Source organism: Lepus europaeus, chromosome 13 (genome assembly GCF_033115175.1).
Source record: "Lepus europaeus isolate LE1 chromosome 13, mLepTim1.pri, whole genome shotgun sequence".
In the NCBI taxonomy this organism is placed as follows: Eukaryota; Metazoa; Chordata; class Mammalia; order Lagomorpha; family Leporidae; genus Lepus; species Lepus europaeus.
This window is the reverse complement of record NC_084839.1, coordinates 99,434,504-99,506,592: the sequence shown is the minus strand read 5'-3', so window position 1 is coordinate 99,506,592 and position 72,089 is coordinate 99,434,504. Positions and strand designations below refer to the sequence as shown.

At 39.0% G+C, this 72,089-nt stretch overlaps 1 pseudogene; it reads left to right on the top strand.

Moving 5' to 3' along the window:
• Positions 1–19,637: 19,637 nt before the first annotated feature.
• LOC133772445 (inducible T-cell costimulator-like) lies at positions 19,638–55,690 on the top strand (annotated as a pseudogene).
• Positions 55,691–72,089: the final 16,399 nt, after the last annotated feature.

The following is a 72,089-nucleotide window of genomic DNA, read 5'->3' as shown; positions in this document are numbered from 1 at the left end:
TAGGAAGCCTGCCGGCGCTTCCTCAGCCCCCTGCACTACTGCACGTACCTTGGCCAAATTGGTGGGGCGCTTTCCAGCCCCTCTGAGACCCGCAAGGAGAATCTGGCGGTAAAGACGAAGTCGCTCCCTACCAGCAACGGTGGTGTAGTCCCAATCAGGACGGGTTAAAGGAAACGCCTCCTCGATTTCGTTTGACAGTAGGGTCGGTCGGCCATCTGCTCCAGGGACGTTTTTCCGTGCCTCAAGGTAGACACGCTGCTTTTCCTCAGTAGTGAGGAGGGTCGGCAGAAGCTGCTGACAATCATCCCAGGTGGGCTGATGAGTCAATAAAATTGACTCGATCAGCCCAGTCAGAGCCTGGGGGTCTTGAGAGAAAGAGGGGTTATGGGTTTTCCAATTGTAAAGATCAGAAGCAGAAAATGGCCAGTACTGCATCTGGCCAGCCACCGAGCGAAGAGGAAAAGCCTGCGAAGTCCAGACGCTTCCCGAGCCCCCTGCCTGCCCCCAACGGAGGCGCAGGCGGCTGGAGGGCGGGGAAGGCGCTGAGACTTCTTCCCCTGCCCTCGTGGAATCAGGGGATGGTGCAGAAGGTTGCACATCCCGCTCTGGTTGTTGTGGGGGTTCCTGCGGGGGAGCAGGCTGGCCGGGAAGATAGGGTGGGGGAGAGTCAAAGAGCAGAAAGTCCTGATCAGCCGGAAGAACCGGTGGCTTGTCAGGTTTTGGATCTCGAATATCCTTCAGAGGGTATAGGGAAGAGGTTGGCACAACCGGGATAGGAGGAGGGGGTATCGGGGTCCGTATGGGCTCCGTCGGGAAGGAGAAGGGTTCTATCCAGGGAGGGGGGATTACGTGAAAGATCCTCCCACGTGGTAATGTAGGGCACCTGATCAGGGTGTCCATTGGATCCTGGCTGAAAGACTCGCGCCTTAATCTGTAAAATAATATCAAGGTTAAAAGTGCTGTTCCTTGGCCAGCCGACCTCGAAGGCCGGCCATTCTGAGGAACAGAATTTTGCCCATCGTTTCCTTTTAACCTCCACTGAGAGGTGGTGCGCGCGTTCTCGAACGTCCTTCCAGTGATCTAGAGTGAGACTTAAAGGGGTGGTTATTTGTTGACCCATGGGTGCAAAGATTTCAGCCCAAACAAAAAGAACAGCAAATACACAGACACATACAGTAAACAAGACAAACCACATGGCTAGGACAAATCGAACGCTATTGCGCTATTTTTGGGAGCGGCTGCCTGACCAGCCCTCCCCGGGAAGGAGGGAGACTTGGTCTCCGACCCACCTCCAGACCACCCCGGGAGCGTCTTCCGGGGGAACGGACCGAGGGTTTCCCCTACTGGTCTCACAGACCGGAGCGTCCTCCGGGGAACGGACCAGGGGTTGCTGGGCACGCCTGCCTCCCCCACTGGTCTCACAGAGTCAGGTACTGGCCAGTCAGAACACTCAAGACGAAGAACAATAAACAGAAAACACTTAATCATACCTCCAACTGGTCCTCAGGGAATGGGTCTGAGGGCGACCTCGAGCCCCACGTTGGGCGCCAAAATGTTGGACCTCTCAGTTGCAGAGATGCCCACTTACTCGGGAGGACGCCCAAAGATCCAGACTCCAGACCAGTTGATGCAAAAAGCACGAGGTTTTTATTGAACGTTTGCGCAAACGGGCCCCCACCTCAGGCAGTGAGGAGCCCTGAGCGGCAGTTTCACACAGGTTATATAGGCAACGAATTAGCATATGGGAGAATGCTGGTGAAGAATGCTGGTGGAGAGTGCTGGTGTAAAATGCAGAGGTGGCACGGGATTGGCTGGTTCAGAGGGACAATTAGCATACCGGAGAATGCTGAGGGAGAGTGCTGAGGGAGAGTGCTGAGGTGTTACAGGATTGGCCGGTCGCAGTGACATCATAAGTGTGCGCCTAGAGACTCTCCGAAGGGGAGGGGCAGCTCTGCTCTGGGCGCGCCCAGAGGTTTCCCGGAGGGGAGGGGCAGTTCTGCTCTGGGCGTGCCTAGAGGTTCTCTGAAGGGGATTGACTTTTCCTTCCCAGAGAATGTCCTGCCCGCTAGACTCTGGGGAACATCTATCCTCTTAAGAAGCCCCTGATATTTGCCCAGGCCTAGTTTCTTGTCCCTCTCCCCCATAAGGGTCCTTCACTAGCAGTATAGTAAAAGCAATGGTTTCCTTATTCTGATCAAGATTGTTTAAAAGGATCCTATAACAAACAACACAATTAATACAGGATCATTGAAACCTTTTTTCCTGTAAGTAAAGCTAGAACAGGCTTCCTCCACTATCTCCAACTTCTTATCAGAAAAGTAGTGGAGGAAAAAAAGGAAAAAAAAAACAATAACAAAGTAAAGATCAATTTCTAAGCAATATATGGTCAATATATTGGAAATATTTATATAGATTGTCCATAAAATCTAAAAACAAATACAACTGCTGTATGAATTTATCAGATTGCTGGAAAGATTAATATATAAAACCCAATAGATCACCAACTACCAGCAAGAAACAAATAGAAAATATGAAAGATCAACAGGCAGAGTAGAAAACAAATATTGACAGAAAAAAAGAATTAAATGTGATATCTTTACGCATTTTTAAATCAATATTTAAAAAGCAACACAAACGACCAAAAAGAAAAATGAAGAAAAATATGAGGGAAAAGAGAGGCCCATAAGCCAAAAGACAAAATTCTAGCTCACCTGAAGCAGGTTACCGCAAGCTCCAGAAACAATCCGCCAGGGAGGACAGCGGGACACAGGACGACACAGCAGTGGCAGCAGGGAGGTGAGAGGCCCTCCCGCAGCAGGGAGGTGAGAGGCCCTCCTGCACAGGGAGCAGGGCACAGGAGGGGCAGTTTCCCACCTGCCCCAGGCCTCCACTCCTGCTGTTTCCATCCACACAACCTGAGTTTAGGGCGTCCCAGCTATGGAGGATGCTGATTGGCTGCGTCGTTTGTGACGTGTCGTTTGTGACGCTCACGCAAACTGTCCAATCAGGGATGGCGACATCCAGGAGTCTTGACGCCATAGTCGTCTGTCCTACAGTTCTGCCAGTGTGCCAGGTCCTAGGAGATGGCGCCGCTGCCGCGAGGCTCCCAAACCAATCAGAATCCGCCGCTTTCCACCTTCACTGACGGTGGGGGGCTGGAGGGCAGCGACGCTGGACACCTAGGAAGCTGACCACCACGACACGGTGAGTGTGTGGGCCCGGGTGTCTGGGGGGAAGCGGAGCCACTGGAGCTGCTGAAGGGCCAGGAAGACGCGGGCCTCCCAGAGGTCATCTCTGGGATCTGTGGGCACCATACTGCCGCAGATTCAGCACTTTTCTTGGTCCCCGCTGACCCTGGGTTGGGGAAGACTGGCACCGGATACCCCCGACACCCTGGGCCTTCCCTGCTCACAGAGACTTCTCATCCCTGGAGCCATCCCTGGGCAGCTGTGTAGCGGCAGCCCCGCGTCTCCCCAGGTGTGCAGTGGGGCCTGAGCAGTCACTAGGGAGGCTGTGGGTTCTGTGTGTGGGGTTCATGCGGGACTTGAGCTGTCCTAATGCGGCCCTCGGTTTCTCCTTCCTTCCCTGTTAGGACTTGATTCCCCCCAGTTTTCTAAATACGTGTGCAGCAGGGTCTTGTCCAGGATGCTGACCTCTTTGCTTAGCTGTTTCTAGAGGGGTCTCTGTTTTCCGTTTCCAGTACCGTAGTAACACAGATTAGATAAGATAAAAAGAGAAGTGTTGTTTGACTCTGGGTTTTTATCCAGGTTTTAGAGAGGCAGGAGGGCCTGTAATTTGACACTTGGCTATTATCTTAGCACTTACAGGCTCCCTTGACAGGCTGTCGTCTGTATTAACACTTTCAAAATAGAAATTTTGGCTACTTAAATTTATGAGTGTTTTAAAAATTTTGTTCCAAGAAAGCCTTTACAATCCCGAAGATATGTCTAGCTTACTGTTATTTTGAATTTATATTTTCATATAGGAGCCTATTTCTTTTTGCTTGTTTAAATATTTCAAGATTGTTGGAGTATAATTGACAGAATGTGCGTATATTCAAGATATGAAACCTGATGTTTTATATGTGAGGGGATTTTCAAAAGTTATGAAAAATTCAAATTATCTTTTAATCCCATTTTTTCATAAACTTTTTGGAATCCTCTTGTACATATACAAGAATCATTATGAAATGATCAGGACAAGGTAACATATCCATCACCTTACATTGTTACATTTTTAAAGAATACATAAGATATTAGCAAGTTATAAGTAATAGAGTATTCTTTTAAATACTGTGTTGAATATTTTGAATACTATGTTTAAGATCTTGAATTAATTTATCTCATAACTGCAAATGTTTTCCCATTTCCTTTCCTCTGATCCCCTGACAACCACCGTTCGTTCTTTTCTGTGATTGTGATTTTCTTAGATTTCATACAGTTGAGATTGTGTGGCAATTATCTTTTAAGGCCTTATTCCCAATAGCCTAATGAGCTATTCCTATTTTTGGATCCATGTTTTGACAAAATGGTAGAATTTCCTTTTTAAGGTTGCATATGATTCCTGTGTGTGTGTGTGTGTTTCTGAGTATGTCACATTTTCTTCATTCATCTGTTGACAATGTGGTTATTTTCACATTTTGTATTTGTAGATAATGAATGCAGTGATACCGGTATTTCTTGGAGATACTGATTTCCTTTGGTTTTTCATATGTTCTATAATTAATTTGTTGGGAGTCCTATGCAGTGTTTTTGTATTGGATATACCAAGCTTTATTCCCACCAATGATTTATATATTCCCCTTTTTCCACATCTGGTCTAATTTATCTTTTTATTTTTGCATAATAGTCATATGTGCAGTAATAACTATTGTGGTAATTAGCTTTGTAGTCTTGAATAACAGTGTTGAGCCTCTTTTCAGTTACCTGTTAGCTACTTGTTTATGTTCAGTGGAAAAACTGATCAATACTTTGTGCATTTTTTATTGCAATATGTGTTTTTGAGGTGTCTGTGTTCCTTCTATTGCTCCGTTAGTCAGACTGAGGTTTTCCATTATTCTATTCTTTGGGTTATCTTTTCAGTTTTACCTTTAGCATGCAGAATGCTTTTTTGTTACTTTTTTGTAGTCTTAACTTTTGTTTTTGTCACCTGTGCTTTTAGTGTCACATCTAAACAATCATTGTTGAGATTAATGTCAATGAATTTGCTCCCATTTTTAAGGAGTTTTAAATTCTCAGATCTTGTATGTAAGCCCACCCTTTAAGTTGAAATTCTTGCCTGGTGTAATAAAATAATATTATATTTCAATTTTTGGCATGTGGAAGTCTGATTTGCCTCCATTTCAAATGTCATCACAAAATAATGAGTAGCCACTTGGCAACTGTTGTATCACTTGCTGGACCAGCACCCCAGAAAATGTGCCTCTGATTGCACAGGAACCAGGCAAAAAGTGTCAGAGTCCAGTTTTTCCCTAATCTCACTCATCTCCCAAACCCATCTTGCTGTACTGCTCTTCCCTGTCTGTAGTAAAAGACTTCAGAAGTGAACATCCAGGGAGAGAGACACAAGAAGTCTAAAGGATCACTCAGGAGTCTACCACTGGTTCATTGTCTGTGTTGACAGTACCTACCTGCCCTCCAGCTACTACCTAACATCCACCTGTAACACTAAGTGGATTCCTTCCTTCTGAATGTTATACAAGAGGAAGATGCATCATGAGGCCTCACATTTGCAATTGAACTGGCCTTGTCAGGGTTATTGTAATATCATAGATCTACACCAATGGGAAATTTCAGTACCATGTTGTAGATTTTTCTCCATCCCCTGTGTATGGCCTTTCTTGTCTTCTCTCCTTCCCCTTTAAGAAGGCATGAATAATAATGGAAACATTGGGGACTGATTAGCCAATTAGCCCTGTGACTTATCTAAATTACTTAAGCTTTAAAGTTCTAAGATTGGGCTGGCGCCGCGGCTCAATAGGCTAATGCTCCACCTGTGGCACCAGCACACCGGTTTCTAGTCCTGGTCAGGATGTCGGATTCTGTTCCGGCTGCCCCTCTTCCAGGCCAGCTCTCTGCTATGGCCCAGGAGTGCAGTGGAGGATGGCCCAAGTCCTTGGGCCCTGCACCTGCATGGGAGACCAGGAGAAGCACCTGGCTCCTGGCTTCGGATCAGCACGATGCGCTGCAGCACGCCAGCTGTAGTGGCCATTGGAGGGTGAACCAACGGCAAAGAAAGACCTTTCTCTCTCTCTCTCTCTCACTGTCCACTCTGTCAAAACAAACAAACAAAAAGTTTCTAATATTAGTTGTCACAACATGTAAAATGCCCATGATAAAATGATTTATTTAATAAGTTTGCTGTGATAATACTCTGATAAGTGGTGTGCTGTGGCTTGGGGTCCACATGCCTTCATCAGGATCACTAGACTGTCCTTATTTTGCCACCTGACGGTAATGTTAGCTCTTAGTGGTCTTCTTCTGAGTTCTCTCCTAGGTATCATCTCCATATCACCCATGATTCTGTTCTTCTGAGTGGATACTATGCCTAAAGAATGAAAAATCTTCTTTTTACTTGAAACTCAACTTTTTCTGAAGGGGCATTGCAACCTCAGATCTTTTTGTGAGTTTAAATTAAGCTTGTATTGTGGCTTAATCATACCTAAGCTTCTCATTTGCTGATATACTTTCCTCTCCAGCAAGTCCTTTCCAATATGTCTGTTGAAAATTCCTGTGTCAAAGTCTTTCTCGTCTAAAGAAAGAAGGTTAAGAGAATCTCAAACTCTTACTAGCTGCCAAATAAATTTTTGTTGTTATTTATTTACATATTTAATTAATTATTTAAATTCAAAGTTGAGAGAGAGAGGGCAACAGGGAGAAAGATTGATTTTCCATCTGTGAGTTATTCCTCAAATTTCTGTAATGGCCAAGACTGGATCAGGCAGAAGCCAGGAGCTTCTTTTTGGTCTCCCACATGAGTGCAGGAGCCCAATAACTTGGTTCATCTTCTGCTGCTTTTCTAGAAGTATTAGAAGGGAGTTAGACCAGAAGTAGAGTAGCTAGGACTCAAATCAGTGTCCATATGGGATGCCTGCCCTGCAGATGGCAGATTAACCTGCTCTGCCACAGCACTGGCCACTCTTGTAACTCTTTAGAGAATAAAATAACTTATTATAAGAGATTTTCTAGGATATTCATCACACACTCACACTCACACACACACACAGAGAGAGAATAATTCATAGTTGTATCATGAGTAGAGGGAATAAAACTATCCCAAATTCTAAATAAGAAAAAATGGTGTTTGACATTTAAACATTATTTTATTAAAGTGTGCTCTAATTAGGTTGCTCCAGTGAAAACTGAAGCTTGTTATTTAATGATTGATTCTCTTGAATATTGTAATTTTTGTCTCTATGTGTTTGATTGTTTATGCCAAGCTGGTGGAAGTGCTGGCACTATATTCCTTGAAGGTTAGAAGTTCATTCAGATATTATTAACCTGCAGAAAGTAAATTACTTTTACATCTAAGTTAGTACTGTTAGACATTTCTTTCCTATAATAAAACCCAGTTTCTTATATACGTGATGAATTGCTTTTTTTGACTCTCATTGTTATTTTCATAATGTATTAAATAAAATTTTGTCAGATGCTTACTATTTGTGCGAAAATAGTGTCTTTAACAGTCCTTCTGTATGACAAAGTGTGTTTCTAAATATTTATTTCTCAAGGGCAGCCTAAAGTTTCATGGGAGAAATTGGAAAAGGTAAGTCAATACACAAGTTAGCCAAAAGCTACTATACTCAGTCCAAACTTTGATTATCATTTTGATATATTTGATAGGGCTCTCATAAAAAATTCCATACACTAAGTGGCTTAAAATAAAAAAGAACGGCAGAGAGAGAAAAATTTAAGAAAAAAGCCCACAGAATTTAATGTCTTAGAGTTATGGAGCCTTGACGTCTGAGATGGAGGTATCAGCAGGGTGAGTTTCTCTGAAGGCTGGGGCGGTGAACTGGATCTGCATCTTCCTGGCAGCCTTGGGCTTGCCTTCATTTTCATATGGCTTTCTCCCTATATGTGTATCTGCATCCAGACTTTTACTTTTTACAAAGATGCCAGTCATTCTGGTTCATAATACTCTCCTGATGGCCTTGTTTTGTCATGATTACTTCTGCAAAGTATTTATTTCAAATAAGGCCACATTCTGAGGTCCTGGTGTTGGGACTTCAAATTATGAAACTTTGGGAGAACACAATTTAAGCTGTAACAGTAAGATTATGTCCTCTCCACCTCTAAAGATGACTTTTTCCCACAAATAGCACTTTAAGGAACAGAATATTATTAACTTATGATACACTCTCAGATAAGAAATCTCATCTTTTTTAAAAATGGACTTCATTGTCAAACTTTTTAATTGTGAAATAATCAGCAACCTCAAATGTGTGTATTAGTGTGTTGTGTGTGTGTGTGTGTTTATCACAAAATCATTTAGTTATTCATTTTTGCAGCGCCATCTTAAGGAAATCTAATTGTGCATCATTTCAAGATAACTTTTTTTAGTATTTCTGAATTTTGTGGAGCTCTAAATTTGCCTCTGCCTTTTGAAAGCTGACATATTTTCTTTATTTCTGTTTATTGATATCGTCTTCAATTTACATTTCCAGGAAAATTTCCTCTTTTAATGTAATTTTAATGGCCTTTTTTGGTAATGTTTCTTTTATCTTCTATAACATTAGTATAGTTTCTAAAATATATCCATTTTTCTTACAGTAATGAAAGTATTTTGAATTTTATTTTTTAATACCTTGACACTTTTGCTTTTTTTTGTCTTTGGTTTATACCTATCATCTCTATTAACTATTTAAGTTTTCAATAACCCAGTTTTAACCATTATTTACATTGTAAAACTGATGCTTTCTGGTTTGACTTTTGTATCTTGAAGTTATCAATATTTGGTAACTTGTAGTGGCAATATTCAAGTACATAGTTTTACAGAAGCACCTTAGTGCATGTGATTGCCTGTGTAATCATTCACCATTTCCAGGAAATATGTTTCTTACCTTTTATGGATGCATATGGGATTCTAAATATTCCTTTAATTTTGAAGGTTAAAGTAGTTGTAATTGTTCTTAATTTCCCCTTTTTAAAATTAGTTTCATTGGTCTATTTTTCACTCATGATACTTATGTCTATTTTTCAGTCTGTTTCTTCCACTGAGTTAGTCATTACTTCTCACTTAACCACAATATATTTTACTTCATAAATCTCCATTTTTTTTATTTTTCATCTTGTCTTTGAGATTACCACCACATCCTACTCTAAGTTGCACTATTGTTAACCTGCTGCAAATTTGACTGAGTTTTTACTATGAGATCTCAAACTCCATCAAATTTCCTTATCGTGTCCTGACAACTACCATGAACATGTATTACCGAGGCAACTTAGGCCTGCCTGATAATTCAGACTTTCCATATTAATACATTTTAACTTATCTGAATTTATCTGAGACTATATTTAGCATCAATGTATGAAAGTTTAAATAGAATACATCCAGACACTGGCTTCTTTAATATTATGATGCTAACTGGTTTGATCTTTGATTTATATTTCATAGAAACTTTTTCCTTCATTTTCCTTTATAAGGTAATTGTAGTTAAGTAGTTCTCAGCCAGTTCCTTACATCTACTTATTGTTCTGTTAATTCTGCAAAATTACCCAGTGTTTCATAACATCTACTTCCTTATTTAATATTTTGGTTTGAGTTTTTAACTGTCACCTCCATAAATTGTTAATATTGTTTTTAAGCAAATCTGAGTATGTGAACCTCAGGCCATCTTATTTCATTTTTCATTATGAAGATGTTGATTGACACAATTTTGTTTAAGTTCTAGGAACATTCATGTACAATTTTCATATGCATTTTAGGTAAATGTGGTCATTACCACCCTTTAGGGTGTCATATTTCTTGGCAATTGTAAATGTTTATAAAACTATGAGATTAATTTTGACATTTTTGAGATTGTCAATAGATTAGTTCTAAATATGGTTATCTTATTATTCTAGCAGATGTTTATTTACATTTCATGGAAAAATTTATTAATGTTTTATTATAATTGTAATAATCTAATTGTTCTTTATATCCATGTGTAATTATGTTATCACAGGAAATAAGTTGTTCTCATAATAATCACAACATACTTTATTATGTAACACCTACACTTATAGTTTATTTTTGTATCTGAGTTTATAGCTAACACCAACATGTCTCTTTAATACTGCATTGTAGGCCAGTAATAACACTGTGAATGCATGGCCATCCTGATGATTATTTTAATTATGAGTTCATCAATTCCATCAAAATATTACAATTTTTCAGAGAAATCTAAGCTCATCTGTTCATTCCTTCCACATAATAAAATTTTATTTCTTTCTGAGTTTTTTGAGAATCTTCATTTATTTTTGATTTTTGAAAGTTTTAACAGAATAATTCTAGATATACTCATCTTTTCTTCAATATCATTGTAGTAAGTCATAAGATCTTTGGTTTAGTTTTCCTCAATTATTTTTTTAATTTTGATTTTTTTTCTGGGTAGGTTTATTGGCCTATTTCACACTAACTTCTTTTATATATCCTTTTTAATTTTTTTTTTTATTTTTGACAGGCAGAGTGGACAGTGAGAGAGAGACAGAGAGAAAGGTCTTCCTTTACTGTTAGTTCACCCTCCAATGGCTGCTGTGGCCGGCGCACCACACTGATCTGAAGCCAGGAGCCAGGTGCTTATCCTGGTCTCCCATGTGGGTGCAGGGCCCAAGCACTTGGGCCATCCTCCACTGCACTCCTGGGCCACAGCAGAGAGCTGGCCTGGAAGAGGGGCAACTGGGACAGAATCCAGTGCACTGACCGGACTAGAACCCGCTTTGCAGGCACCGCAAGGCGGAGGATTACCCTATTGAGCCACAGTGCCAGCCCCTGTTATATATCCTTTTTTACAATTATGATTCTTCCAAATGATTAATTTCTCCCCAGTAATTATCAACTTTTTTTATTTCATAAAACATCCATGATTTCTTAACATATCATTGATTTACATTTCCTAGAAAAGTTTTTGTTTGTTTTCCCCTTTTAATATAATTATTATTAGATATTTTTCATCTCTTTCTCTGAAACTGGCTTATTACTCGACTGTTGGTTTTAATAAACCACTTATTTTTTTCACAGTAATCACAGGATGTATAGAATAGCATTTGCATCCACTTACCATTTGTTTTTGCCTTGGAAATTGTAACCACTTTTGTGTATCATAATATCTAGTTTAAGCTAATCCTGGTACTCAGAGGCTGCCAAACATATATGTTGGCTTTTTCCTTATATATGTCATAACCTCCCTGAAATTATGTAACCCTATCTTTGCAACTTCTATGAATGCAATTGTTCAGATAAAACCTAGGCAAGGCCAGGTCAATCACCCTGTCCAGACAACACATTTTGCAGATATTGTTGATGATTTTTTGAGACTTTGTTTACCTTTTAATTTTGAAACTGTGTACATAGTCACAGATAATGGAAACTTAAGGTTTTTTATACATTTTTATTGTTTTTTTTTCATTTATTAAACTTTTATTTAATGAATATAAATTTCCAAAGTACAGCTTATGGGTTACAATGGCTTCTCCCCTCCCATAACTTCCCTCCCACCCACAACCCTCCCCTTTTCCGCTCCCTCTCCCCTTCCATTCACATCAAGATTCATTTTCAATTCTCTTTATATACAGAAGATCAGTTTAGTATATATTAGGTAACGATTTCAACAGTTTGCCCCCATATAGCAACACAAAGTGAAAAAATACTGTTGGAGTACTGGTTATAGCATTAAATAAGAGTGTACAGCACATTAAAGACAGAGATTCTACATAATATTTTTTTAAAAATTAATTAATTTTCTATGCCATTTCCAATTTAACACCAGGTTTTTTTTTCATTTCCAATTATCTTTATATACAGAAGATCGATTCAGTATATAATTAGTAAAGATCTCATCAGTTTGTACCCACGCAGAAACACAAAGTGTAAAAATACTGTTTCAGTACTAGTTATAGCAGCACTTCACATTGGACAACACATTAAGGACAGATCCCACATGGGATGTAAGTACACAATGACTCCTGTTGCTGACTTAACAATTTGACACTCCTGTTCATGGCGTCAGTAATCTCCCTAGGCTCTAGTCATGAGTTGCCAGGGCTATGGAAGCCTTTAGAGTTCGCTGACTTTGATCTTATTCCAATAGGGGCATAGTCAAAGTGGAAGTTCTCTCCTCCCTTTGGAGAAAGGTACCTCCTTCTTTGGTGGCCCCGTTCTTTCCACTGGGATCTCACTCACAGAGATCTTTCATTTAGGTCTTCTTCTTTTTTTTCCTTTTCCATGATATCTTGGCTTTCCATGCCTACTTGCTGACACGTTGTTCTCTGGTGACTGTCACCAGAGAGGGGACTCTGGACGTGCGTTGGGGACATGGGGACAAAGTGGGCTTCCAGTGGAAACTTAAGTTTTTAAAATATATGTTATTGATCTTGTTTTAGATTATTATTATTTTTATTTATATAAGGTGGGCAAATGTCTTTATTTAAGAAAATAGTGATACTTCCCAGCCTACCCCTCCCTGCTGCCCACATTCTCACCCTCCATTCTCCTTAATTTCTTATTCTTTATTTTAATTTTTACAATGCCATGTTTTTTGTTTATATTATACTATTTACATTAATCCTCCTCTTCCTAAGTAAAGAATTCAACACATAGTAAGACAAAAAAAGAGTTCAACAACAGTAGAGACAAAGGCTATTAACAAGAATAAATTCTCAAAATATCAGTTATACTCATACACATTATTTTTTATACTCTCTTAGTATACACACAGAGGAATATTACTCAGACATAAAAAAGAATGACATCTTGTCTTCTGCAACAAAATGGATGTGATATGAAACTCTTATACTTATTGAAATAAGCCAGTACCAAAGACAAATAGCAAATATTTTCCTTGATCTGTCAGAACATCAAATATGAATAAAAATTATAAATAGAGTGTAAAAAGGACAGATTAAAGCAGAGAGAGTGGTGTATCCATCCATTGTTTGCCCTCATAATTTCCATAACTACTGGTATTCAGACAGCCCAAAGCTAGTAAAAAGAACTTTACTCAGGTCTCTCATATGGATGGCAGAAAACTAAGTACTTAGTACCTCCAAGGTACATTAGCAGTAAGGTGGATCATTAGAGCTAAACAGAGGAGACTAAAGCGAGGCACTCCAATATGGGAAGAGGAAATCCCAGACGATGAATAAATCCACTGCACTACAGCAACTGCCATTTGGCATCTTTAACTTTGTAATAGGTGGCATGATCTTTGGTTCCTAAAACTCTAGAAAAATTTATTATTTTATATTCATTTGTGATGTAATTGTGATTGTTTCAGCCAATTTGCCTATATCTACATTTTTCATTATTTCTCCCTCCAATTATTAACTTTTTCTCTCAGTAATAACAATAGTTTTTCATAACTGCATGTCCTTTTAAATCCTTACTTTGTTGATATATCTTTAACTAGTACACAGATGCAATATCTTAATCGAAGCCAACCCAGAGCCATGAAACTGTGGATTACTTGGCTAGTATTTTGCTTGTCAAGTCAGCAACTGAAAATCTGGTAGGTTTCCTGGAAACTGCCATTTGCACAGCTTCATGGAGATGTTAGTCTACTGTGTTCATTCACTATATTCAGGTAACTCTGGATGTTTATGGAACTCTAAGTTTGCCTTTGATTTTAAAGCTTCTCTAGTATAACTCTAGACATTTGAATTTATTCTTTCTATGTTGTAAAATCTGGCATGGTCTTTGTTTTGTTTATGTTTCTGAGATGTTTTTGTATTTTCCAATATTAATGTAACTACTAACAGAAAGTTCCCTATACCTGCTTTTAATACCACCATTGTCCCTTTCAAAAAGCACTTCTTGGTTCTTGCAGTAATCACATTGCATCTGATTCAATAACATGTGCATCCCTTTTTATTATTGTTTTTTAGTCTATTCCTGTAACCTGTGTATATCACCAACATCTTAGAAAACAGTAGTGATACTGTGAATCTGTGGCAGTCTTGGTTTCCATTTTCATTGTGACATCATCAGCCCATTCAAATTTCTGATCTAAAGTAATTTTAGTCTTTAACACTCTTCTTTAGCCTGCCTTGATTTTTATGACTCCAAAGTTATCAAGAAATTTTCCAATATGCATCTCTAGATACAACTTATCATAGAATTATTCCAGTAGGTATAATGTCACTTTTTATATATTCATTGCTTTTACTTTTACATTCACTTCAATTTGAATTTAATGGTTTCAACAAATTCCATCATATCTACTTTTAAAGATAATTTATAGAATGTAAATTAACCTTTGGTTTTAGAAAGTTTATAAAATGTAGTTTGAGATTTTAGAATGATTCCTTTATTTTTTAAAGTGGCTTGATCATTCCTTGATGCAAGGTATGGGAAATGTTCTTCAGTTTTCTTTCTTCAATGTAGTGAAATATTTTCCATCAAAAACTCATATATGTTATTGTTTATATCACATTTTTAAGATTATGCTCATAATAATAACATAAAATACCTAATTCATGAGCATTAACTTTTTTTTTATTTTGGAAGATTTTGCCCATGAAAAAAATTCTATGTGTACATAGCATTCATCAAGTACAGCCTTTCATTAAAAATGGGAACTGTATTGAGGTCTTGGGGCCATAGGACTTCATCAGCAGGTTGACCTGTGGGGGCAGAGCCATAAATGACCTTCATCCTGTGGCATAGGTTGAGTATGGCTGCATTTCTCCTTGGCACAATTGAGAGCATTGGGATGTGGATGAGTGTAACACTTGGACAAGCTGGCATAGGGAGAGCTCAATGATGCCACCTTGCAGGAGGGAATCTTTCTGGATGTTGTAGTCTGACAATGTGGAAATCCTCAAGCTATTTGCCTGCAATTGTGAGGTGCATTGGTCAGGTGAGATGTCCTCTTTGTCTTGGATTTTGGCTTTGACATTCTCAGTGGTGTCACTGGGCTCACTCTCAGTGGGGGGGGGGTTGTCTTGCCTGACATGGTCTTCAGAAATATTTGCACCCCTGCATCTGTGGAATTACTTGACTGCTTCATTGATGAGAAAAGACCATTCAGTATTTGAAAACTGTTTCCTTCCCAGGGTCATACAATTGACATCCATACCAGTAATACACCTGTTATCTTTCTTATTGATCCACTGTGAATAGGTACCTTTTTCTTCTCCAGTGCTTTTCAGATTTTAAATTTATTTCTGAGCTTATGCAATTTAATTGATCTGCCTTGGCAGTGTTTTGTTTGTTTTTCCATCCTGTTCTTGGAGTACAATGAGCAGTCTGGAACTATGGATTTATAATTTTTTGCAAATTTTAAAAATTTGTATATAATTTCTCAAAACATCTACCTGACCATTTCAGAGATCCTATTTAAACATATAATTGGGATGATGCTCTCTCCATCCTTTTTAGCCTTCTCTTCAAATTTTGTTTTGATGATTTATATTGCTGTGTTTTCATGTTCACTCACTTTTTCTTCTGAAATGTCTAATCTGTACAATTTCCACTGGAGAAATTACTCATTTCAAACATTACAGCTTTTCCCTCTAGAAGTTTGTCTTGGTTCTTTCTGCATAATTGCTTTGTGTATACTTCTATATAAAATTGTGATACATGTATAAAAATATTGTAAACCCATCATTAGTATTGCTGCCTGCATTTTTTATACATAAAAATATTTGTCTCTTTTGCTGATATTCTCTACCCTTGGCAAATTTTCTGAGTGATATTAATGTCTTCGCCAGTCATGAGCACTTTGTGTCTAACTGGATTTGTTGCTAAAATATTAGATAACTCTCAGTCCAAATGGTTGAGTCAGCTCACTGGAAAGATGATTCAGCTGGGCAGACTTCTTCCTGCAGTGGCTCCGGCTACATATTTAGGCCCTTTGTCTGACCACAAGGTTTTAAATAAATGTGTAGTTCATAACCTAATAATTTCATGGCTCTACAAACATGTCTCAATGTAGCATTATGTATCTATATTCAACTGTGTATGAGTTAATAATGATGTCTTCAACACTGATCCTTCAACCCATGTATTTTCCTGGGGGTTCCCTTGCTTAGTTATAGAATCCCACTCCAATAGTGACAATTCTCATTACATTTAGTTATTCCACCTTGGAACATATTGTTAACTATCTCAAAATTCTGAAGCTGCTCCTGTGTTGGTAAATTCTTCCTTACCTAAAGTACAGTGCTGTTGTTTGAGAATGAGAGACCCCAATCCATTTATGTGGGTTTTTTTTGCAATGATGTATTTATTTGAAAATGAGAGAGAGAGAGAGGGAGAGAGAGAGAGAGCAAGAGAAACAGAGAGATTTCTTTCATCTGCTAGTTCACTGCCCAGATGATTTCAATGGCCAGGACTGGGCCATGCTGACTCCAGGAGTGAGGAAATTCATCCCAGTCTCCCACGTAGATGGAATGTAATAAACACTTATTTCAAATTCCACTGCTTTTCCCAGTCCATCAACAGGGAGGTAGATCAGAAGTGAATCAACTGGAACAAGAAACTGCCAAGATGGGATGCTAGTATTACAGGTGGTTGTTTACCTTCTATGCCACAACATGGGCCACTCTGCTCACTTTCCTAATCACCCAAGTTAGCTCCACTAATGTCTCCTTAAGTGAGGTTTTAGAATTTAGAACATAGTTTAGGTCCCTCCATCGCATTCTGCATACAGTTTCTGAATTGCCTAATGTTCTACATTATTTTTCTTTAATTTATAGACTTCAAAGTCCTATATATTTGGAAAAGCACATGTGGCAATGTATCCACATCATATTATCCTATAGTATAAAATCAATTCTCTAACAATCCACTGTGATTAACCTATATACATCGTTCTCCCATAACTCATAGAAACTATTTTTTCTTATATCTTTCCCATCTTTTTAGTTTCAGCTTTTCAACTGGAGGTATACATTAATAGTTCCATCAGAATTTATGTGACATGATAGCCATTCCCTTTATTCTTGAGCAGACTTATGTTGTATGGGTATCACAGAGATTGTTTTATATGCACCTATGGTAGCATATTGATGACTTCCTATTCTTGGTAGAAATAAAGTGGTAATGAGAGGTTGCATGCCAGTTTTCAAACATCTGAGTAAATCCCTAGCTACATAATTCCTTGATCCTCATTAAAGACTCTAAAATCTATCTAGGAAACTGCTAACCTGCAGGTAGGCATTTGGCACATTGGTGGAGACATTACTTTGGATCCTCTCATACTCATCCAAGTTCTGGTGTTAAAGCCCTGGCTCCACTTTTGATTCATCTTTCATTTTAGTCCACTGGTAGGCAGCAGGTAATGGTTCATGGAGTTGGGTCCTTGCCACCAATATGAGAGTTCTTGATTGAGTTTCCTGCCCCTGATTTTGGTCTAGCCCAGCCTTAGATGTTTGGGCATTGGATTTGAACTAGCAGTCAGAGAATCTCACCATCTCTCTTTGTGTCAGTGTCTCCTTGCATTTCAAATGAATATTCTAAATAAAAGACAACTTAAAGTAGTAGAAATTGTCTAACTGAAGTCTTCAGTTGCTTCGCTGTATTGCATTTCCACCAGCAGTGAATATGAGTCTTATTTCTTGCCAACTGTTTGTCAATGATTAAATTTTTCATATATGTAATCTATGCAGTGACATCAGTGTGTTTTTCTTTTACAATTTTCTGATAAGCTATGATGGTTAGCATTTTTCCAAGTGTTTATAATCATTTATAGATGTAATATAGTATGCCTTATTGGATATTTATTCCTTTTCAATTGGGATGCTTTTTATAGTTTTGTTTTAATGATTATATTTTAGTTAACTGTCTTTTATCTCAATAATGACATATCTTTTTTTAGTTGTAACATATCTTCACATCAACAGTGTCATTGAAAAGCATAAAATATGTAACTTTCACACTTCTTTTTTGTTTAAATATTGTACTATTAGTATTACACTGTAATTTAATTATCACACCCAAGCTCATCTATTTCTTTCTATGTAGATGTTTTACTGTTTTGTATTTTTTTATTTAAGGATATGATTAACTTTGAATTACATTGTGTAAAGTCTGTAGCTATGATCATTTTTGTGTGTACTGCTATTCAAATACTTAAGGTAGATATTTTTATATTCTTCAGATTTGTTTTGGAAATCACTGAAGTCACTTAAACTGAGTTGTTTCATTTCAAGAGTTAGTTTTATTCTGCCTTAGGTGGTTCCAGGTCACCATTACATTATGAATTTTTTTTTAACCTTTATAAGGCAATTATTTCTTAAATTAAATTAAAATTAAATTAAAAAATGTTCTATGCCACAAATTGAAGGATTCTACCCTGGTTGGAGAGAACAGGCTCTATGTCCATATGCAAACTCTGGTATGTTACCTGTTCCCTGTGATTCCTTGGGTGGTTTTGTCCCAGTCATCAGCTTGTTTCCTTCTGCGCCTGTTCTGATCAGTACTCAGCTGAAATGTTCCAGGATAACCCTGCTGATCTGAAGCCTGAAGCGCTCTCTCTCTCTCTCTCTCTCTCTATATATATATATATATATATACTCTTTCATTTGTGGGGGTGACTATTTTAAGCCTATTGTTTTATTTCCTTATTTAAAATTTTCTTGTACATTTTGGATAATACATGTATTCTTTTATCACATATATATTTAGTGAATATTGTCTCCAAGTTTTGGACATCCTTCCTATTTCCTCTACATTTTTCACTTTAAATGAAGTCCAGTTAACAATCATTTATTTCAGATCATGCCTTCAGTGGTGTATCAAAAGCTCAGCAGCATGTATTCTCTTATACTATTCTCTGGTAGGTTAATAATTCTGTCTATTTAAGTTAATTTTTATGAAATATGTAATTTGCATCACATCATGTTAGATGTCTAATTTTTGTAGCACTATTTGTTGAAAGGCCATCTCTGCTCCATTATATTGTCTATATTCTTTGTCAATGATCTGCTATCCATACTCAGACTATTTCTGATTTCTCTTGTGCATTTATCTGCCTACTTATTATTTCACCAATATTGCACTTTCTTGGTTAACTTTCTAGCATTTACTGAAGTTGTAATTGCTGATCCTCCTAGTGTGTTCTGCTCTTTCACTGCTCTGATGGCTATTCCGGGACTTTTGATTTTCCACATTGAATTTAGAGTCAGATTTTAGTTCAACTCACAAAATAAGTTGAAATTCTTTTGATTGGGATTGTGTTCAATCTAAATGTCTAGTGAGGAAGGACTGATAATCTTAATGTTACTGGGTCTTCTTACCCATTACCATGGAATGCAACTCCAACTACTTAATTCTTCTTTGGTACTTTTCTATAAAGGTTTATAATGTTCCTCATATAAATGTTTTACATATTGTGTTATACTCTACTGACTTTTATATAACTTATAGAATCATACCAGTATATATTTTTAGGGGATATATGAAAGAAGGGCAATGTAACCTCTACCAAAAGCCTTCAGATGAGGGTGACTCTGGAGGAAGTCTGGAGACGAGACTTTGTGGCAGCTAACACCAGGATAGTCCAGGATGTCATTCTGGGTGCATTTGGTGAGCAGAGAGCTTTGATGAAATATAAGACATATTTCAAGAGTTAGGCCAGGAATGTTTTGGAATGGATGCAAAGAGGCTGAATTTGGCTTGTGGGCCTTAGACTGGCCAGAGCTTTTCAGGCTTTCCAGATCACGGTCCTGAATAGCAAACTTTGTGAGCCCTAATGCATGAATGTTGATATGTACATCTGCTATTTACTAATTCCATCTGCATATATTAAAATATAAGTTATTTATTTTGTAAAATAAAAAAAAATTCTTCATCTCAAATGGCAGTCTTGTGTACCCTCTGGGAGACCACTCATCTTGGCCACCTTGGGCTGAGGAGAAGAGGATCATGGAATCTACTTTCAAGAAAATTCCTACTTATGGTCTCTGGAGGCTGATAAAGGATGGAAAACAGAGGAGTGATTCAGGGGTTGCTGACTGAAAAAGATGGACAGTAGGAATGAACAGTTCCACCTTACAGAGAGATCAAAACTGAGGCCAGGAGGACTACAGGGTCATACTTAAATCCACAAAGTGCCACAGGCTGATTTGATGTGGCCTGAGCATGTGTTCTCATCTGCTGCACAATGCAGAGGAAGTGACCTTGTGAGAGCTCTTTGGCTGCAGATGGCCTGACCCTGAGCAGAGACAGGACTTTTCCTGTGCAGCTGTCCCCATTCCAGGGTCCTCCGAGGGGTCACAGAGGACCCACATGAATTTACAAGGAGCAGATGCAGTTGTTCAGTCTGGAGAAGAATACAAGAACTATGTTTTCAACTTGAAGCTACTCGATTACTGCTCTAGGAAGCCATCTTATGTGTCTCCAAAGGCACAGGGTCACAAGAGAGGGTCTGAAGGAAGGGTTTCCAAGAGGATACATAATCCATCATCGGAGGTGTATGCAGAGAGCCCATGTCTCTTTGGCATCCAAAATGATTTCCCCAAAGCATCCTGAGCCCACAGTGGGTACTTGGATACCACTGAATGGGTCTGCCAGCATAGATATTGCACTGGGGGGATCTAGACACTTCCTTTGTTCATGAGCTCATCAGCCCTACAGGCCTTATCTCTACCCTTACCCTCTCTTCTTCACAAAAGTCCTTAATGAGGAGGAACAGGCAGAGCCAGTGAGATAGGCTGGAGACCCTACAGAAAAAGAAAGTGGTACTTTCAGAGATGTTAGCAGATCATCAACACTAATAGTGGGCCAGTGCATAAGGAAAGGGGGAGATCAGAGGTAGGGGGTGAGGCTGCTTGTCTCTGGCATCCCCAGCACTCAAACTAGTAGTGCCTAAGTGCCAGAAACAAAAGAAAGAGGGCCCAGCAGATAAGCTGTTCCACCTGGGGCTCTGTTTCCAAGTCAGCCCAGGACCACAGGTCCTTGGGAACCAGTGGATGTGTCACAGACAAGGTCCTGCTGCTGGAAGAGGCAACCTCCATAGGCTTTTTTTCCAAACAGACCAGCTGAATGGTCACAGAAGTAGGGAAGAAAAGCCAGGCATTTTAAAAAATATAAGAAAGTACTTAAGTCCAGGACTCAGTATCACCTCATGGGCTTCTATCCCCAAGAAGTAGACAACACAACCATATGAAGGAGGTGGAATGACAGGAATCTGTGTGGTTGGGGTGAATGCAGCTGATTGAAGGAGAAGCAGCACTGAAAGGTTTAGGCAAACCACTTGTCTCAGTATTTCTGGAAAATGTTGACTCTTGTGTAATTAAAATATTTTGGAAGGGCCAGGGAGTCAGCCAAGTATAGGGACTTGTGGGGAAGAAAATTTAAGCCCCACACATCTAGGACTCATCCTTTGAAATCAAACAAGCTCCATCACTGGGCCTACACAAACATTGGGCAATAGAGGAATTGGGACAGCTAAACTGAAGCATCAATAATGACTAACACCCTAGAAGGAACAAGGCATGGGCCAGAATGTTCTGCACTCAAAATCAAAAGGCAGAGAGCATTTCCAATTTTAGGAAAGGCAAACTGAGGCAGAGGGGAGGGAAACACAGTTTGTAGCCCATAGTTTCTAAGCAGAACTCACAGAGAAGTCTCTCACCCTTTTCCCCTTTCTACAGAGCCATAGGAGAGGCAACTGCCAGCATGTAGGGAGAGGACTGACCCACACCACACATTCCCAGGCCAGGGCTTACTCCAGGGCAGGGATATCTCTTCCCCCATGGGCACCCATTTCTCCAGTGAAAGACACTGGTTCCCCAGATCCTCACTTAACTGACAGACCCCAGGAACACCCTGAAGAAAAGTTCCCTCTACTCCCATGCCCAAGACACACCCAGCTCTGGGAATGGAGCTGTGCTCATTTTACACCAGATTATCTCACAGTTGTCAATACTGAATGAACTAAACAGAACACATTATCACTTGGGAGCCATGAGGCAGTACCACTATCATAAATGCACCAAGGCCACACCAGGGAGGAGCCCACACTTTGTCCACACTATGCCATTGACTGCCAAGCACACACAGTGTCCTCTGGGTTGTGCACTGATCCTTAACCATTAGTTTTTGGTGCTTCACTGAATTCCATTTCCAATCCCCCTGCATAGATTTAGAGGCTACAGAGCAGAATGCAGTGGCAGCTAGTGTGAAGGTGGTGTTGCAGTGATGTCACTAGACTACTTTTGCTTGTCTCTTCCTCTCTCCACCACTCCTGTCTTTAAAATAAAATTTTTTTAAAGATTTATTTTTTTGAAAGTCGGAGTTACACAGAGAGAGGAGAAGCATAGAGAGGGAGAGAGAGGTCTTCCATCCGATGGTTCACTCCCCAATTAGCTGCAATGGCCAGAGCTGTGCCAATCCGAAGCCAGGAGCCAGAAGCCAGGAGCTTCTTCTAGGTCTACCATGTGGGTGCAGGGGCCCAAGTACTTGGGCCATATTCTATTGCTTTCCCAGGCAATAGCAGAGAGCTGGATTGGAAGTGGAGCGGCCAGGTTTCAAACCAGTGCCCATATGGGATGCCAGTGCTTCAGGCCAGGGCGTTAATCTGCTGTGCCATAGTCCCAGCTCCAAAAATAACTTTTTTTAAAGTTTTTAAAGATTTATTTGAGAGATAGAATTATAGATAGAGAGGAGAGACAGAGACAGTGGTCTTCCATTCACCAATTCACTCCTCAGCTGGGCTGATTAAAGCGAGGAGCCAGCAGTTGCCTTCATATCTCCTATGTGGGTTCAGGGACCCAAGCTTGGGCCATCTTCCACTGCTTTCCCAGGTATGTTAGGATTGGAAGTGGGGCACCAGGACAGAAAACAGTACCCACAGCACAGAGAGCTAGACCAGAAGAGGGGCAGCTGAAATTTGTAACCCATATGAGATACTGGTACTTCATGCACTCTTACCCTACCACAGGTGCCAGCTCCATCAAAATTTTTATTCTAAAGAAAGAGTGAAAAGCCCTCATCCCCACACTACAACTCTTCTTCTTCTTCTCAACTCTCTGATGTGTGAGGGAATTAGAACCACTGCTCCATGGAGCCCAGCCATTTAGGGCCTCCCCCTTGATTTCCTTCTACACCTGAGCAATCCTGGGTGCCCCCACACTTACTGTCTACACCCGTGCACATGTACACATTCTTTCTATATCCAGGCCTCCCCTATGCATCCCTTCTAGACCCAGGAACCCTGACACATCCCTTCTACACCCTGATCAACTCTAATAACCCTTCTACACCCAGATGCCCCTATGTATTCTATCAACACTGGGGTGTCCCCACACATCTTTTCCACACCCAAGCACCCCAATGTACCCATTCTACCCCCTAGGCACTCCAAGGCTTCTTTTCTACATCTGAGTGCTGCATTTAACAATTCTACACCCAGGCCTCCACCACACATCCATTCTACTGGGCTGCATACCTCTCTTTTTCACCTCCATGCAGCTCATCTACACCTAGATCTTCCACATGATAGGTGAGATCACTGCCACTGTGTGTCTGTCATCTCCAAGTTCCTCAGCACTTACAGCTCAGCAGCAAGGGAAACCTGTAGACTTTCAATCAGAGCTTGTAGGAGCTGTGGGCAGAGCAATATACACTCTGCTGTTTCCCAGAAAAAAAAAAGATAGGCTATGGTCATGTTCTCATCAAGCATGAATTGGACCATCTGATTATGCTGAGTGATCAGCAGCTGTTCAGGCTCCCCCCAAGTGAACTCATACCCTGGGTTGACCCCAGCATAGTGCTTCTGCAGAATTGGAGAGAATGGCTCCACTTGTGTTTTGTAGGAAGCCTCTCCAATGGATGTAGCATTGAAAACAGAATCAACGTGCACATGGTAAACAATATCTACTGTAGGGAGGAATTCTTGTTGGTAGAACAAGCCCTTCCAAAAATTGTGTGATGTCTGTATCAGGATAAGATATAGTCTATGGATGGATCATCTTATAATGGATGGATTAATTGTAATTTTGCTTTGGGTGGGCTCCTCTTGGGGATGGATTATGGAATTTAAACAATGTCACAACTGTGAAGATCTAGCACAAGAGTGTGGTAAAATTTTTTGATGCCAGGGTTGTTTTTTTTTTTTAACAGACAGAGTGGATATTGAGAGAGAGACAGAGAGAAAGGTCTTCCTTTGCCGTTGGTTCACCCTCCAATGGCTGCCACGGTAGGCATGCTGCAGCCAGCGCACCGCGCTGATCCGATGGCAGGAGCCAGGCACTTATCCTGGTCTCCCATGGGGTGCAGGGCCCAAGGACTTGGGCCATCCTCCACTGCACACCCTGGCCACAACAGAGAGCTGGCCTGGAAGAGGGGCAACCAGGACAGGATCGGTGCCTCGACCGGGACTAGAACCCAGAGTGCCGGCACCGCAAGGCGGAGGATTAACCTAGTGAGCCGTGGCGCCGGCTAGATGCCAGGGTTTTAGCAGTACCTTTCAATGACTTCATAGCTTGTGAGTCCAGATAAATGATCACTTTATTTACTGGGGAATGAAAATGATGGTTTCAGTTCCTCCTACACATTATACCTAAATTTTTACATCAGTGTCTTTAATGAAACTATGTATTTCAAAGAATCTTTATCTGAAATAGAGAAATTAGCCCTACAAACACTTGAAAATTGTGATCATTAATATTTATGGCAGCTCAACAGGAAAGATTAAAGTTTTAAAAATGCTTTACTCGATCCTCACCAAGACACATTGTAATTAAACTCACCACAGTGAAACACAAAGAAAAGATCCTAAAATGTGCAAGAGAGAAACATCAGACCACTCTCATAGGATACCCAATTAGACTCACAGCTGACTTCTCATCAGAAACCCTGCAAGCGAGGAGGGAATGGCAAGATATAGCCCAGGTACTAAGAGAGAAAAACTGCCAGCCCAGAATATTATATCCTGCAAAGCTCTCATTTGTGAATGAAGGTGAAAGACCTTACACAGCAAACAGAAATTGAAAGAATTCATCGCCACTCATCCAGCCCTGCAAAAGCTGCTTAAAGATGTGTTACACACAGAAACACAGAAACACGGTCATCAATATGAAAGAAGGTAAAGGAAGGAAGCCTCACAGCAAAAGATCACAGGAAACCCAAAAATGGTAGGGCGAAGTTACTACTTATCGATAGTCACATTAAATGTTAAAGGCCTGAACAATCCAATTAAAAGACACCAATTGGCTGATTGGGTTAAGGAACAAAACCCATCTTTTTGCTGCTTACAATAAACTCATCTTTCTAACAAAGATGCACACAGATTGAAAGTGAAAAACTGGAAAAAGATATACCATGCCAACAGAAATGAAAAAAGAGCAGGCGTAGCCATCTTAATATCAGAAAACATAAACTTTACCACAAAAACTGTTAGGAGAGACAAAGAGGGGCACTATTTTTGATTAAGGGATCCATTCAACAGGAAGATATAATGATTATCAATGTATATGCACCTAATTACAGGGCACCGGTTTATTTAAAAGACTTGTTAAGGGACTTAAAGGGAGACTTAGACTCCAATACAAAAGTACTGGGGGACTTCAATACTCCACTCTCAGAGATAGACAGATCAACAGGACAGAAGATCAACAAGGAGACAGTAGATTTCAATGACACTATAGCTCAAATGGACCTAACAGATATCTACAGAACATTTCATCCTACACATAAAGCATGTACATTCTTCTCAGCAGTACATGGAACCTACTCTAGCATTGACCACATACTAGGCCATAAAGCAAGTCTCAGCAAATTCAAAAGAATTAGAATCATACCATGCAGCTTCTCAGACCATAAAGGAATGAAGTTGGAAATTAGCAACTCGGGAATCCCTAGAGCACGTGCAAACACATGGAGATTGAACAACATGCTCCTGAATGAATAATGGGTCAGAAAAGAAATTAAAAGAGAAATCAAAAATTTTCTGGAAGTAAATGAGGATAACAGCACATCATACCAAAACCTATGGGATACAGCAAAGGCAGTGTTAAGAGGAAAGTTTATATCAATAGGTGCCTACATCAAGAAACTAGAAAGGCACCAAATAGATGAGCTTTCAGTTCATCTCAAGGATCTAGAAAAACTGCAGTAAATCAGACCCAAATCTAGTAGAAGAGAAATAATTAAAACCAGAGAAGAAATCAACGGGATTGAATCCAAAAAAAAACATTACAAAAAATCAGCCAAACGAGGAGCTGGTTTTTTGAAAAAATAAACACAATTGACACCCCACTGGCCCAACTAACTAAAAAAAGAAAAGACCCAAATCAATACAATCAGAGATGAAAAAGGAAACGTAACAACAGACATCACAGAAATAAAAAGAATCATCAGAAATTACTACAAGGACTTGTATGCCAACAAACAGGGAAATCTATCAGAAATGGACAGATTTTTGGACACATACAACCTACCTAAATTGAGCCAGGAAGACATAGAAAACCTAAACAGACCAATAACTGACACAGAAATTGAAACAGTAATAAAGGCCCTCCCAACAAAGAAAAGCCCAGGACCAGATGGATTCACTGCTGAGTTCTACCAGACATTTAGAGAAGAATTAACTCCAATTCTCCTCAAACTATTCAGAGCAATTGAAAAAGAGGGAATCCTCCCAAATTATTTCTATGAAGTCAGCATCACCTTAATTCCTAAGTCAGAAAAAGATGCAGCATTGAAAGAGAATTACAGGGGGCGGAGCCAAGATGGCAGATACTGAGGACGTGCGCTGTAGTTTGAGAAAATAAAGTATCATAAAAGTGGAAATACTGTAGCCTCAGGAAAAGACTCAAGAAAAAAACTACAGAGGAAATGCTTCCGGATCTATTGGATGTGACACAGTGGACCTACAGGGAGCCCACCACGTGGAAACCCAACCACGGGAGCCGAGCCACAGAATCTCGCCAGCGCGGGAACAAACGGAAGGTAAGACAAAGACGTCAGAAACCCGAGACATTGGGGGGGAAAGGCAGAGGCCTCTCTCTTCACTCACCGATCAAAACAAAGAGCAGGCGCCATTTTACATATGTAAAGCACCGCCAACGAGTTCACAAACTCAGTAACTTTGGAACTTTGGTGAAACTTGAGAACACATTGAGGGCTGCATAAACTCTTTGTGTGGTCCCAGGGGTAGATCAAACGAATACTCACAGAGGCCAGATTTCAACTACCCTCAATTCCACTCACTGGTGCCTAATTACTTCCCAACTGAGTCAAAGAGAGAGAGAGAGAGAGAGAGAGAGAGAGAGAGAGAGAGATCCAGCAAGGAGCAAGGGATAGAACAATCTGGGTGAGTCGCTTTTTGCACAGCCTTAAACCTGAAGAATCAAGCAGAGCTCTCTAGCCACACCCATCACAGCCTCTAAGAATCCATCAAAGCAGAAGGCCACTTAGAGGCATAGTATAACAAGAAAAAAACACCACAGCGAAAAAAAAAAACCATAAATTATCTCCAACAAGCCAAACAACAAGCATAGAAACCGAGGTAACAAGAGCAAGGAAGACACTATGATGTCCCCAAATGAACAAGACACACCAATTCAAGATTATGAAGATGAAGAGACAGAGGAATGCAAGAAGCAGATCTCAAAAAATTGATAAGAATATTAAGAAGTTCTCAAAAACAAATTCTTGAACTACAGAAATCCTTAATGGACAAGATAGAAAATCTCTTTCATGAAAATGAAATATTAAGGAGGAATCAAAATGAAATGAAACAACTAGTAGAACAAGAAACTGTAATAGTGACAAAAAACCACAATGAAATGAAGAACTCAATAGATCAAATGACAAACACATTAGAGAGCCTTAAAGACAGAATGGGTGAAGCAGAAGAGAGAATATCGGAATTAGAAGGCAGAGAACAGGAAAGGAAACAGGCAAACCAAAGAAAAGAAGAGGAAATTAGAAATCTAAAAAATATTGTCGGGAATCTACAGGATACTATTAAAAAACCGAACACTCGGGTCCTAGGAGTTCCTGAAGGCATGGAGAGGGAGAAAGGATTAGAAGGCCTTTTTAGTGAGATACTAGCAGAAAATTTCCCAGGTTTGGAGAAGGACAGAGACATCCTAGTACAGGAAGCTCATAGAACCCCTAATAAACATGATCAAAAGAGATCCTCACCACCACACATCGTAATCAAACTCACCACAGTGAAACACAAAGAAAAGATCCTAAAATGTGCAAGACAGAAATGCCAGATTACTCTCAGAGGATCCCCAATTAGACTCACAACTGACTTCTCTTCAGAAACACTACAAGCTAGGAGAGAATGGCGAGATATAGCCCAGGTACTAAGAGAGAAAAACTGCCAGCCCAGAATATTATATCCTGCAAAGCTCTCATTTGTGAATGAAAGTGAAATAAAGACCTTTCACAGCAAACAGAAATTGAAAGAATTCATCGCCACTCGTCCAGCCCTGCAAAGGATGCTTAAAGATGCGTTCCATACAGAAACACAGAAACATGGTAACCAATATGAAAGAAGGTAAAGGAAGGAAACCTCACAGCAAAAGATCACAGGAGTCTCAAACCATATATTAGAAAAAATCTTTGGCAAATGACAGGGCAAAGTTACTCCTTCTCAATAGTCACATTGAATGTTAATGGCCTGAACTGGCCAGTTAAAAGACACCAATTGGCTGATTGGGTTAAGGAACAAAACCCATCTTTTTGCTGCTTACAATAAACTCATCTTTCCACAATGATGCATACAGACTGAAAGTGAAAGGCTGTAAAAAGATATACCATGCCAACAGAAATGAAAAAAGAGCGGGCGTAGCCATCTTAATATCAGAAAACATAAACTTTACCACAAAAACTGTTAGGAGAGACAAAGAGGGGCACTATTTAATGATTAAGGGATCCATTCAACAGGAAGATATAACGATTATCAATGTATCTGCACCTAATTACAGGGCACCAGCTTATTTAAAAGACTTGTTAAGGGACTTAAAGAGAGACTTAGACCCCAATACAAAAGTACTGGGGGACTTCAATACTCCACTCTCAGAGATAGACAGATCAACAGGACAGAAGATCAACAAGGAGACAGTAGATTTCAATGACACTATAGCTCAAATGAATCTAACAGATATCTACAGAACATTTCATCCTACACATAAAGCATGTACATTCTTCTCAGCAGTACATGGAACCTGCTCTAGCATTGACCACATACTAGGCCATAAAGCAAGTCTCAGCAAATTCAAAAGAATTAGAATCATACCATGCAGCTTCTCAGACCACAAAGGAATGAAATTAGAAATTAGCAACCCAGGAATCCCTAGAAAACGTGCAAACACATGGAGATTGAACAACATGCTCCTGAATGAATAATGGGTCAGAGAAGAAATTAAAAGAGAAATCAAAAATTTTCTGGAAGTAAATGAGGATAACAGCACATCATACCAGAACCTATGGGATACAACAAAAGCAGTGTTAAGAGGAAAATTTATATCAATAGGTGCCTACATCAAGAAACTAGAAAGGCACCAAATAGATGAGCTTTCAAGTCATCTCAAGGATCTAGAAAATCAGCAGCAAACCAGACCCAAAGCTAGTAGGAGAAGAGAAATAATTAAAATCAAAGAAGAAATCAACAGGATTGAATCCAAAAAACATTACAAAAAATCAGCCAAACGAGGAGCTGGTTTTTTGAAAAAATAAACACAATTGACACCCAATTGGCCCAACTAAAAAAAGAAAAGACCCAACTCAATAGGATCTGAGATGAAAAGAGAAACGTAACAACAGACACCACAGAAATAAAAAGAATCGTCAGAAATTACTGCAAGGACCCGTATGCCAGCAAACAGGGAAATCTATCAGAAATGGACAGATTTTTGGACACATACAACCTACCTAAATTGAGCCAGGAATACGTAGAAAACCTAAACAGACCCATAACTGACACAGAAATTGAAACAGTAATAAAGGCCCTCCCAACAAAGAAAAGCCCAGGACCAGATGGATTCACTGCTGAGTTCTACCAGACATTTAGAGAAGAACTAACTCCAATTCTTCTCAAACTATTCAGAACAATCGAAAAAGAGGGAATCCTCCCAAATTCTTTCTATGAAGCCAGCATCACCTTAATTCCTAAGCCAGAAAAAGACGCAGCATTGAAAGAGAATTACAGACCAATATCCCTGTTGAACACAGATGCAAAAATCCTCAATAAAATTCTGGCCAATAGAATGCAACAACACATCAGAAAGATCATCCACCCAGACCAAGTGGGATTTATCCCTGGTATGCAGGGATGGTTCAATGTTCGCAAATCAATCAACGTAATACACTACATTAACAGACTGCAGAAGAAAAACCATATGATTCTCTCAATAGACGCAGAGAAAGCATTTGATAAAATACAACACCCTTTCATGATGAAAACTCTAAGCAAACGGGGTATGGAAGGAACATTCCTCAATACAATCAAAGCGATATATGAAAAACCCACGGCCAACATCCTATTGAATGGGGAAAAGTTGGAAGCATTCCTCTGAGATCTGGTACCAGACATGGATGCCCACTCTCACCACTCCTCTTCAATATAGTTCTGGAAGTCTTAGCCAGAGCTATTAGGCAAGAAAAAGAAATTAAAGGGATCCAAATTGGGAAGGAGGAACTCAAACTATCCCTCTTTGCAGATGATATGATTCTTTATTTAGGGGACCCAAAGAACTCTACTAAGAGACTACTGGAACTCATCGAAGAGTTTGGCAAAGTAGCAGGATATAAAATCAATGCACAAAAATCAACAGCCTTTGTATACACAGGCAATGCCACGGCTGAGGAACAACTTCTAAGATCAATCCCATTCACAATAGCTACAAAAACAATCAAATATTTTGGAATAAACTTAACCAGGACATTAAAGATCTCTAAGATGAAAATTACAAAACCTTAGAGAAAGAAATAGAAGAGGATACCAAAAAATGGAGAAATCTTCCATGCTCATGGATTGGAAGAATCAATATCATCAAAATGTCTATTCTCCCAAAAGCAATTTATACATTCAATGCAATACCAATCAAGGTATCAAAGACATTCTTCTCAGATCTGGAAAAAATGATGCTGAAATTAATATCGAGACACAGAAGACCTCGAATAGCCAAAGCAATCTTGTCCGACAAAAACAAAGCCAGAGGCATCACAATACCAGATTTCAGGACATACTACAGGGCAGTTGTTATCAAAACAGCATGGTACTGGTACAGAAACAGATGGATAGACCAATGGAACAGAATAGAAACACAGGAATCAATCCAAACATCTACAGCCAACTTATATTTGATCAAAGATCCAATACTAATCCCTGGAATAATGACAGCCTATTCAATAAAAGGTGCTGGGAAAATTGGATTTTCACGTGCAGAAGCTTGAAGCAAGACCCATACCTTTCACCTTACACAAAAAGTCACTCAACTTGGATCAAAAAATTACATCTACGACCAGACACCATCAAATTATTAGAGAGCATTGGAGAAACCCTGCAAGATATAGGTACAGGCAAAGACGTCTTTGAAAAGACCCCAGGAGCACAGGCATTCAAAACCAAAATTAACATTTGGGATTGCATCAAATTGGGAAGTTTCTATACTTCAAAAGAAACAGTCAGGAAAGTGAAGAGGCAACAGACAGAATGGGAAAAAATATTTGCAAACTATACTACAGATAAAGGGTTGATAACCAGAATCTACAAAGAAATCAAGAAAATCCACAACAACAGAACAAACAACCCACTTAAGAGATAGGCCAAGGACCTCAATAGACATTTTTCAAAAGAGGAAATCCAAATGGCCAACAGACACATGAAAAAATGTTCAAGATCACTAGCCATCAGGGAAATGCAAATCAAAACCACAATGAGGTTTCACCTCACCCCGGTGAGAATGGCTCACATTCAGAAATCTACCAACAATAGATGCTGGAGAGGATGTGGGGAAAAAGGGACACTAACCCACTGTTGGTGGGAATACAAACTGGTTAAGCCACTATGGAAGTCTGTCTGGAGATTCCTCAGAAACCTGAACATAACCCTACCATACAGCCCAGCCATCCCACTCCTTGGAATTTACACAAAGGAAATTATTTTGGCTAATAAAAAAGCCATCTGCACATTAATATTTATTGCAGCTCAATTCACAATAGCTAAGACCTGGAACCAACCCAAATGCCCATCAACAGTAGACTGGATAAAGAAACTATGGGTCATGTACTCCATAGAATACTATACAGCAGTAAGAAACAATGAAACCAAGTCATTTGCAATAAGATGGAGGAATCTGGAAAACATCATGCTGAGCGAATTAAGCCAGTCCCAAAGAGACAAATATCATTTGTTTTCCCTGATCGGTGACAACTGAGCACCAAAGGGAAACCTGTTGAAGTGAAATGGACACTATAAGAAACAATGACCTGATCAGCTCTTGTCCTGACTCTAGATGTACAATGTAATACTTTATCCTTTTTAGTATTTGTGGTTGTTGTTGTTGTTTTTGTTGTTCTACTACTAGTGGTTGAACTCTGTAATTAACACACAATTATTCTTAGGTGCTTAAATTTTAACTGAAAAGTGATCCCTGTTAAATTTAAGAGTGGAAAAAGAGAGGGAGGAGATGCACAATTTGGGACATGCTCAATCAGACTTGCCCCAAATGATGGAGTTAGAAATGTGCCAGGGGATTCCAATACAATCCCATCAAGGTGGCATGTACCAATGCCATCTCACTAGTCCAAGTGATCAATTTCAGTTCACAATCGATGGCTTGGATAGGTCTAAGAAACAAAGGGATCACACAAACAAGACAAGTGTCTGCTAATACTAACTGATAAAATCAAAAAGGGAGAGAAAGATCCAACATGGGAAGTGGGATATACAGCAGACTCATAGAATGGCAGACGTCCTAAACAACACTCTGGCCTCAGAATCAGCCCTTAAGGCATTTGGATCTGGCTGAAGAGCCCATGAGAGTATTGTAGGCATGGAAAGCCAAGATACCATGGAAAAGAAAAAAAAAAGAAGAAGACCTAAATGAAAGATCTCTGTGAGTGAGATCCCAGTGGAAAGAACGGGGCCATCAAAGTAGGAGGTACCTTTCTCTGAAGGGAGGAGAGAACTTCCACTTTGACTATGACCCTATTGGAATAAGATCAAAGTCAGCGAACTCTAAAGGCTTCCATAGCCCTGGCAACTCATGACTAGAGCCTAGGGAGATTACTGACGCCATGAACAGGAGTGTCAAATTGTTAAGTCAGCAACAGGAGTCACTGTGTGCTTACATCCCATGTGGGATCTGTCCTTAATGTGTTGTCCAATGTGAAGTGATGCTATAACTAGTACTGAAACAGTATTTTTACACTTTGTGTTTCTGCGTGGGTACAAACTGATGAGATCTTTACTAATTATATACTGAATCGATCTTCTGTATATAAAGATAATTGGAAATGAAAAAAAAACCTGGTGTTAAATTGGAAATGGCATAGAAAATTAATTAATTTTTTAAAAAAATATTATGTAGGATCTCTGTCTTTAATGTGCTGTACACTGTTTTTTAATGCTATAACTAGTACTCCAACAGTATTTTTTTACACTTTGTGTTGCTATATGGGGGCAAACTGTTGAAATCGTTACCTAATTTATACTAAACTGATCTTCTGTATATAAAGAGAATTGAAAATGAATCATGATGTGATTGGAAGGGGAGAGGGGGTGGGAAAAGGGAGGGTTGTGGGTAGGAGGGAAGTTTTGGGAGGGGGAAGCCATTGTAATCCATAAGCTGTACTTTGGAAATTCATATTCATTAAATAAAAGTTTAATAAAAAAAAGATTTCTTCACTAAACATATACTTCATAGAATTATCTTAAAATACATTATTAGTTACTTAAATACATTAATATAACATCTGAAAACAAGTTTGCTACCTGCCATTGATTATAGTTATCAGAAGTATTAAGATGTTGTCACAAATTTAAAACCAAACATTGTTTTGTCTCTGAAGTGATTTGTCAGGAATAATGAATAATGAAATTCTATAAGAGATGTTTGGATAACATTTGCCTCATGGACAATTCATAGCAATATACTTATTTATCTCTAGTTGTAGGCTTAATTTTGAAGTTATCATTTTTATGGCAATTGTGATAATACAAATGACCACAAACCAAATAATAAAATAATTGGAGTTCCTATACTTTGAGAAAATTGATAGCTTCTCTGTTAATGTACCAAACAGAATTTTTCCATACTAATTTACTAGAAACATTTCAAAAATATTTCTTTCAATTTGGGGAGAGGTAAAGTAATGAAAAAATCAAAATTTCTGAAAATTAAAAAATTTGCTTTTAATTTTTTTTATTTTCTGCCTCATCACCAATATAGTTCTTTAATTGGATGTAAAAAAGTCGATTCAGAATGTTAACATTTGTTGACCACTAATCACAGAGTAGGGGCAGTGAAGCATCATTAGCCCAATAAAACTTACAAGATTTCAGTGGTGGGGAAATCAGGGCTCTTTCTGAATTTGGTTAGGGAAATGTGTTCTTATTTTATGTGGAGCTGTCCACTTTTGGTATTATTTATTTTAATATACATTTTACAGTTTCAGCAGAACTCAGCACTAGGAGTGTCTACCTTGTTCTTTTGGAAAAAAATCTGACTAATTTTTAAGAATGGGGTATCAATATTGTTTCCTTTTCTCAGTTTTTAATATAGTGTGTCATTCTGTGAAAACAGCCTTGCCAGTGTACTTTTTGTTTAGTTTTGCTTTTAAATGCAAACTTGAAAGTTTTGCTTATAAAAAATGACCTTTATGTTTTTCCATATGATTGGCAGAGCTTTTACCCAGTTATCTTTATTGTATAACAATAAATCTATTCAATAAATATTAACAAATGCATTAAAAGTGCAAATAATCACTATGGTATGCTTGCTGGTTTTATTTATGATGATATATTGATCATCTCTGTCAGGTACTGTGCTAGATATGTCTATTGGAAAATATGATTTCATTTCTCAAAAAGGCAAACAAGTTAAAACCCTTCTGAAATTATGAAGGCACCCTCTGATAACTTACTGATTCATTTCTTGATGTCAAAATCAAGAAACCAATTATCTGTTTGACTTGGAGATATTAGGCCCCTGCGGTACTATGAGGAAAATTATTTAGTGCCTTTCAGCTAGTGAAATGATGATTGGTGGGTCTGTTTGTTGAAAAAAAAGTGAGGGGAGAGCACACATTTGCTGTAAGGTTGTATCTATCTCAGTGGAAGTAGTCATTTCAGCCTTTGGAATTAATTCTAGAATTTAATGATAACTTTAAGTTTGCATAAGAAGTGGTTAGTAAGAAATTTATTTACCTTATTATATAAACATAAGACTATGTTTTAAAACCTTCTTTCCCAGCCAAGATACTCTTTTTAATACAAAATGGGAAAATATTCAATACAGTGTCTCCTTTTGGAGGCTTCCTACAAGTGAAAGCAGATTTGTGGGGGATGAATGGGTTTTGAGAAACTTCTTGCTTCAAAGACAAAACCCACATTGCCTTCTTCTGTCCCTAAAGTGCCAGACCCAAGCTACTTTTAAGAAGCTACTGTACTCCACCTGCCTTGGATGAAGCAAGCAGCCCCTTTGCTACCAGAAGTCCCCAGAAAAAGCATGGGCATTTTTCATGGTAGAGAGCAGCCCTTTTGAATTCTGCCACTGCAGGAGCTCTGGAGCTCTACTTGCTTGCTATGTATGATATAGAGAAATTCCCATGGCCTCATATGGCTGGTAACCAGTGCATATCACACACAATTCCAGAGTACCAGAACTAAGGCGGCCTCTTCTGAGACTCTTACCACATGGTGCTGGAAGGCAAGACAGTGCATCATTTTTGCATGCCTTGTAGGCACAAAGGAAAGTTCTCTCCACTATCTGAAGCTCTAGGATTGCTGCTGCTGGTGTTATAAACCCTGGAATAACACTCATCTGTGGGAGTTAGACAGTCCTACCTATTTTTTATGCTTCTGGCTGGAATTCAATCCCTGGAATAATTGGCAGTCAACCTGAGAGACCTGGATAAGGACCCCACTGTATCCTGTATCTCCAGGGCTGTCACTCTGTGTACTGTATTTCAGAGATTCATGTAAATACACCTAGACCCTAGGGAATGGAGCCTATAAGCACTCCAGTGCTCCAGACCCAGATCTGCTGATGCGCAACCTTCAGCATAAATTATATTCACCCTGTAGGACTCGGGGAATGTCTGCTTAATATTTCACAGACTTGGGACTTGAACACATGATGCTAAATTTCTGGGTATTAGGCTAACATATCAGGACCTGGGGAATGTCTTATCCACATAGTATAGTAAAAAGGCCATAATTTTTGCTGCCACAACACCAGAAATATTCATATTTTCCTGGTAGAAAAAGGTAGCATGACCAGAAATGTGGATACAGACATCACAAACCCCAGTATGACTGACAACTCTAGGGACTAAGAACCTATGGAAGCTCATGCCACTTTAAAGTCATACTGTAACATCCACAAAAGGCTGAAGAACAGAAACCTGTGGCACAGCAGACAATGCTGACACTAATTACTAATGAAGAAATCAAGTCTCAAAAACTTCAAAAGATTGAAATCATACCATGTACCTACCTTCTCAGACTGAAATCAGTCAAACTGGACATGAATAATAATAATAAAAGGGCACTGGAAAGTTCACAGGTACATGAAAATTAAACAACATGACCAATGTATCATTTGAAAAATTAAAAAGAGGTCAGAAAATTTCTTAAAACAAATGAATATGAAAACACAACATATCAAAGCATAGAACACAGCAAAAGCAGTATTAAGAGGAAATTTTATAATGACAAGTGCTTACATTTAAATTTGAAAGATCTTAAATAAATGGTCTAATGCTGCATCTCAAAAACCCAGAAAAAGGGGCCAGCACTGTGGTGCAGTGGTTTAACACCCTGGCCTGAAGTGCTGGCATCCCATATGGGCACCAGTTCGAGACCCTGCTACTCCACTTTCTATCCAGCTCTTCTTCTTCTTTTTTTTTTCTTTTGGACCAGCAGAGTTATACAGTAAGAGAGAGAGAGAGAGTTATAGAGAGTGAGAGAGAGACAAAGGTCTTCCTTCCATTGGTTCACTCCCTTAATGGCTGCCACAGCTGGTCCTGTGCCGATCCGAAGCCAGGAGCTTGGGTACTTCCTCCCAGTCTCCCATGTGGGTGCAGGGACCCAAGCACTTGGGCCATCCTCCATTACCCTCCCGGGCCACAACAGAGAGTTGGAATGGAAGAGGAGCAACCGGGACTAATACGCGGTGCCCCAACTAGGACTAGAACCTTGGGTGCCAGTGCCACAGGTGGAGGATTAGCCAAGTGAACCATGGTACCGGCCTCTATCCAGCTCTTTGCTATGGCCTGGGAAAGCAGTAGATGGCCCAAGTCCTTGGGAACCTGCACCTGTGTGGGAGACCTGGAAGAAGCTTCTGGCTTCAGATCGGCACAGCGATGGTCATTACAGCCAATTAGGGAGTGAACCAATAGATGGAAGACCTCTCTCTCTCTGCCTCCTCTCTTGCTGTGTAATTCTGACTTTAAAAAATAAATAAATAAATCTTTTAAAAAAACACAGAAAAAGAAAAACAAGCCATAGGCAAAAATTAGCAGGGCACAAGAAAAAACAAATATAAGAAGAGACATAAATTAAATTGAAACTAAAAGAATATTAGAGATATAAAACAAATAGCTGGTTCTTTAAGAAGATAAACAAAATAGAAAAGCTTTTATCCAGAGCAACAAAAGAAAAAAGAAAAATCCTGGGAAGGCGGCAAGATGGCGGAATAGGCAGGGAGCACACTTAGTCCGGGGGGAGAGAAAGTTTAATATAAGTGGAGATACTGCAGGGTCAAGGAAGAGTAGGGGATGAAACAGCAGAGGAAACTCTTCTGGAACTAGTGATTCACAGTGGACCTGCGTGGAGAGCGTGGGAGCCCAAGTTCGGGACACCAGCGGCAGACTCAACGCACCAGCGCTGGAACGCGAGGTGAGCCGAACCTCCATAGCCCGAGATACCAGCGGGCAAGCGGAAAGAGGAGGCTAGAGGGAACGAGGCTTGAAACTCCGTGGGGAAAAGTTCACCAGGCTAACTAGAAGAGAGATAGGAAAAAAATTTAAAAAGTGACTGATACAGACACAAGTTTCTCTCTCTCCACTCACCTCTCAAAGGCGAGCAAGACAGAGCAGGCGCCATTTTGGAAATACGTCATAAGCAGGGCGACCTCAGGTCTGCACCAGCCCTGAGCCTAGCAGAAAAACCTGACTCTGGGGGGAGGGGTGAAATAACAGGAGATTAGCATCTAACTTGGCAACCCAGTGGGAGACTGCAGGAGAATTGGAGCCCACACTGATGGCAGCAGAGATTCCCTGTGTGGTTCTTGGGAAAGAGCTTCCGATCTCTGGCTCCTGTGGGTATATCATTTGCCTGCTAACTACCTCCAATTACGTTCAGCTGTGCGGAATTACTTCCCTTTTAAATCAAAAAAAGAAAGAGATTTACCACACCTAACCTGGGAGTGTCATCTTTGACACACCCTCAACCCTGAGGAACCAAACACAGCTCTCAGTCCACACTCATCTCAAGCCTCTAAGGCTCCACTGAAAGCAGACAGTCCACTTAATATAGAGCCATAGTGTAACAAGAAAAAACACCACAGTGAAGAAACCAAATATCTCCAACATGCCAAACAACAAACACAAAAACCAAGCTAACAAGAACAAGGAAGAAACTATGATGCCCCCAAATGAAAAAGACACCCCAATTCAAGATTATGAAGATGATGAGATCGAAGAAATGCAAGAAGTGGATCTCAAAAAATTGATAAGAACATTAAGAAGTTCTCAAAAACAAATTCTTGAACTACAGAAATCCTTCATGGACAAGATAGAAAATCTCTCTCGTGAAAGTGAAATATTAAGGAGGAATCAAAATGAAATGAAACAACTAGTGGAACAAGAAACTCTGATAGTGACTAGAAATCATAATGAAATGAAGAGTTCAATAGATCAAATGACAAACACATTAGAGAGCCTTAAAAACAGAATGGGCAAAGCAGAAGAGAGAATATCAGAAGACAGAGAACAGGAAAGGAAACAGGCAAACCAAAGAAAAGAAGAGGAAATTAGAAATCTAAAAAATATTGTCGGGAATCTACAGGATACTATTAAAAAACCCAACATTCGGGTTCTAGGAGTTCCTGAAGGCATGGAGAGGGAGAAAGGATTAGAAGGCATTTTCAGTGAGATACTAGCAGAAAATTTCCCAGGTTTGGAGAAGGACAGAGGCATCTTAGTACAGGAAGCTTATAGAACCCCTAATAAACCTGACCAAAAGAGATCCTCACCACGACATGTTGTAATCAAACTCACCACAATGAAACATAAAGAAAAGATCCTAAAAGGTGCAAGAGAGAAACGTCAGATCACTCTTAGAGGATCTCCAATTAGACTCACAGCAGACTTCTCATCAGAAACCCTACAAGCTAGAAGGGAATGGCGAGACATAGCCCAGGTACTAAGAGAGAAAAACTGCCAGCCCAGAATACTATATCCTGCAAAGCTCTCATTTGTGAATGAAGGTGAAATTAAGACTTTTCATAGCAAACAGAAACTGAAAGAATTTGTTGCCACTCATCCTGCCCTGCAAAAGATGCTTAAAGATGTCTTACACACAGAAACACAGAAAGATGGTCACCAATATGAAAGAAGGTAAAGGAAGGAAACCTCACAGCAAAAGATCCCAGGAAGCTCAATTTCTCTTTGACATAGAATTAAACTCTGATGCTCTGTTAAAGCAATGTGTTAAAGTAATCTATTATGTTCTCTTGATGTCTGTTAAATTCTAATTGTTCAAAAACAGCTGAATTTTTATTAAGAGCTATGGGTTATTTAAATATGTGCTTTTTTCAAAAATTTGAATAATCACCTTGTAACAATGATCAAATTTGGTCTATGTTATGTCATGATTTTAAGGAATCTTATTTCAACCAGATATTTTGGATTTTGAGCCTTCTTGGCATTCTTGACAGGCATTCAAAAAATCAAAGTTTCAAACAATCTGGTCTCTAAAATTTCCAGTAAATCCTGGACTTTGGTTTTTCCAGTTTGGGCCCAACTGAAAAAATCGAAGGACCTATGTCTCTCATCTTATAGAGACACCAACTAATCAGTCTATTTGGAGTATATTAGAAGGACTGTCAAGATGTGATGTGGTACCAGACTTTAAGTTTCTATAATGGAAAATGCTATTAATACAAATGTTTGAGAATTAAAAAGTCTAATGATCTTGTGTTACTAGACATGATAGTTATCTTAATGAGAAAGCCCCAGAGGCCTAAAGGGTTAAATACTTGTAAAATCCTACAGGTGCTTTCAAAAATACTGTGAAGTAAGCAAGTGCCTCTTCTTGGTTGATGAGTTTATAATTTTAAACATGGCGACTTAAAGTCTTTTGTCATCCACAGTTATATATGATTTGCTGCTCATAAAACTAAAGCATTGTTGGTTCTGTGTTTAGCTGTCCTCCTATAGGTTCCCATGGACTTTTTCCAGCCACTTTTATTGTATTCAGTACTTTGGGATGGCTCTGTAAACAGATGAAGCCAATAATGTATTAACAGTACCAACTGAGAGAAAGTATGGTTAACTGAGGTTACTAAAAAGAAAAAGCAATTCAAATCAATTGGCAATCTACAAAAAGAGTTAAAGATTTTAAAAGCTATTATTAAAATTGCTATATTGGTCTATTATGCTATATTATATGTGTGTACATATTGTATGTCCACATGGGGAAATTTTATTAAGAGTTTTATTTTAAATGGCTTATAGATAAGATTGTCCATAAATTTAAGCTGCTAAAATCAATCAAAGATACATTTTAATTTGTGGGACCTGAATCTGTGTATCATATGTTTTAGACTTGTTGGTAGAAAGAAACTAAAAACATTTTAGATGGTTGTGCTTAAGTTTACTGGCTAAACAAACTACACCATGTTAGATATTTAAGAGGTGTTTTCAAATACATGAATCTTAAAATTTATAGAAGGCATTGGACCTTCTGGTAAATGTTTTCTTAAGTTGTTATCTAATGGTTGAAACGGTTTGCTAAGTATTCATGTGATATTGCTATTGTCAGCAAGTGATCTAGGACTTGCTCCCTCATTTCTCTATTCTAAGCCCAACTTGTTCTTTCATTTCTCTATTCTCTTCAAGGTAGGAAACTAATTCTATTATGAAGGAATCTGTAGGATGCACAATTTAATCTTTAGACCTTATAAAAGAGATGGCTAACATTTTTCTGCAATAGCATAGCCAAAATAAGAACTTAAATAATAATCTCATAGCTAGATTCACTTCGCCATCAGCGAAGTAAACAGTAAGTAGAAAAAACCTCCCTTTCAGACCAAAGGGAAAGAAAGTTTTAAAGTGAGAATATAATTTTCCTCATGGGCATTGTCTACCTTAGAAAAACTACTACAGAACATGCCTGTGACTATAGACTTGTAGTTCAGGCCACCGAAGATTAGAGATGGGACACAGGCACTCCCTTGACTTGCACCCTCTGGTCTGCTTTAACACAAACCAGGAGGAAAAGAAAGCTAGGCATCAGAAGCAATGGGTGGCAGGCCTATTACTGGCTGATCTGTACAGTGATCTGCCCTCAAGGAGACCCAACAGGCCAGTCCACTGCAGTGGCTTTCAATGTGGTAAGCCTGGGCTTCAGCAGAAGTCAGCTTGTGAAGAGCCCTGGCAGCTCTGCCAAGAGTTGGATCACTGGAAATGGACCTGCCCTGGAGTCGAAGGATGCCCAGGTCAGAGCCACAGATCTTATTGGCTCTAAGCTGAAAAGCCCTTCACTCAGCCCAACTTCCAAAGTGACCACTGCAGCTGAGGGGTTGGTCAAGTAGGGTCAGCAACATTGCAGGCAGAACTGTCAATTTCTTGTTAGAGATGCCACCTGCCTTTACCTGGCCAGCTCTCCTCCCAGGCCAGCCAAGTAATGAAAGTCAACAGAGTGCCTTCCCCTAGGAGGTTCACACCTCCCTTAGGATATACCCCATGTGAAGAGATAGATAGGTCTGGGCCTCTGAATTTACAAGGCCTAAAGCCCACCAGATTATTATCAAGCCCCTTCTATCAGGTTCTATTTGCCTCTCAATCAGAAAAATTACTTGTAGCTTAGACAGCACCTTTCTTAGCTCCTCTAATAATGACTCTGTCCTTAGTTCTAGGCCCTGTCTAGTGCACTTGGGCCTCATTCCTTTGTAATCATAACCTCTACTCTACCACCAATGGCTCTACTCCCAACCTGTGTGTACTGATGGTCCTCTTCCCCACTTAATGCTGTATAATTGTTCAAACCTGGTAAATGCCACTCTTAGGAGCATTGGTTACTATCCTCACTCTGTCTTTTATGACCTTGTCTAAATATGATCAGAGTCGGCAAACTTGGAAGGCTTCCATATCCTTGGCAACTCATGACGACAGCCTAGGATGGTTCCTGGCGCCATAAACTAGAGTGTCAATTTGTTGGGTCAACAACAGGAGCCACTGTGCACTTGCTCCTCATGTGGGATCTCTGTCCTTAATGTGCTGTACATTGTGATTTAATGCTATAACTAGTACTCAAACAGTATGTTTCACTTTGTGTTTCTATGTGGGTGCAAACTGTTGAAATCTTTATACTAAATTGATCTTCTGTATATAAAGAGAATTGAAAATGAATCTTGATGCAAATGGAAGGGGAGAGGGAGCGGGAGAGGGGAGGGTTGCGGGTGGGAGGGAAGTTATGGGAGGGGGAAGCCATTGTAATCCATAAGCTGTACACTGGAAATTTATATTCATTAAATAAAAGTTAAAAAATAAAAAAAAGAAAAAAGAAAAATCCTCAATAAATAAAATTTGAGAAGAAAATCAGACATTACAATTCATATTACAGAATATGATGAGTCATAAAAAGCTGCTATGAACAACTGTGTGTTAACAAATTGAAAAGCCTCAAGTAAATTCCTGAATATGTGTAACATATTAAGATTAAACAAGGAAGGTATAGAAAATATAAATAGGCCATAGGAAGAAATACTACTGAAGTAGTAATTAATAAAAGTTTCCCATCAAAGAAAGTCCTAAATTCTATAAAACTTTTTAAAAGGAATAACTCAAATATTCTTCAAATTATTGCAAAATATTTTAGAGTATACAAAACTGTAAGGGGCCAGCACTGTGGCAGAAGCAGGTAACCCTGGCCTGAGTGCCAGCATCCCACGTGGGTGCCAATTTGAAGCCTGGCAGCTCCACTTCAGATCCAGCTCTCTGCTAATGGCCTTGGAAAGCAGTAGAAGATGGCCCAAATCCTTGGACCCCTGCACCCATGAGGAAAACCCAGAAGAAGCTCCTGGCTCCTGTCTTAGGATTGGTTCAACCCTGGCCATTGCAGACATTTGGGAAGTGAACTAATGGATGGAAGACTCTTTCTCTCTTGCTCACTCTCACTTTTTGTATTACTCTTACCCTCTCCCCCTGCCTCTGTGTAACTGGCTTTCAAGTAAATAAATATTTTTAAAACAGAAAAAGAAAACTATAAATACTCTTCAGAAAGCTGGCATTACCAATACCAAAACCAAAGACACAACACAAAAAATAAAACTACAGACCAGTATGCTTGATGAACATAAATGCAGAAGTTTTCAACAAAACACTAGTAAACCAAATCCACAGCTACACCAGTGATTATACATAATAGTAAGTTTGATTTCATCTAAAGATGTAAGGGTGATTCAACATTTGGAAATCAAAAACCTCATAAATCACATCAACAGAATGAGGAGAAAAAATCATGTGAGCATTTTAACAGACACAGAAAGCAGTTGATAAAATCGAATATCTCTATAATAAAAAATCCTCTACAAATTAGGTTAAAAGGAACATATCTCAAAATTATAAAGCCTTTACAAGACAGACCAACAGCTACTTTTATACTGAAAAATATAAAGCAGAAATCACTTGTTTTCAAATACGGAATGAGAAAAATGTCCATTTTTCACCAGTCTTATTCAGTATATTGTTGGAAGTACTAGCAAGAACATTTTGGGAGAGAAAATAAATAAGGTAATTAAAATTGGAAAATAAATATTAACTTCCACATGCAAAGGAGAACAAGCAGTTTTTGTGTCTCTGAGTCTGGCTTATTTCACTCAATGTTATGTTCTCTATTTGAAGCACCCATTTTGCTACAAATGACAGGATTTCATTCTTTTTATAGTTGAATAATAGTTTATTGTGAATATATATCCCATTGTCTTTATCCATTCATATTATTAAGCATATTTGGTTGATTCCATATTTTGGTTATTGTGAACAGTTCTGCTATAAACATGGTGGAGCAGAATCTCTTTGATACAATGAGTTTAAATATTTTGGATAATACTCAGTGTTGGGATCATTGGATCATATGGAAATTCTATTTCTAGATTTCTAGGAAATCTCAATTTTTTTTCTTTTTTTTTATTTGACAGAGTGGACAATGAGAGAGAGAGACAGAGAGAAAGGTCTTCCTTTTTCCCTTGGTTCATCCCCCAATGGCCGCTGTGGTTGGCGCACTGCGCTGATCCGAAGCCAGGAACCAGGTGCTTCTCCTGGTCTCCTATGCGGGTGCAGGGCCCAAGAACTTGGGCCATCCTCCACCGCCTTCCCAGGCCACAGCAGAGAGCTGGACTGGAAGAGGAGCAACCGGGACAGAATCTGGCGCCCCGACCGGGACTAGAACCCAGAGTGCCAGCACCACAGATGGAGGATTAGCCTATTGAGCCGTGGTGCTGGCCCTCAATATTGTTTTCAATGGTGACTGTATAATGTACACTCCTTATAACAGTGTATAAAATTCTACTTTTTCTATATCTTCACCAGCATATTAATGCTCTCTCCTTTTTGGATAATATTCATTGTGATCAGGGTGAAGTGATATTGATTTGCACTTCCCTGATAGCTAACATTATTGAGCATATATGTGAGAGAGTGTGTGTGTGGGTGTTGATCATTTGCATTTATACTTTTTAGAACTGTCTATTCAGGTCCTTTGCTCATTTTTTAAAGATTTATTTATTTATTTGGAAGAGTTACACAGAGAGAGAAGAGGCAGGGAGTCAGAGAGAGAGGTCCTCCATCCAATGTTTCACTCCCCAGTTGGCCACAATGTGTTTGCCATTCTGTGCCAATCTGAAGCCAGGAGTCAGGAGCTTCCTCCAGGTCTCTCACATGTGTGCAGGGGCCCAAGGACTTGGGTCATCTTCCACTGCTTTCCCAGCCAATAGCAGAGAGCTGGATTGGAAATGGAGCAGCTGGGTCTCGAACTGGCATCCATATAGGATGCCAGCACTTCAGGCCAGGGTGTTAACCTGCTGTGCCACAGTGCCAGACCCTCTTTGCTCATTTTTAAACTGGATTGATTTTTGAGTTACGGATATACTCTCATATTAATCCTTTGTTGGAGCTTGCAAATATTTTCTCCCAATTTTTCAGACTTCTCTTAACTCTCTGATTGCTTCTTTTGCTGTGCAGAAGCTTCTGAGTTTGATATAAATTCATTTGTCTAGTTCTTCATTTGTCAGTGTTTTAGGGGTCTTATCCAAGAAGTCATCATGTTACACAAATATCTTGAAGAGTTTCCCCCTATATTTTCTTTCAGAAAGTTCAGAGCCAGAGATTCAAATCTTAAATTTAGGTTTTTGATCCATCTTGAGTTCATTTTGTATATAATAAGAGGTTAAAACCACACACACACACACACACACACACTTTAGTTTTGAAGAACTGTTTATTGAAAAGACTACCCCTTTCTTAATGTACATTCTATGGAACTTTGGTCAAAAATCAGTTGCCTGAATGCACATGAAGTAATTTCTGTACATTTTATTTTCTTCCATTGATCTATTTGACAATTTTATGTTATTACTGAAAGTTTGTAATATGTACTATGATGCCTCGACCTTTATTGAAAAATGAAATGACACAGATTACTAGGTACAAGATCAATATAGGGCTTGGCATTGTGACATAGCATATAAAGCTACTGCCTGCAAAGCCAGCATTCCAAATGGGTACCAGTTCAAGTCCTGATAGCGCCATTTCTGATCCAGCTCCCTGCTAATAGCCTGGGAAAGCTGTGGAAGATGCCCCGTGTTCTTGGACCCCTGAACCCATGTGGCAGACCAGAAGTTCCTGGTTTCTGGCTGGCTCTGGCCTGGCCTAATTTAGTTGTTGTAGCCATTTGGGAAGTGAAGCAGTAGATGGAAGATTCCTCTCTCTCTCTCTCTCTCTCTCTCTCTCTCTCTCTCTCTCTCTCTCTCTCTCTCCTCTTTCTCTCTCTCTCTGTAACTCTGCCTTTCAAATTAATAAAGAAAAAAATTAAATTTTTTTTTATTTTTTTATTTAGTGAATATAAATTTCCAAAGTACAGCTCATGGATTACAAAGGCTTCCCCCCACACACAACTTCCCCCCCACCCGCAACCCTCCCCCCTCCCACTCGCTCTCCCCTTCCATTCCCATCAAGATTCATTTTCAATTCTCTTTATATGTAGAAAATCAGTTTAGTATATATATATAGATTTCAACAGTTTGTCCTCCCATAGCAACACAAAGTGAAAAAATACTGCTGGAGTACTAGTTATAGCATTAAGTAACAGTGTACATCACATTAATGACCGAGATTCTGCAAGATATTTTTTTTAAAAAAAAAGATTGATTATTTTTCTATGTAATTTCCAATTTAAAACCAAGTGTTTTTTTTTCATTTTCAATTATCTTTATATACAGAAGATCGCTTCAGTATATACTAAGCAAAGCTTTCATCAGTTTGCACCCACACATTACCACAAAGTGTAAAAATACTGTTTCAGTACTAGCTATATCATTACTTCACCTTTGACAACCTATTAAGGACAGATCCCACATGTGACGCAAGTACACAGTGACTCCTGATGTTGATTTAACAATTTGACACTCTTGTTTATGGCATCAGTAATCTCCCTAGGCTCTAGCCATGAGTTGCCGAGGCTATGGAAGCCTTTAGGGTTCGCCGACTTCGATCCTATTCCGACAAGGCCATAGTCAAAGTGGAAGTTCTCTCCTCCCTTCGGAGAAAGTTACCTCCTACTTTGATGGCCCCGTTCTTTCCACTGGGATCACACTCGCTGAGATCCTTCATTTAGGTCTTCTTCTTCATCTTTTTTTTTTCCCCAGCGTGTCTTGGCTTTCCATGCCTAAAATACTCTCATAGGCTCTTGAGCCAGATCCGAATGCCTTAAGGGATGATTCTGAGGCCAGAGTGCTATTTAGGACATCTGTCATTCTATGAGTCTGCTGTGTATCCTGCTTCCCATGTTGGATCCTTCTCTCCCCCCCCTTTTTTATCAGTTAGTATTAGCAGATATTAATCTTGTTTGTGTGATTCCTTTGACTCTTAGGCCTATCAGTGTGATCAGTTGTGAACTGAAATTGATCACCTGGGCTGGTGAGATGGCATTGGTACATGCCACCTTGATGGGATTGTATTGGAATCCCCTGGAACTTTTCTAACTTCATCATTTGGGGCAAATCCAATTGAGCATGTCCCCTATTATACATCTCCTCCCTCTCCTTTTCTCATTCTTATATTTAACCGGGATCACTTTTCAGTTAAGATTTAGACACCTCAGAATAATTGTATGTTAATTACAAAGTTTACAAAAAAAATACTAAAATAGATAAAGTGTTACATTGTACATCAACAGTCAGCACCATAGCTGATCAAGTCACTATTTCTCATAGTGTCCATTACACTTCCACAGGTTACCCTTTGGTGCTCAGTTAGTTGTCGCCGATCAGGGAAAACAAATGATATTTGTTTCTTTGGGACTGGCTTAATTCACTCAGCATGATGTTTTCCAGATTGCTCCATTTTGTTGCAAATGACTGGGTTTCATTGTTTCTTACTGCTGTATAGTATTCCATAGAGTACATGACCCATAGTTTCTTTATCCAGTCTACTGTTGATGGGCATTTGGGTTGGTTCCAGGTCTTAGCTATTGTGAATTGAGCTGCAATAAACATTAATGTGCAGATGGCTTTTTTGTTTGCCAAATTAATTTCTTTTGGGTAAATTCCAAGGAGTGGGATGGCTGGGTTTAATGGTAGGGTTATATTCAGGTTTCTGAGGAATCTCCAGACAGACTTCCATAGTGGCTTAACCAGTTTGTATTCCCACCAACAGTGGGTTAGTGTCCCTTTTTCCCCACATCCTCTCCAGCATCTATTGTTGGTTGATTTCTGAATGTGGGCCATTCTCACCGGGGTGAGGCGAAACCTCACTGTGGTTTTGATTTGCATTTCTCTGATTGCTAGTGATCCTGAACATTTTTTCATGTGTCTGTTGGCCATTTGGATTTCCTCTTTGGAAAAATGTCTATTGAGGTCTTTGGCCCATCTCTTAAGTGGATTGTTTGTTTTGATGTTGTGGAGTTTCTTGATTTCTTTGTAGATTCTGGTTATCAACCCTTTATCTGTAGTATAGTTTGCAAATATTTTTTCCCATTCTGTCGGTTTCCAATTCACTTTCATGACTGTTTCTTTTGCAGTACAGAAACTTCTCAATTTGATGCAATCCCAAATGTTAATTTTGGCTTTGACTGCCTGTGCTCCTGGGGTATTTTCCAAGAAGTCTTTACCTGTGCCTATATCTTGCAGGGTTTCTCCAATGCTCTCTAATAATTTGATGGTGTCTGGTCATAGATGTAAGTTTTTGATCCAAGTTGAGTGAATTTTTGTGTAAGGTGAAAGGTAGGGATCTTGCTTCATGATTCTGCACGTGGAAATCCAATTTTCCCAGCACCATTTATTGAATAGACTGTCCTTACTTCAGGGATTGGTTTTGGATCCTTGATCAAATGTGAGTTGGCTGTAGATGTTTGGGTTCATTTCTGGTATTTCTATTCTGTTCCATTGGTCTATCCATCTGTTTCTGTACCAGTGCCATGCTGTTTTGATAACAACTGCCCTGTAGTATGTCCTGAAATCTGGTATTGTGATGCCTCTGGCTTTGTTTTTGTTGTATAGGATTGCTTTGGCTATTCGAGGTCTCCTGTGTCTCCATATGAAATTCAGCATCATTCTTTCCAGATCTGAGAAGAATGTCTTTGGTACCTTGATTGGTATTGCATTGAATGTATAAATTGCTTTTGGGAGAATGGACATTTTTTTTGACAGGCAGAGTGGACAGTGAGAGAGAGACAGAGAGAAAGGTCTTCCTTTTGCCATTGGTTCACCCTCCAATGGCCGCCACGGTAGCGCGCTGTGGCCAGCGCACAGCTCTGATCCGATGGCAGGAGCCAGGTGCTTATCCTGGTCTCCCATGGGGTGCAGGGCCCAAGGACTTGGGCCATCCTCCACTGCACTCCCGGGCCACAGCAGAGAGCTGGCCTGGAAGAGGGGCAACCGGGACAGGATCGGTGCCCTGACCGGGACTAGAACCCGGTGTGCCGGGTTCTATGAGCTTCCTGTACTAGGATGTCTCTGTCCTTCTCCAAACCTGGGAAATTTTCTGCTAGTATCTCACTAAAAAGGCCTTCTAATCCTTTCTCCCTCTCCATGCCTTCAGGAACTCCTAGGACCCGAGTGTTCGGTTTTTTAATAGTATCCTGTAGATTCCCGACAATATTTTTTAGATTTCTAATTTCCTCTTCTTTTCTTTGGTTTGCCTGTTTCCTTTCCTGTTCTCTGTCTTCTAATTCCGATATTCTCTCTTCTGCTTCACCCATTCTGTTTTTAAGGCTCTCTAATGTGTTTGTTATTTGATCTATTGAATTCTTCATTTCATTATGGTTTCTCGTCACTATCACAGTTTCTTGTTCTACTAGTTGTTTCATTTCATTTTGATTCCTCCTTAATATTTCATTTTCGTGAGAGAGATTTTCTGTCTTGTCCATTAAGGATTTCTGTAGTTCAAGAATTTGTTTTTGAGAACTTCTTAATGTTCTTATCAATTTTTTGAGATCCGCTTCTTGCATTTCTTCTATCTCATCATCTTCATAATCTTGAATTGGGGTGTCTTTTTCATTTGGAGGCATTATAGTGTCTTCCTTGCTCTTGTTGCCTTGGTTTCTACATTTGTTTGGCATCTTGGAGGTGTTGCCAAAGAGCTCTGATTCTTCAGTGTTGCCTAGGCTAAGGAGTTTGTTTTACTTATTAAAGTAAGTGGTCCCTGCTCTTTGTCTTTCTGGGGTTTGTAAGGAGAGTACAGAGAGAGGCTAGTGTCCCAGCTGGTTCCCTTTTTTTTTTTCTTCTAGTCAGCCTGGTGTAGCTCCCCCTCCCCACCGCGTGAGCTCCGACCACGGTCTAACCTTCACGGCCAATGTCTCCCGGTTACCTTTGCTTCCAGCGCCGGGGCTCAAATTCTGTGGATGGGCCGTGTCTGTGGCACGCCTCCGTGCTGGTCGGGTCGGGTCGGGTCGGTGCGGCGCAGCGCGGCTGGGCGCTGCTATGTGCGGCTCAGCACTGCTAGGTGCGGCTCGGCAGGGCTCAGCTCGGCGCAGCGCGGCAGTGGGCCACCTTACTCTCCCAGTAGGTCCTCTGTGTCGCATCACTAGATCCGGAAGAGTTTCCTCTGCAGTTTTTTCCTCTGAGACTCTTCTTCAGGGTACAGTAACTCCACCCTTGTTTAAATTTCTTTTCCCAAACTGTTGTGTGCGCCCTCACTCTTCCGCCATCTTGGCTCTGCCCCAAAAAATTAAAAATTATTTTAAATGAGATTATCTATCTATCTATATAAACGGAATTGCTATGTACAAAGAAGACACAAATAGGAAACAATTTTTTTTAACTTTTATTTAATGAATATAAATTTCCAGTGTACAGCTTATGGATTACAATGGCTTCCCCCTCCCATAACTTCCCTCCCACCCACACCCCTCCCCTCTCCCGCTCCCTCTCCCCTTCCATTTGCATCAAGATTCATTTTCAATTCTCTTTATATACAGAAGATCAATTTAGTATAAAGATTTCAACAGTTTGCACCCACATAGAAACACAAAGTGAAACATACTGTTTGAGTACTAGTTACAAATAGGAAACAATTTTAAAGGACACAGACAGACTAGAAAATGAATACCCATAAGAGAAATGAAACAAGGAAGGACTAATCTATGTAATATCTTCAAGTGTTATTTAAAAAAATCTACAGTAATACATAATTCCTATCAGTTTGTTTGACAAAGATTTTAAACGAAGTTTGAGAAAACATTGTATTTTCATCAAATCTGATACAGGCATTTCTTTTTGGTGATTTTAGCTCCCACATATAAAGGAGAAGCTGTGATATTTGTCTTTCTGTGTCTGTCCAGCATGTTTTTGTTTTTGTTTTTGTTTTTTTGCTCAAGTTTACTTTGGCTATCCTGGGTATTTTTTTTTCATACATATTTTTGGATTGTTTTTCTACCTCTATAAAGAATGTCATTGGTATATTGACAGGGATTGCACTGAATGCATACTTAAGATGCTATAGATTCTTAATGATAATAAATCTTACAATCCATGAGAAAGAAATATCTTCACCCTTGATTTCTTCCATCAATATTTTATAAATTTTATTGTAGACATCTTTCATTTCTTTGGTTAAATTTATTCCTAAATATTGGATTGTGTTTGTGACTATTGTGAATGTGATTTCAAATCTGATGTCTCTTTCAGTGAGATCATTATTAGTACATAAAAATCCTACTGTTTTGGTTTGCTCCCTTTGTAACTGTGATTTCACTGAACTGATTTATAAATTCTAACAGCTTTTTGGTGTAGTGCTTGGTTTTCATCCAGGTACAACTTCATGAAATCTACAAATGTTGATTTTAAAAGCTTATTTATTTATTTGAAAGGCAATTACAGAGAGGGCAGGCCTGGGTCAGTCTGAAGCCAGGAGCTAGAGATTTATCCAAGTCTCCAACATGGGTTCAGGGGCCCAAGCACTTGGTCCATCCTCTGCTGCTTTCCCAGGTGTATCAGTACAGAGGTGGATCATGAGTGGAACATCCAAGAATCCAACTGGTGACCATATGGGATGCTCATGCTCCAGGCAGTAGCTTTACCCACTATGCCACAGAGCTGGTCCTAAATATGGCTATTTTAAATTTCAATTGACAGACTCTGCACTGTGTGAAAGAGATAAAAGGAGTTTGGATTAAGTTTAGGAATATAGCTGTGGTTCATTAATTGTGGTAAGTATAATGATATGAGATATTATTAGGGGATAAAGGGTATGGGGAAAGTTGTAGTGTACCACAAAAATCTTAAGGGAAAGATGTCTGTATCTGGAAATATTCTATTAGAACCTTTAAAAATCAAAGATAAATTTAAATTCCACAAAGTCCAGAAAGAGTAAAAAAAAAAAGCTTGTGAATGATGAATTATCAAATGAGTCTAAGATATTTTTTAAAAAATGTGTGTAAAATATGGCAGCAAGGAACAGTTTTAGCATTGTGATGAAGTTGGGGACCCCATAATAACAAAGCAAACCAAGATGGCCATGGGATTCTACTGCTAAGATTGATTTGCACTAGGATGTTAATATACAGGTATTAGTATTAACTACAATTTATAAAACAGATGAAAAAGCATGAAGATGATATGAAATAAATAATTGCTGATCACTTTGAAAGATGTGAACAGTTTCGTAGGAGCAATATAGAGTGACCAACAGTTATAAATGAAATTGTTGAAAACTAAACAATTACAATATATTAAGAAGGATTATAAATTAAAAATTTTCACAAAATTTAAATAAAAATCCACATCAAATACCATTATAACCATGAAGGAAAAGTGTTAGTAACTTGAATTAAACTATTGACACTTTCAGAAATCAAAGATAAATGTCATAGTTCTGGAAAAATTTATAATTGCCATCAAATGTGATACTTGGAAAAGGAGAATGACCAAATTTGCCTAAGAAGTCTCTGAAAAATTGTATACATGAAAATTGTCAGAAAAACTTACGCAATTTCATGGCCACTGAAAGTTTCTTTAAAAACAAAATACAACCAGTATGGCCTCAAGTTCACAGTGGTTAGATTAGCTTTAAATGGGATACCAAAGATACATGTGGGTGATATAAGCTCAAACACACACACACAAAATAAATACATAAAAAGAGGATCTAGGTGTTATGAAATAAAATACACTGTGACCAGGGTAAGTAACAATTGTTTTCTAGAAGTAATAGCAGAATGACAAGCAAATATGAGGGAAATTACTGGAAATGATAACAATTACCTTAAAAAAGGAAAATTCAAAAATTTTCACGAAGTATAAATCAAATGAAGATCATACACTTATCAGAGAAATCTTTAAAATAAATGGATTTTTAACTCATTCTATTGAAACTTTCATATATTAATGGGAAGTTTAGAATTCCATGAAATATAAAAAGAAAAATGTTACCTGAAAAGAGTGACTATCATGTGGGTCTAAGATGTCTCTGAAAACATGTGTGCATGATGGTTGCTAGCACAACTTAGAGAATTTTCATGGAGTTCATGACCTCATAATGAACACTTAACCAACATGGCCATGAATTCACAGTGGCAGGACTGGAATACACTGGGATATTAAAGAAAAATACAGGTGATGGTAATCTTAAAGACAGTAATAAAAATATGTTGGATTTTTATGAAATAAAATATGATTACTGTGAGTAGAAATGAGCAATTCAGTAGAAGCCATAATAGACAAATAGATATTGGGAAAGCTGATGAAAAATAGACTATTATAATACATTAAAAGAGAAATATTTTTTAAAAACAATAAAATTATAAGTCAAAGATTGTGCTGTTTATTAGAATTAGCTCAAAATATGTTAGCTTTTAAATCTAGTGAAATTTAAAGTTCCATAACAATCAAGAAATGTACTAAGTATATTACCTGCTACTTGTGAAGACTAAATTGGACAAAGATAGCCCTGAGAAATTTCATATTTGAACATCATCAGGACAACTTATAGAACTTTGAGGAAGCTGATGACTCAGCTTCACAGTGTAAGTAATGCCTTCAGCTAAGATACTAAAGATGCTCATAAATGATATGTCTAAATTCAAAAAAAAAGAAAGTTTAAAAGTGATACACACCTTACGATATAAAATATATTGTCATTACTGTGAAACGAAATCAGTAGTTTGGTCAGAACAATAACAAAATGACACAGAGATAAAAGGGAAATTGCTGAGAAGTAGCTCATTATAATTACATTTAAAAAACAACCTTTTCTGTAAATGTAAATTAAAGATGGTATCAATTAAGGGAATCTGAAAATTTGCCAGTATTTGTAACTAGTCTTTCTTTTTTTTTTTTTAAAGATTCATTTATTTACTTGAAAGAGTTACACAGAGAAATAAGGAGAGTCTGAGAGAGAGAGAGAGGTCTTCCATCTGCTGGTTAACTCCCCAGTTGGTCACAATGGCCAGAGTAGCGCCAATCTGAAATGAGGAGCCAGGAACTTCTTTTGGGTTTCCCACATGGGCCATCTTCTTCTGCTTTTGCAGGCCATAACAGAGAGCCAGATTGGAGGAGGAGCAGCCTGGACTCGAACCTGCAGCCATATGGGATGCTGGCACTTCAGGTGGTGGCTTTACCCACCATACCACAGCACCAGCCCCTGCCACAGCTTTTAAAGCCCAAAGATGAGGCTTGGCAGTGAAGTCCAGCAGAGAACTCCAGACATCTGAACCTTTCCTTGGCTGTGTTGGAATCGCTTTAAGGAGACATCAATGACTCTGCCAAGTATGAGATGTTTACATTTCAAAATGGAGGTGTTCAAATTTATGCAAATACCCTGAGATTGTCCTGCAATTCAAAATGCAGCTGCTGACAGGGAGACAAGTCCTCTGCGACCTCAGGCAGACAAAGGAGAGTGGAAACACGGTGTCCATTAATGCTCTGAAATTCTGTCAATATCAACTATTCAACAACAGTTTCTTTTTTCCTATATAATTTGGACAGTTCTCATACCAGGTATTACTTCTACAAACTATCAATTTTTGACTCTCCTCCTTTTCAAGTAGAGATTATCAGAGGAGAATATTTGCATATTTATGAATCACAAGCTCTGTTGCTGGGTGAAGTTCGGGTTACCCATAGGATGTGCATCTTTTGCGGTAGTCTACATTTTTGAATGCATATTTATTTTTTGGCTTGCAAAAGAGAAATATCAATCAAGTGTGCAAGACCTGAATAGTGAGTACATGCTCATAGCAGCAGTGAACACAGCTAAAAAACCTACACCAACAGAACTCTCTGGCACCTGGGCATGGCACATATTGGTCGGGTCCCCTCAACTTGAAGTGAGAGTCCCTTGTTTTCTCGACTACATAGTTCGTCTTGACTTGATTGAACCACATCCATCTCCTGCTCATGTTTTGTTCATTCTGGACCAGTGACTCTAAAAGCCAGCAAGATTTTCACAGATTTCCTTGGTGCTGCTGCTTTCTCAGAATAAACACCTTTTTGCAACTAGCTTTATAGAAAGCCCATCTCATATGCACTCAACAAACAGACCTCACTGGAAAGGAATCCCTGTGTCTAGGCCTACTTTTAGCAATGCAGTAAAACAAATGTCTTTTTTTTTTCTTTAAAGCACAACCAGCGCTGTGGTGTAGCAGATAAAGCTGCCACCTGCAATGCCAGCATCCCATATGGGTACCGGTTCAAGTCCCGGCTGCCCAATTTCCAATCTAGCTCTCTGCTATGGCCTGGAAAAGCAGTAGAAACTGGTTCAAGTCCTTGAGCCTCTAAACCTATGTAGGAGACCTGGAAGAAGCTCCTGGATCCTGGCTTCGGATCAGCTCAGCTCTGGCCATTGCAGCCATCTGGGGAGAGAACCAGCAGATGGAAGACCTCTCTCTCTGTCTCTCTCTCTCTTTCTCTGTCTCTCTCTCTCCCTCTCTCTCTCTCTGCCTCTGCCTCTCTGTAACTCTGCCTTTCAAATAAGTAAATAAATATTTTAAAAAATACTATCAGGAACGTTCAGGTACTTAGTAAAAATGTGATTGAGTGTTTAAGTTAATCAAGTCTCCTTGATTTTGATTCCATTACTTGAGCTCCGGGCAAAAACAGAAAGTAGGGAGATACTAAATCAAGTAAAGCTGTAGAAGGGCTTCTGAAGAAGAGAAAAGATTACATGGATAAAATAATCTAATGAAAATCTTCCTGATAGCTATGATTTTTGTTGACTTTAGTACCTTCTCACTAAAGTATGGACAGGGCCAAGAATAAAGCATTGATTTACTGGCCCCAGAGCCAGAGATAATAATCTGAGGATCAAAAGAAATTGGCAATGTTTTTTCCCAACACCAAACTTCTATTCTTACATGATCACCATTTTCCAACACACACACACACACAAATACACACACACACTCATTAAGCTGAAAAAGCAAAACTTGTTTATTATAAAGAAACTTTACTGTTGACTTTCAGAATGTCTTTTAATTTATTCTATGGGGCTTCCCATGTCTGTTCATGAAATTTATGGTAGAGATGATGTTTTTCTGCATTAACAGGTAATCAAAATATACCATTGGCACATCTAATCTTAGTAAAATAATAAAAACTTTCAATAATCAAAATTATAGCTACCTTCTTTTCCCAATTCAATTCTAATACAGGCTGACCATTTACAGGAGAAATGGGATGTGACAGGTACCTGCAGATAATCTGATTTACTTAAGCTCTCTCTTCACTTACTATGCTAGAAAAGATGGTAATTCACTTGACTTTTGGCATCATTGGCACTTTCTAGTCAGGTCTATGGGTCTAAGATAATCTGTATCATCTCTCCTGTGCACATGGACCACCAATGTTCCATGACATAAACTTAAGCAACAATTGTTCTTATGGACTCTAAGAATACAGATCACTTAAAAACGCCATCTCTTTGTCATTCCACTTTCAAAACATGTGGCAAATCAGTCTTGGGCATGAGTCAGATTCAAGTCCAACATGGCAGGAGTCACTAATTATGCTCTCCAGATAATCTTCTGAAAGCCCCTCTCTCGTGATTCATATGAAGGGAGTTGCATCCTGACTCCTTCCCCTTGGAAGTGTGATAGGACACTTAGCACAGTAAGCTAGTCTCTGTTTTTTTTTTTGTTTTGTTTTGACAGGAAGAACAGTCTGTTCCCTGACTCATACACTCCCAATCCTTTATAAACTTGACATGGTTAAGTATCTTGAAAATCATGTAACTCAAATATAAGTTGGATGTAGATGTTTGGATTGATTTCTGGTGTTTCTATTCTGTTCCATTGGTCTATCCATCTGTTTCTGTACCAGTACCATGCTGTTTTGATAACAACTGCCCTGTAGTATGTCCTGAAATCTGGTATTGTGATGCCTCTGGCTTTGTTTTTGTCGGACAAGATTGCTTTGGCTATTCGAGGTCTTCTGTGTCTCGATATGAATTTCAGCATCATTTTTTCCAGATCTGAGAAGAATGTCTTTGATACCTTGATTGGTATTGCATTGAATGTATAAATTGCTTTTGGGAGAATAGACATTTTGATGATATTGATTCTTCCAATCCATGAGCATGGAAGATTTCTCCATTTTTTGGTATCCTCTTCTATTTCTTTCTCTAAGGTTTTGTAATTTTCATCTTAGAGATCTTTAATGTCCTGGTTAAGTTTATTCCAAAATATTTGATTGTTTTTGTAGCTATTGTGAATGGGATTGATCTTAGAAGTTGTTCCTCAGCCGTGGCATTGCCTGTGTATACAAAGGCTGTTGATTTTTGTGCATTGATTTTATATCCTGCTACTTTGCCAAACTCTTCAATGAGTTCCAGTAGTCTCTTAGTAGAGTTCTTTGGGTCCCCTAAATAAAGAATCATATCATCTGCAAAGAGGGATAGTTTGAGTTCTTCCTTCCCAATTTGGATCCCTTTAATTTCTTTTTCTTGCCTAATAGCTCTGGCTAAAACTTCCAGAACTATATTGAAGAGCAGTGGTGAGAGTGGGCATCCATGTCTGGTACCAGATCTCAGAGGAAATGCTTCCAACTTTTCCCCATTCAATAGGATGTTGGCCGTGGGTTTTTCATATATTGCTTTGATTGTATTGAGGAATGTTCCTTCCATACCCAGTTTGCTTAGAGTTTTCATCATGAAAGGGTGTTGTATTTTATCAAATGCTTTCTCTGCGTCTATTGAGAGAATCATATGGTTTTTCTTCTGCAGTCTGTTAATGTAGTGTATTACGTTGATTGATTTGCGAACATTGAACCATCCCTGCATACCAGGGATAAATCCCACTTGGTCTGGGTGGATGATCTTTCTGATGTGTTGTTGCATTCTATTGGCCAGAATTTTATTGAGGATTTTTGCATCTGTGTTCAACAGGGATATTGGTCTGTAATTCTCTTTCAATGCTGCGTCTTTTTCTGGCTTAGGAATTAAGGTGATGCTGACTTCATAGAAATAATTTGGGAGGATTCCCTCTTTTTCGATTGTTTTTAATAGTTTGAGAAGAATTGGAGTTAGTTCTTCTCTAAATGTCTGGTAGAACTCAGCAGTGAATCCATCTGGTCCTGGGCTTTTCTTTGTTGGGAGGGCCTTTATTACTGTTTCAATTTCTGTGTCAGTTATGGGTCTGTTTAGGTTTTCTATGTCTTCCTGGCTCAATTTAGGTAGGTTGTATGTGTCCAAAAATCTGTCCATTTCTGATAGATTTCCCTGTTTGCTGGCATACAGGTCCTTGCAGTAATTTCTGACGATTCTTTTTATTTCTGTGGTGTCTGTTGTTACGTTTCCCTTTTCATCTCAGATCCTATTGAGTTGGGTCTTTTCTTTTTTTAGTTGGGCCAATTGGGTGTCAATTGTGTTTATTTTTTCAAAAAACCAGCTCCTCATTTGGCTGATTTTTTGTAATGTTTTTTTGGATTCAATCCTGTTGATTTCTTCTTTGATTTTAATTATTTCTCTTCTCCTACTAGCTTTGGGTCTGGTTTGCTGCTGATTTTCTAGATCCTTGAGATGACTTGAAAGCTCATCTATTTGGTGCCTTTCCAATTTCTTGATGTAGGCTCCTATTGATATAAACTTTCCTCTTAACACTGCTTTTGTTGTATCCCATAGGTTTTGGTATGTGTGCTGTTATCCTCATTTACTTCCAGGAAATTTTTGATTTCTCTTTTAATTTCTTCTCTGACCCATTGTTCATTCAGGAGCATGTTGTTCAATCTCCATGTGTTTGCACGTGTTCTAGGGATTCCCGAGTTGCTAATTTCCAACTTCATTCCTTTGTGGTCTGAGAAGCTGCATGGTATGATTCTAATTCTTTTGAATTTGCTGAGACTTGCTTTATGGCCAAGCATGTGGTCAATCCTAGAGAAGGTTCCATGTACTGCTGAGAAGAATGTAAAGTCCTTAGATGTAGGATGAAATGTTCTGTAGATATCTGTTAGATCCATTTGGGCTATAGTGTCATTGAAATCTACTGTCTCCTTGTTGGTCTTCTGTCCTGATGATCTGTCTAGCTCTGAGAATGGAGTATTGAAGTCCCCCAGTACTATTGTATTGGGGTCTAAGTCTCCCTTTAAGTCCCTTAACAAGTCTTTTAAATAAGCTGGTGCCCTGTAATTCGGTGCATATACATTGATAATCGTTATATCTTCCTGTTGAATGGATCCCTTAATCATTAAATAGTGCCCCTCTTTGTCTCTCCTAACAGTTTTTGTGGTAAAGTTTATGTTGTCCGATATTAAGATGACTACTCCCGCTCTTTTTTCATTTCTGTTGGCATGGTATATCTTTTTCCAGCCTTTCACTTTCAGTCTGTATGCATCATTGTTGGAAAGATGAGTTTATTGTAAGCAGCAAAAAGATGGGTTTTGTTACTTAACCCAATCAATCCAAACATCTACAGCCAACTTATATTTGATCAAAGATCCAAAACTAATCCCTGGAATAAGGACAGTCTATTCAATAAATGGTGCTGAGAAAATTGGATTTCCACGTGCAGAATCATGAAGCAAGATCCCTACCTTTCACCTTACACAAAAAAATCACTCAACATGGATTAAAGACTTAAATCTATGACCCGAAACCATCAAATTATTAGAGAGTATTGGAGAAACCCTGCAAGATATAGGTACAGGCAAAGACTTCTTTGAAAAGACCCCAGGAGCACAGGCAGTCAAAACCAAAATTAACATTTGAGATTGCATCAAATTGAGAAGTTTCTATACTTCAAAAGAAACAGTCAGGAAAGTGAAGAGGCAACAGACAGAATGGGAAAAATATTTGCAAACTATACTACAGATAAAGGGTTGATAACCAGAATCTACAAAGAAATCAAGAAAATCCACAACAACAGAACAAACAACCCACTTAAGAGATAGGCCAAGGACCTCAATAGACATTTTTCCAAAGAGGAAATCCAAATGGCCAACAGACACATGAAAAAATGTTCAAGATCACTAGCAATCAGAGAAATGCAAATCAAAACCACAGTGAGGTTTCACCTCACCCCGGTGAGAATGGCTCACATTCAGAAATCTACCAACAATAGATGCTGGAGAGGATGTGGGGAAAAAGGGACACTAACCCACTGTTGGTGGGAATACAAACTGGTTAAGCCACTATGGAAGTCAGTCTGGAGATTCCTCAGAAACCTGAACATAACCCTACCATACAGCCCAGCCATCCCACTCCTTGGAATTTACACAAAGGAAATTAATTTGGCTAATAAAAAAGCCATCTGCACATTAATGTTTATTGCAGCTCAATTCACAATAGCTAAGACCTGGAACCAACCCAAATGCCCATCAACAGTAGACTGGATAAAGAAATTATGGGACATGTACTCCATAGAATACTATACAGCAGTAAGAAACAATGAAACCAAGTCATTTGCAACAAGATGGAGGAATCTGGAAAACATCATGCTGAGTGAATTAAGCCAGTCCCAAAGAGACAAATTTCATTTGTTTTCCCTGATGGCGACAACCAAAGGGGAAACCTGTTAAGTGAAATGGACACTATAAGAAACAATGACCTGATCAGCTCTTGTCCTGACTCTAGATGTACAATGTAATACTTTATCCTTTTTAGTATTTGTGGTTGTTGTTGTTGTTTTTGTTGTTCTAGTACTAGTGGTTGAACTCTGTAATTAACACACAATTATTCTTAGGTGCTTAAATTTTAACTGAAAAGTGATCCCTGTTAAATTTAAGAGTGGAAAAAGAGAGGGAGGAGATGCACAATTTGGGACATGCTCAATCAGACTTGCCCCAAATGATGGAGTTAGAAATGTGCCAGGGGATTCCAATACAATCCCATCAAGGTGGCATGTACCAATGTCATCTCACTAGTCCAAGTGATCAATTTCAGTTCACAATCGATGGCTTGGATAGGTCTAAGAATCAAAGGGATCACACAAACAAGACAAGTGTCTGCTAATACTAACTGATAGAATCAAAAAGGGAGAGAAAGATCCAACATGGGAAGTGGGATACACAACAGACTCAGAATGGCAGATGTCCTAAACAACACTCTGGCCTCAGAATCAGCTCTTAAGGCATTTGGATCTGGCTGAAGAGCCCATGAGAGTATTGTAGGCATGGAAAGCCAAGATACCATGGAAAAGAAAAAAAAAGAAGAAGACCTAAATGAAAGATCTCTGTGAGTGAGATCCCAGTGGAAGGAACGGGGCACCAAAGAAGGAGGTACCTTTCTCTGAAGGGAGGAGAGAACTTCCACTTTGACTATGACCCTATTGGAATAAGATCGAAGTCAGCGAACTCTAAAGGCTTCCATAGCCCTGGCAACTCATGCCTAGAGCCTAGGGAGATTACTGACGCCATGAACAGGAGTGTCAAATTGTTAAGTCAGCAACAGGTGTCACTGTGTGCTTACATCCCATGTGGGATCTGTCCTTAATGTGTTGTCTAATGTGAAGTGATGCTATAACTAGTACTGAAACAGTATTTTTACACTTTGTGTTTCTGCGTGGGTACAAACTGATGAGATATTTACTAATTATATACTGAATCGATCTTCTGTATGTAAAGATAATTGGAAATGAAAAAAAAAAAACCTGGTGTTAAATTGGAAATGGCATAGAAAATTAATTAATTTTTTAAAAAAAATATTATGTAGGATCTCTGTCTTTAATGTGCTGTACACTGTTATTTAATGCTATAACTAGTACTCCAACAGTATTTTTTTTCACTTTGTGTTGCTATATGGGGGCAAACTGTTGAAATCGTTACTTAATATATACTAAACTGATCTTCTGTATATAAAGAGAATTGAAAATGAATCATGATGTGATTGGAAAGGGAGAGGGAGCAGGAAAGGGGAGGGTTGCAGGTGGGAGGGAAGTTTTGGGAGGGGGAAGCCATTGTAACCCATAAGCTGTACTTTGGAAATTTATATTCATTAATTAAAAGTTTAATAACCCCCCCCAAAAAAATAAAAGAAAATCATGTAACTCATTCCCCCCTCCTCCTCATGTAAGAACTAGATCGTGTTTTATTCTCTCACCTTCAAATCCTTTGTCTAGGGCCTCAGCTAACTAACATAAATAGGGAGTCTCATTTTAAGATTCTGTCTCATGTGGTTCTAAAACTGCCTCAAATTCAAGAAGTAAGGGAAAATAATTATTTTTTATTAAATGAGGAAGACCAAATGGTGACAGGTGATTATTTTTTGAGAGGCAGAGAGACATATATATAGGGAGCTCCCTTTGATTGGTTCACTTTTTTTTTTTTTGACAAGCAGAGTGGACAGTGAGAGAGAGGCAGAGAGAGAAAAGTCTTCCTTTACCGTTGGTTCAACCTCCAATGGCCTCTGCGGCCGGTGCGCTGCGGCCAGTGCACCGCGCTGATCCAAAGCCAGGAGCCAGGTGCTTCTCCTGGTCTCCCATGTGGGTGCAGGGCCCAAGGACTTGGATGTCCTCCACTACACTTCCGGACCACAGCAGAGAGCTGGACTGGAAGAGGGGCAACTGGGACAGAATCCGGCGCCCCGACCAGGACTAGAACCCGGAGTGCCAGCACTCTGCTAGGTGGAGGATTAGCCTATTGAGCCATGGTGCCAGCTTGGTTGGTTCACTTCTAAGATGTCCTGACAGCCAGGGCTTGGCCAATACCAAAACTAGGAGCCATAAACCCAATCTAGAAACCTTATGTGGGTGGCAGGAGCCCAAATACTTGAGCCGTCACTGTTGACTCCCTGGGTCTGCATTAGCAGAAAGCTGGAGTCAGGAGCCATAGCTGGGCATTGAACTCAGGCATGTGTGGAACATGGGCATTATAAACAGCATCTTAACCTGGGCTAAATGCTTGCCCTATCAGCAGATGATTTGAAGATATTTACAGCTGAAGTGAGATCACCATTTGACCTGTATTCACCTATCTCAAAGTTTTTATTGGCAGCCATATGCTCATCTCTGTAACAATTAAAAATGTGGTGGAGTTGATGATTTTCATGTAGCAGGGATAAAGGCTCAAATCCTAAGAAAATAGATATGCTACTCTTTTTTCACAAAACCAATAATCTTACTTCCACAGAGGACTCTCCTTAGAGAATCTGCAGGTCAAGAAGAACTCAACGAGAGGTATATCTGCCTTTCTGGGAATATTATCTTAGGGAACTCATAGGCTATTAAGAAATAATTAACATCAGATAGGTCAAATAATAGATTTTCTATCAAAGAAGATAGTGGCTCCCGGAAAGCCCCAAATAAAGTGACTCTATGTAGAATGAAAATCAGGAGCTGATTTTAAATCAATAGTTTTGTAATATGGAGAAACAATCTAAAATAGAGTCTGCCGGGTTTAAAAATCTCTAGAACTCTGAATTTTGTGCTTAATGAGAATCAGACTTTGACTTCCACAGCATTTGGGTTTGAAATTCCTCTGGAATATCAGAAATCTTGGTATTTCAATATGACCCTTTCCCATTTCCATGAACATCAGAGACACGCTAGCTACAACACTGTGGAATGTTTTCCCTGTAATTTGCTGATTTAACATGTTTTTGCTTGGCATTTTCAAATTTTACTTTTTCTTTTGCCATTAACTATTTCTAGGGTAGCTTTATAAATTTAAGTTTTGGTATTTGTGCAAGATTTACCTGGTAAGAAAGGATAATTTCTAAAAACTACATTTTAATAAATCTTATCAAAGTTCAGAATATGTTAGGATGAAACCATGCACAGTTTACTTTGTGGATGACACTTTTCCTTCATACACATAGAAAGAACTATATAAACTTCACAAATTTGCATTCAGAGGGCATGTTAAAACTAAGAGGTAGCATTAACTTAAAATTCTTGGTGGAAGTCAAACCTTTATCATGTAAACATATTTTCCTGCGTAATTTCATGAAAGCTCGTTTATTTATCTTGCTAACACTACGGTCCAATATAAGTTTATTTCTAAATTCACTTTTACAAGCTATAGCTTTTTGCAAAGATAATAGTAGGAAAACATTTATAAACCATAGATTTTCATAAATTGGCCCCAATCAGATGCTTAGTAGGAATAGTATTATCTCCAGTTTTTACTCTCTTTTAAAAAAAGCACTGGAACCTTTCATTTTGTTAATATTAAAAAAGGCCAATTTCTTAGATTCTGTGTCCTATGGACAAGACAAGCTGAAAGAACCTAACTCTGCTTCCTTTTGGTTCTAACTTCCCACTTGTGTATGTATATTTGAGTGTGTGTTCACAAGTATAAAGAAATCATTATTTTTGCAGCTTCTGGCCTAAATGCATTTTAGTCCACTTGCTATAATTCAATTTACTTCCTTCTGAAAATAGTGCCTCAGTTGCAATCATCTCCTCCTTAAAATCTCCATGCAAGCGCCGGCGCTGCGGCTCAATAGGCTAATCCTCCGCCTTGCGGTGCCAACACACCGGGTTCTAGTCCCGGTCCGGGCACCGATCCTGTCCCGGTTGCCCTTCTTCCAGGCCAGCTCTCTGCTGTGGCCAGGGAGTGCAGTGGAGGATGGCCCAAGTGCTTGGGCCCTGCACCCCATGGGAGACCAGGAGAAGCACCTGGCTCCTGCCATCGGAACAGCGCGGTGCGCCAGCCGCAGCGCGCCTACTGCGGCGGCCATTTACTACGGCAAAAAGGAAAACATTTCTCTCTCTCTCTCTCTCACTGTCCACTCTGCCTGTCAAAAAAAAAAAAAAATCTCCATGCAAGCAAGCTTAGTTAATAAATACAGATTAATATAGCTGAATACCAGTTTCCCCCTTAAGCCCACTTTCTCAGAATATTATCATCTGATTGGTTTACGGAGAGAAGAAAACAACAATAAGGTTGGGAGGGTTGGAGACAGTGGTAAAATAACAATAAAAATAGCAATAAAAATGCTAGATATAGCATCTGTTTTTTGCTTAGCCCGTTGAGCTTGACAGTTCCTGATTTATGCTATAGTCCATGTTTGAACAGATATGAAAAAGGGAAAGGTAAAAGAATGTCTATGTGAGATATTAAATAGTGCAGGAAAAATAAGAGCTGTTATTACCCTGGCAAGGAAAAGAGAAACTCAGTGAAATTTCTTTCCACAGATTTGCCTTTGTGATCTGCAAGGTGCTGTTCCCCTGCTTACATTCCATTACTCTGGCAATGCGCTCCTGTGAAATAAAGATTATTAAAGTGCATATGATTATTTTGCTGCTGAGTGAATAAGACAAGCTGCTTCTGAAATGCCTTATCAGGGGAATTCAATTTTAAACCAAATTGTGTTTTTGTCTCCTTCTAGCTTTCTCCTCCCTCCCCCCACTTCAAATAAAACCATCATCTCCATGGTTACCTCATGATATTTTGTTACTCATTGACACCCTGAGTATTTTAAGCTTTCTTTTAATTTCATGAACCCATTTTTCCCATTTTATTATAGCTTTAGTCTATTTTCCAGCTATCTACCATCTGTTTGGAAATCAGTATGCAATGTGTCTTTGACTTGATTTTTATTATATAGTAGTAATAAAAGTAATGGGTTCTGAACTAAATATAAATACATATATTACCCACTGGATATGCAATATTTGAGCAAAGGATGAGACAAAGAGCTAAGATATAGCATAAGGTATATGAACATATTTTCCTGTGTAATCTTATGGAAGTTCATTTATCTTGCTAATACTACAACCCAATATTTCTAAATTCTAAATTTATTTATTTATTTCTAAATTCATTTTTATATGCTATGCCTTTTTGGCAAAGATAATGGTAGGAAAACATTTATTAACCATATATTTTCATAAATTGGCTCCAATCATATGTTCAGTAGGCATTTTCTTATTGCCAGTTTTCACTCACTTTTAACCAATCTTTATCTCTTGGGTATTCCCCATCCTGCACCACCCTGAGATGACATTATAGAGATGGGAAGTTCTATAGTTACATTGATAGTCACACTTTTGTTGCCTGATACTTCTACATTTCTATTCAGTTAAGTAAGATAGTAGAGGAAAGATTCTCGCAAGTCTTCTTCTCTATTATTAGCCAATTTCCTGAAGAGAGAGTGATAATAGTTTTGCTAGAATTATCTATTTGATTTTATGGGAACCTATAGTTTTAGCATATACACAGTTCAAGCAAAGGCCAAGCAAACACAAATTGGCAATGGTTAGTGTGCACTGTTTTCATGCTATCTATGTGAAAAAGTTATTTAAAATCTTTTAAAATAAGAGTTAAATCAACTGAACAAGAAGTGAAAGAAACAGGAGTCTGTTTAGAAAAAGGCAAATTTCCAACAGAAGCTACACCAAAGACTCCTTATGCATCTGTACCAGCCTGGAGAAACTTCATCCTACACTGCTTGACAAAGAATGGTGGAGACAGATGACAAGATAGCACTGTATCTACCAAGACTGACTATAGAACATTTTTCCACTACCATAAAGCACTGGCATGTAAGCAGATACTTTTGTATAAAACACACACACACACACACACACACGGAATATAGTACAGTGTTGATATTCTCAAAACACAGAATGTGAATCTTCACCTGTTAACATTAATTTTCAGGCCTTAGCAAGTACCGTACATACCCTTACAATAATAAATCAGGCAAGCCCCTGGTTTATTATTTAACTACAAATTATGATCATTACTAAGAAAAGGCATTGGTGTTTAACTAGTTCTAGAAACTCTAAGCACAAGCAGAATGCTGTATCACTACTTCTGATGAAGCAAATCAAATTTACTATTATACATCAGATCTTTGGTATGCCACCAACATCATGGAACTCATGGCTGTAATTCACTCCCAGCACTGCCCAGAAGGTGTCACCACAGCCTCACTGGCTTGAATGACTTGGGGACTTGTAGGGAGTAAAAATCAAAGTGGGGAAAAGACATAAAGAAAAAAAAAATCTTCATGCAAACAAAGGAAAACAAAACAACTACCAGGCAGTAACATTTCCAAATAAAGAAACCCAAACACTTACCACATGCTAAAACTGTAAATTTACTATGAGAAAATAGGCCTCCACTTGTGGATGTAATAGAATGAGATTCAAGGAAGGTGCTACTTGAGATAGTCATTTTATGGAAAGTAAACAGCAGGTGATTAATGGGAAATATTCATGTACAGCAACTGATCCAAATTTCTCACCTAAACTAGTTTACATCATTATCACATCCAGTTTTCTAAGCTGAATTGCACCACATGAAAGGGAAGATAAGAAAGCAGCTGGGAAGAGATAGAAGGAAGGATCAAAGAACATAAAACACAAAGTCTTGTATTGAGAAGCTGCACCAATTAACTCCAAATTACCACCAAAGTCAGAAAAGATGAGCCTTGAAGGAAAAATATTTGTTGCTGCACTGCATCTTGCTTTAGTGGGGTGTCGTCACTCATGTAACTTGCAGCTAAAAGCCATCCCCTTTTAAGGACTATGTCTTTTAATCTCTGCTCTTCCCCCCTATAGTTTAATTAAAAGACAATGAACCTTTTAAAGTAGTCAAATGGGAAATATAAAATTGCACCATCTTATCAAGTCTTAAGATATTCCTATTCTCAAAGCATGAGAAGAATCAAAAACCATACTTGACACTTTATTATATTCCAGTCCCTCTGTGCCATCTCTTCATCAGGGTTCTTGGCTGGAATAGCTATTTGAAATCATAAAGGCAATTCAATCTCAGACTGAGTCAAAAATTTTAAAAACAATGGTTAAACTATACCAATCTGATGTATTATCTTGAGCACAGCAAATGATTTTTTAATTTTTAAAATGGTATTTTTGTAAATCTGTATTCTTCCTGTGTTTAAGTGACACGGTTCTAAAAATTAATGGACTTCCTTTTCAAGGTGTTATTTACTCAAATATGTGATAGTTTTAGAGCAAGTCAGCTAAAATAAACTTAGTAAAATGTTAATGGTTGATAAGCAGGCCTAAATGCTTAGCTTTCCTCCAATTCCATAGCCCAAATCTATTAATTTTGGCAAAGGGCACCAAGAAATATCCATGCCATTTGAAATGTTCCATGGGAGTCTTTAAAAATGAAGGTCTTGTCTACTCTTTATAGACATTAAAATGCTTCATCCCAAAGACCCCTTTATAGCAAATTGCAAACTGTTCTGTTTTATCTGCTTTAACAGGATGAAGGGCTGAACTGGCCCTAGAGAAATGGGATACAGAGTCTGAGTAGCTCAAACTTGAGATTTCCAATAAACCATCTCCACAATTAGAGGAAAGGCATAGAGGAAATTCATTTCTTCAGAGTTGCAACCCATGAAGAATTATTCTATACTTCCTTACTTATTTCATCACTAAAAATCTAACTAAAATCATATTCCTTCAATGTTTCACTCCAAGCTAATACAAAAGCTCATTATAATCAGCCTAGTAAAGCATGCACACATATCCTTTTTATCACCTGACTGTAATATTCACTATCTTAATTCTTGATTTCTTGCAAACTTAAATAAGCACTACTCATACAGTCATTATTTTTCTTTAAAATTTATTATTTTATTTGAAAGGCAGAGTCCTAAAGAGAGAAGAGGAGAGACAGAGAGAGGGAGAGGGAGAGAGATCTTCCATCCTCTGGTTCACTCCCCAGATGGTTGCAAGAGCCAGGACTGAGCCAGGCCGAAGCCAGGAACCAGAAGCTTCTTCTGGGTCTCCCATGAGGGTATAGGTGCTCATGTACTTGGCCCATCTTCACTGCTTTCCCAGGCTCATTAGCAGGGAGCTCGATTGGAAGTACAAAAGCTAGGACTACAACTGGCACCCATATCAGATGCTGGTGCTGCAGGCCAGGTATTTAACACATTGAGGTATAGCACCTGCCCCAGTCATTATTATTCTTCAGCTATAAGTCCAATCGCCTAGTATAGGTTGAAAGTTTGCATAGCTTCCTTTTTTCTTACTGTACTAACAATTGCTACTAAGTAAATAATGTGCATATTTTACTTAGTTAATAATTCAGGCAAGGCATGAGATTTAGGTTTAATTCTTCATCCACAAATTCCTATATTTGGAATGTTGCTAAAACTTCTCAATACACTACTCAGTTCAGTAATGACAACTCTCACCATCTTTTACCCTTCTGTAAAGTATATCTGTCTCATTTCTTGGAGTGATTGCATACACAACAGATACCAAGAGTCTGAAATATTAACTTGGGAAAAATAATGCTTTCCTTTAGATTGCAAATAATTATTGTGATTAATCCAACATTTAAAAAATATACCAAAGCCACAAAATCACAAGCATGCCTCTTTGTAAGTCATCTAGAAATATCATATTAATAAAAGTGGAAGAATGAGGAAAAACAAAGTCTCTCATCACCAACTCCTAAACATTAACAATAGCAAAAATGATAATTTATTAGGAAAAATCACAAAAGTTCAGGGAATGTTTCTCAAACACATTCTGGAGTTCTATGTTACAGTAAACACAAGCTGAATAATGTGGAAATCATGCAGTCTGTTCCCTTCTCTAATTTCTTATTTTTTGTATGAAAATATCATTAAAATTGTACTAATCTGTCAGAAAGGAGATGAGATATAATGCAAACTTCTCTCAATTAGAATAGAAAAGCATTAAAAAGTGATTTAAAGCACAGACTCAAATGAGATAGACCTACATTTGAATACTGGTTCTATTGACTACTGACAAGTTCTTCAACAGTCTAAGATTCAAATTATTCTTTTATAAAATGACAATCATATAAACTTTGTAGGGTTGCTGTAATTGAATAAAATAGATAAAATGTCCAGCATAGCAAATGTCATATAGCAAATAAATATTCAACTATTAGTTGAAACTGAAAGGATTTTCCTGTGAGTTGGGGGAAAAATCCACTGGAGAAATTTTCATTTCTTAAAAAAAGTTTTATTTCATGGGCAGAGTTACATTCAGAGGGAGAGGGAGAGGAAGAGAGAGAGAGAGAAAGGCAGAGAGAGAGAGAGAGCGAGAGAGAGAGAGAGAATATCTTCCATCCTCTGGTCTCAAGAGACAGGACTGAGCTAGACTGAAGCCAGGAGCCAGGAGCTTCTTCCAGGTCTCCCACACAGGGGCCCAAGCACTTGGGCCATCCTCTGATGCTTTACCAGGCACATTAGAAGAGATATGGATCAGAAGTGGAGCAGCTACTCAAAACAGAAAACATTCTATATGAAATATAAAATGGAAAACAAAAAGCATAACCAGGCTCAGAAATAAGATATAAACCTCCATGGCCCAACATAGAAAAAGAAATTCAAAGCAGGGTGTAGGGCTGAGGCTACTGGCATGCTGGATCCAAAGAGAAACAATGGTAGCCAGAGGTGGGGCTCCAGTGAGGTAAGAACATATGTTGCACAGAAATGGGAAGGAAAGAGTACATGGGACATTGAGGGCTGGTACAGGGCTCCTGCTCACCTGAAATAGAGTACAGTGGGGACTGTGGTTGTGGAGCAGCGAATTAAGGCACCCCTTGCAATACTAGCATCTCATATAGGAGTGCTTGGTCAAGTCCCAAACATTCTGCTCCCAAGTTAGCTTCCTGCCAACAGGCTAGGGTAGCAGTGGAAGATGTTTCAAGTGCGTGGGTCCCAGCCACCCATGATGGAAGTCTGGATGGAGTTCCTGGATCCTGGCTTTGGTATAGCCCAAACCTGGCTACTGCAGCCATTTGGGGAATGAATTAAGAAGTGGAAAATCTTTCTCTTCCTCTCTCTGTTACCCTGTATTTCAAACAAACAAACAAACAAACGAAATAAATCTTTAAAAAAGAAAGAAAATACAGTAGCTGAATATGTAAACCAATACCCAGTAATACTCTGGGTTGAACATCAAACTGTCATTATAAAACCTAGGGGCGGGAGTGTCAGGGAACCAGATTCAGGTAATTGAAAAATTATCATAGGGAGTAGTGAACAAAGTCAAATAAAAAGAACACTATGCTCATATAACCTCCTACTCAAAATAGGCCTACAAACCAAAATTCACAAAAATCTAATACAAACAAAGGTATCAGGGCCGGTGCTGTGGCATAGTGGGTAAAATCACTGCTTGTAGTGCTAGCATCCCATATGGGCGACAGTTCGAGTCCCAGCTGCTCTACTTCTGATCCAGGTCTTTGCTGTGGCCTGGGAAAGCAATGGAAGATGGCCCAAGTCCTTGGGCCCCTGCACCCACATGGGGGACCTGGAAGAAGGCTCCTGGCTCCTGGCTTCAGATAGGCACAGCTCCGGCCATTGCAGCCAATTAGGGAGTGAACCAGCAAATGGAAGACTTCTCTTTCTCTCTGCCTCTCCTTCTCTCTCTGTGTAACGCTGACTTTCAAATAAATAAATACTTAAATAAATCTTTAAACCAAAAA